We start from the raw sequence: 72,089 nt of genomic DNA on the forward strand, positions 1-72,089 counted from the left end.
TTTCGTTAACAGCCGGAAAATAATAATAATAATAATAATAATAATAATAATAATAATAATAATAATAATAATAATAATAATAATAATAATAATAATAATAATAATAATAATAATAATAATAATAATAATAATAATAATAATAATAAAACCTGAAATACTATACGCGATTAAAACACTGGATATTTACAGAAAAACATTACTCGAAGACATCCTGAAAGAGAAACGTAAAACCACCAGAAAAATTCTCGACCCGAAACTGACTGACGAAGAATACCGACCGCAATCTCGTACAAAAACCGAGGATCTCTCAAACTTAACTGCCGACATTAGAAAAACACTCCTGAAATTTTACAGACGCATAAAAGGCCTTCCAGAAAACAGACTGACAAGAATCTTGCTAGAGGCAACAGAAAACATCAAAATAAATAGGTGAACAAAGGAAATCCACCGAGAGCTGGAAAAATCAGGAATCAAAGTGGCCGACATAGCAGGCCGAATCTGCTACAGAACGAAAATCAGCAAGTGGGAAGTAGAGTCAGGGAGAAACCACAAGAAGAAGACAGGAGCCAAATGGACAGAAGAACGAAGGACCACAATATTAGAAAAAGTAAGGCTGCCTGGCAAATAAGGAAATGCACAACTCCTAAGTGAGATTTGCGTGATCAGTTTTATGGTCTTTTTCGCATATAATAATAATAATAATAATAATAATAATAATAATAATAATAATAATAATAATAATAATAATAATAATATTAAAGAGAAGCAAAAGAAACTGTAGGTCGCCTGAGTGGATTTAGTAGCTCAATAGCTGTTCTTACCGGTCCCAAACCCGGATAAAGAAGGAGAAATACACAGTTTAAAAAATTAGGGGAACCCGTCTTTGAACGTATACCATGATATACAGAACAATACCTCACATCCAGGTATATTACCAACTAAACGTTTATTCTTTGCCTTTGAAGTATACAAAATAACATCGACTGATTCGCGTTCATTTTCAGAACACAATCGCAAATGTCCAGATAGGGGCGAACACAAAGTGATAACAGCTCTCCAGGGTGGATGTTTATCACAGTTCGTGAGCTTCAGTATGGTGTGTGTCCTCCACGACCATTTATCACACCTTGGCACCTACGTGGCATGCTCCGTATAAGTCGATGGTGGTCACGTTTTGGTATCAGGTCCCATTCTTTAAGGAGAGCCTGTTCGAGGTCTTGGAGAGTCTGTGGTGGAACAGGACGCCCACGAAAACTTCTGTCAAGCCTATCCTACACATGCTCGATGGGATTAAGATCAGGACTCGCTGCTGGCAATTCAACCTATTGAATGTCCAGTTCTCGCAAGACAGCTCTGGTGATGCGCGCTACATGAGCCCTGGCATTGTCATGCACGAGTGCGAATTTAGGGTCAACACCGTATGCACCAACCAACACATGCTGTAGCAGTATCTGCTCGATGTACCCCGCAGCGATAAGATTACCACGGACGACAAGATCTGTACGGCCATCAATACTGATGCCACTCCACACCTTGTCCGAAACGGTCGCCTTCCTGGACAACATTTGGCATGTACTGCTCACCACGGCGTCTCCGTTCACGTTGACCTCCATCACGCTGTGTCAGGGGAAATCTGGACTCTTCTATGAACAACACAATACTCCACTGCCAGTTGTCACCGGTACGGGAAAACAGAAGGCGAGCTGCGCGATGTTGCTGCGTTAAACGTCTGGGTCGCAACGACACTTCTCTTAACCTGTTCCTTACTGTCTGGTCAGACACCGTGACTCAATTGACCCTCCTGAGGTCTTGTTTCAGTTCTCTGACATTTGCTGAACGACGCTGCAACGCACAGATTGTCATATATCGGTCATCCTGTGGGGTTGTCATGCGTACACGACCTTGTCCAATCCTCCTTGTGAACTGGCTTGTCTCACTGTAGTGATTCCACAAGCGTTGAATAACTGCCGGAGACACACTGAGATCCACAGCAACACGACGAAAAGTTCATCCTTCCTGGATCAAAGTGACGGCCTTTGCGACTTGAACCTCGTTAAGATGTCTCATGGGATGTGCTGGTTTACGTACAAGGTCCTCAAATTACCGCAGTAGTCTGTGTATATCACAACGACACACGGACGCACCGCTATTCACTGTGTTTTGACGGGTCACCTGACAGTTTAATGCATGGCTACCCCTACAGATGGAGGATAACTTTGATTTAACATACCCTTAGTAGCTAAGGCCTCAAGGTCTGCTGTACGACCATTGGAACCACATCTACCACATTAAGATTCACGAACCGGACGTTACAAAACACGATCCTCTAATTTTTTGAACTATGTACTTGATGTCCGTATACTTTAAACTCAACGTAAAAATTTAATATCGCCAGAGTAGAACTAGACCCTCCTCTCGATCTACACAATTTTTCGGTAATTTTTATTCAAAACAAATAATATTAATAATAATAATAATAATAATATTGATAATAATAATAATGTTATAAGTTTTACGTCCCACTAACTACTTTTTAAGGTCTTCGGAAACGCCGAGGTGCCGGAATTTAGTCCCGCAGGAGTTCTTTTACGTGCCAGTAAATCTACCGACACGGGGCTGTCGTATTTGAGCACCTTCAAATACCACCGGACTGAGCCAGGATCGAACCTGCCAAGTTGGGGTTAGAAGGCCAGCGCCTTAACCGTCTGAGCCACTCAGCCCGGCGAATATGATATAATATAATAATATTAATAATAATAATAATAATAATAATAATAATAATAATAATAATAATAATAATAATAATAATTACTGTGTAGTAGTCAGACCGGCAGACTGGCAAGCCTTTTCGCTGCAGAAACCTTAGCAAAAATGGAAATGGAAGATATGTCGATTGAGAAAAAGGAAAGAAAGTTGGTTAGAAAGATTTTTGGGTCCTAAGAAAGTGACCGAGATCAAACAAGGAAGTGCATACGAGAGTCGAAGATATCACCACCGTTATGAAGAAACGAAGGTTAACCTTTCGTGGTCGCCTGAAGAGAATGAGCCCCGGAAAGATTGGAGCACAAAATGCTCACTTTACAGGAAACGTGGAAATCTCATTCCCGCTGGCTGAAAGTGGTGCACCCTGACATGCGGGTAAATGATATAAGACCAGATGACAAAATGGAGAGGACGATTAGCGAGGCAATGGTCCTCCTCCCCAGTTGTACACCCAGACTTAAAGGTCCCACGCTCCAGGACACTGCCCTTGAGGTGGTAGAGCTGGGATCCCTGGCTGAGTCCGAGTGAAAAACCAACCCTGAAGGGTAAACAGATTAAGAAAGGAAGTAAATAAACATACGCAGAGAAGAATAGAAAGAAAGGAGAAAGGAAAAAAGGAGAGGGAGGAAAATAGGAGAGAACGAAAGATAAGCGGGGAGAAAGTACTGACGGCAGAACTGAAAGGCAAATTTTTTCAAGAATTGGGGAATATAAAATGTTCGTAAATAAATAAATGACGAGAAAGAAAAGAAGAAAGGAAGGAATAATAGAAGAACATAAATACATGCATACATATTAAGTATAGACCATTATGGCTTTCGGAGTTCAGTCTGCAAGCCTCTGTAACTACTTCTGTAATCTTGTTTTGCTCTGTACCTCTTAACTTCAAATCGTTCACGGAGATAAATTTCGTGATGAATAGAGGGGACAATATAATGGAGTGGAGAAAATGGAGAGAGAGGGGCAGAAAATGGGAAGAGACAAAGGAGTGAATTTAGGCGATAGGGGAAAATGTTGATAGAGAAAAGAAAGAAGGAAGTATGTAAAGAAGGTAGACATAAAGGAAGTATTGATAGAAGAACTGAACTGAAAATAAAGGAGAGCCGGGCTGATTGGCTCAATCGGTTGAGGCGCTGGCCTTCTGACCCCAACTTGGCAGGTTCGATCCTGGCTCAGTCCGGTGGTATTTGAAGGTGCTCAAATACGTCAGCCTCGTGTCGGTAGATTTACTGGAACGTAAAATAACTCCTGCAGGACAAAATTCCGGCACTTCGGCGTCTCCGAAAACCGTAAAAATTGTTAATGTGACGTAAAGCGAATAACATTATTAATCATTAAATAAAGGAGAATATGAGAATAAAGTAAAGAGGAAGGAACTAAAGGTGGATGATGCGTATTGAAATGTAGGAAGGAAAATTAGCAAGTAGTTTGTGTATAAGCGGGGAGAGAACGAGGAGTGTGGAGCGGACTGATCACGATTTACGAGTCGGTCTATTGGTGAGCTTCCTGCCGTTTTATTTGCATCATATTTATATTTCAACATTGAAGTTGTAATGATATTTTATCGTTGTCATACATTTTAATTATTTTACTGACTGCTGTTACGACTGGATGTTTTCCCTCTGGCGATAAATATCAAATAAATAATTCCTAAGCTGTGTAATTATGAATAAATATAATATTAGGTTATTCTGAGCGTTCTCTAATGCAGAAATTAAACAAACGTTCAGAGTAAATAAATAAATAAATAAATGCTCGTCTATACATTCTATTGTTCATCCGACTCCTTGGCTGAATGGTCATCATTGAGGCCTTTGGTTGACCGGGTTCGATTCCCGACTGGGCCGGGGATTTTAATCGATTCTTACAATTGACTTCACGTCACACCGACACAGACAGGTCTTATGGCGACGATAGGACAGGAAAGGACTAGAAGTGGGAAGGAAATGGCCGTGGCCTTAAGCTTCCCCAGCATTTGCCTGATGTGAAAATGGGAAACCACGGAAAACCATGTTCAGGGCTGCCGACAGTGGGACTCGAACCTACTATCTCCCGGATGCAAGCTCACAGCTGCACGCTCGTAACCGCACTGCCAACTTGTCCGGTTTTGATCGATTCTGGCTCGGGGGCTGGGTGTTTGTGTTTGTAGCATCGCTTTCCTCTTCGTATTCAGACAACACGTCAACTACCATCCTCCACAGAAACAGGCAATAGTGATTACATCCTTCCTGATGGGGTGTTCGTCAGGAACGACGTTGGGCGTAAAACAGGGCCAACTCCACATGTGCGACGCAGTTCGCAACTGCGGCCCCGTAGGTGAGCGAAAAGCGGTGGATGAAGAAGAATATATTCTACACTTCACCGACTTTAAGTGACGTTTGTCGAACCTGGAAGCGAAATTGAAGTTATATCAACGTAGAAAAAGTGAACAAGTCATCTGAGTGTACGTTGAAATCACCATCACCATCGTCATCATCATTATCATCATCCTGCCATGTTGAGTGGCACAGACGCCTGAGGCACAGGCCTTCTGACCCCCAACTTGGCAGGTTAGATCCTGGCTCAGTCCGGTGGTAGTTGAAGGTGCTCAAATACGTCAGCCTTGTGTCGGTAGATATACTGACACGTAAAAGAACTTCTGCAGGACTAAATTCCAGCACCTCGGGGTCTCCGAAAACCGCAAAAATAGTTAGTGTGGGACGTCAAGACTATAATAATATTCATCGTCGTCATCATCATCATCATCATCATCATCATCATCATCACCATCATCACCTCCATCACATCCTACCTGCTAGCGTAACCGTTAGCCATATTATGTGCCGTCATCGCAGGCCCATATTCGATTGCCCGTACTGCAAAAATTTTAAGAATGGCAGGAGTGCTGGTATAATGCAGTTCAGCTCTACTGGGGGTGTGCCACGCACCACCTCGAGTAATGCGAGGACAGCAGGGTCCGGCTCCTTGTCTGAACGGCCTGGGTAGTCATCTTCGCTTCGAAGGGACCGGGCTCGATTCTCGGCCGGATCAGGGATTTTAGTGTTAAATGAATAACTTCTCATACAAGAAAATTGCTACCCACCCTCGTCGGAGGGTATGCTCAAGGAGGGCTGCAACTCTACATATTTATTTATTTATTTATTTATTTATTTATTTATTTATTTATTTATCAATGCCTTACTGCTTTAGACCCTCTCTTACACTAAATCACAATGTTTATATTACAAATTGCAATCGCCAAATAATTAAAATAGCCACAGGGGTCCCGGGTTCGATTCCCGGCAGGGTCAGGAATTTTAACATCAATTAAAATAAATTAGTAGAGAATGAATTTAAATAAATAGCAAACTAAATTAATATGAAAACTGGCATAATTAAAGTTAAATATTGCCGGGCTGAGTGGCTCAGACGGTTAAGGCGCTGGCCTTCTAACCTCAACTTGGCAGGATCACTCCTGGCTCAGTCCGGTGGTATTTGAAGGTGCTCAAATACGACAGCCTCGTGTCGGTAGATTTACTGGCACGTAAAAGAACTCCTGCGGGACTACATTCCGGCACCTCGGCGTCTCCGAAGACCGTAAAAGTAGTCAGTGCGACGTAAAACAAATAGTATTATTATTATTAAAGTTAAATATCAGACATGAAATAAAACTAGCAATAGCTGCTCGTAATAATAATAATAATAATAATAATAATAATAATAATAATAATAATAATAATAATAATAATAATAATAATAATAATAATAATAATTTATATTATTCCCCGTGAGTACAGAAGATACTCTATGTCCGGTTGTTCTCTAGAATGAAAGGGTGTCCATGCGCATCAGTAATATCAGTAATTTTATTATTAACACGGGTGACTTGATTAGCTCAGTGACTAAGATGCTGGTATTTTATCCAGACCATTGAGGTCAATTCCCGGTTGATTTTGTGATGCAATTTCGAAGAGAAAGGACACGTGGCATCGGGAAGGGTATTTGGTCAAATGATCCTGGACAGCTGGGACTACACAATGAAGTACTTTATTTATAACAGCATGCTGTAAAAATTTGAAAGTAATATTTCATGGGTCTATTGAACGCGTGTAAACTTACTGAGAATCTGTCAAGTAAAGTATACTTATAGGCATGATAATAAGCTTTTGGGCTTCTGACTTATCTGAAAATATAGTGGAATTATTTACATTTCGACTGTTCAAAAGGAAGAGTTCCCCAGTAATGAAGGATTAAGTTTATAAGAATACGTTACCGTTGGTCTGTAGTAAGTGGTACTTTCGTTCGCCACTAGATGGCTCACTGTGCAATAGCTTTCCTACAAGGCCTGTCTTCCTAGTGAGAGCTGGCGACACCATCTAAGCTTTTTCCTGTTACATCGTACGTGCCTTTCGAAGCAACACCAAGATCATCAGACAAATCAGGGACGAATATGGTAGAAGAAATAAAATAAAAATAAAATAAAATAAAGTGCAACGGAGGATTCATAAGATATAATAATAGAATGGAGATGAAGAAAGAAAAATATGTCAGTCTGATGGCTCTACACTCCGACCGACCAACCGAGTAGACGAGGGGTGGCGGGTCTGCCGTGGCTCTACGCCTTTGCATTCGGGAGATGGAGAGGGAATGATCCCCACCGTCAGCTGTCATGAGAATGGTTTTCCGTGGTTTTCCATTCTCCTGCACTAAGGTGAATGCTGAGACAGTCCCTAGTACAGACCACGACCGCCAACCCTCTCACCTTCTCCGAACACCACCTTCGCAATAACACATCTCTCTAGCCTGAGAGACGGCGTCACCGTCTAGGGGGCCCGCCGTACCCTTCAGGGATGGAATGGAAACATTTTTAGTAGTAGAAAGAAAGCGTGTAACGAGGACATCGTGTGTGAGTCGCGGGGTTGGGGAGGGGCATAACAGGTGCGCACACGTTATGAAAGTGTTCTTTCATTTTACACTTTGTTTTACGTCACACCGGCACAGATAGGTACTATGGTGAAGATGGGATGGGTTTAGGATGGGTAAGGAAGCGGTCATGCACTTACATAAAGCACAGCCCCAAGGATTTGCCTGGTGTGAAAATTGGAAACCACGGTAAACCATCTTCAGAGCTGCCGACAGTGGGGTTCGTACGCACTATCTCCCGGATGCAAGCTCACAGTTGCGTGCCCCTAACCGCACGGCCAACTCGGCCGGTCGTAATGAAAGTATGACATTTAATACATAGTTTAGAATGAACCATATTTTGAGGATGAGCGTACGAATTGGTAAAGTGTTGCATAATTTACTATGTTAAACTTTGTGCGCAATGTATATGGGCGTAGAGGTCGTGGTCGAAGAAAATTCTCTCAGCTCAGGAATTTCTGGGAATGGACAGGACTAGATTCTAGTAGACTGGTGAAGACAGCCGAACATCGTGCGGACTTCGCTTTTTTTAAAATTGTTGTACGTCGCACTAATACATGGTGACGATGAAATGTGAAAGGGTTAGGAGTGGGAAGGAAGCCGTTGTGGTCGCAATTAAAGTACAGCACCAGCATTTGCCTGGTGTGAAAATGAGAAACTACGGAAAAAACATCTTCAGGGCTGCCCACAATGGGGTCCGAACCCGCTATAAGGAATCAATGCCAGTATATCAGTTTTATTTTCTGCAATGATTACCGATTTAGGTTCTTCAATTTCCAACAATGCACCATGCACAATTTTAAAAGAAAATTTCAACTGTTTACGATGAAGACGTCTCTAATAATGATGGTCTGAATTTAAAAGATGCTTTCCCGTTAAGCTATTGTCAGTGTTGTTCGAAATCACTATCTCCCGAATTCAAGTAGACAGCTATGTCACCAAACTGAGCAGCAAAGGCACTCGGATTAAACAGTAATACTACCTGAATTAACATCATAGTAAACACTACATATATATTCAGCTCATTAATAGTATTGATGAGCTTGCATTCGGGATATATTCGGTTCAAATCTCACCGTCGGCAGCTCTGAAGTTTTTCCATGGTTTCCCAATTTCACACTAGGCAAATGTTGGAACTGTACCTTAATTAAAGCCACGACCGTTTACTTCTAATCCCAGCCCTCTCCTATCATTGCCCCGCCGAAAACCTTCGACTGGCCCGCAACTTCTTCGATGTGAGCGAAATGCGATTCAGTCATTGGAACTTCCTTGAGCGGCTTTCGAATATTAGTGCCTTCTGACATTCGATTCCGTTTCTCAATCACGATTGCCAAATGGAATACCTCGTGTTTCCGATATGTAATTAAAGCAAGTGCAGTAGAACTAGTTATGGTCATACATCGTTTTCCTTGTCATGTAATACTATTGTACGTGTTGTAGTGTCCTCCGCCTTGCAGCTACGCAACCCGCTAACGATTTCAATCACCTCGAAGATACGAGTGTGTCCAGCAGAGCGCTGACGTATGACTTGTGACGTCAGCCAGTATATATTGGAGTGACGATTCCGCCGCTGTAGGCAGTCAACTGTGTCCAGCGATCAGCTCTATGCCGTATGTCAGACACGGAGGTATCCCTCTTGAAAATGTGGACTGAATAGGCGGACTGAATTCTGATCGAGAGGTCTCACCTCAGGACTAACTACCGCCTCAAGATTCCCGCCTTCCTTATAACTTGCCTACACCATCCTAGCATTCTGCTAGCAAGAACTTCACATCAAGTTCAATCCAGACTTCCAAACATGAGATAGCCATCAGCTATCATAAACTTTCACATATTAGTGGCACTCTATCTCGTCAGAATAGACCTAATTGTACATACAGGATCTAAGTTATATATATGTAAATACGTCTTCTGCAAACAGTCAACTTACTTATGATATTATTTAGAGTGTTCACCACGATAAGAAGCAAGTCTCAGTTCCCTTCATTTAGTGTATATTGTACGAAAGATTGCAAGAAAATTAACTTTTAAGTTGTGTTTTGTATATTGTGCTTCATGTATACAACACAGGTGTTAAGCAAAGGTAATGGTGTGCATTTGGATAAATCCGGTGATCTATGAATTATTCCATGTAAAGAAAACAGTGCTGCTCTTATGGACCTAAAAGGAGTGAACACACGCCCTCTTAGACATCCACAATTGCTCCTGTCTAAGGAATATGATAATAACAGAAAACAGAAAATCAAAGAACAGAATCAAAAAAGTCTTTCATGATTTTGACTCATTACACTTTTCTACTCCGAGGAATCGAATTATTGAATTACTAGATGTTACCCGCGGCTTCGCTCGCGTGGATTTCGTAATTCGATAAAAGTAATCATTCCTCGGTAGTGCACCAAGATATTAGACATTATCTGTCCTTAACCCTCCCCCCCCTCACCTAAGTGGATTTTTCGAAGAAAAAAATTACTGGTTTCTTTACTTTTAAAGGAGATTCCAAATACCAATTTTCACCTCTGTAACATGTTAAGTTTTTGAGATATACTCGTTTTTAAAACTCACCCCTTTTTCACCTTATTTCACCCCCTTTGAAATTTCCGAAAATAACAAAAATGCGTTTTTATTTTTAAAGGATATCCCAGATACGAATTTTCACGTTTTTGTTTTTAATATACATATATACCCATTTTAAATACCTCCCTTTTCAGCCCCTTAGCGGCGGAATATCCAAATATCCTTCCTTAGCGAGCACCTGCTCTGCAATATAAATGTATACGAAAATTGCATTTCTTTATGTTTAGTAGTTTTGGCTCGGTGATGATGAATCAGTCAGTCAGTTAGACATAAATAGCCATAAGCAATGGCAATTGATTTCCACTCAGTTTTGGTAATCATTATATTCAATTTTGTATATAGGTTACCTTAAATATTCTTAGAATGCAGCCTGAACATCCTTATCCTCCTGCTGAATGATGGCATCGCAAGCTGTCGCAGTGGAATGTTGATCTCTCTTGCCTTGCTTTCAGAGTGTGAGGGTGTGTACGTATGGGGAAGGGAAACAACTACTGGGACTTGGAGACAACACAAATATATTTATCAAAGTTTGTGTCTCTCCTAAAGTTTTAGAAACCCGACCACCACTACCACTTTTCCTTCCCATTTGTTCTGCTTCCTCTTCTCCTTACTTACATTTTCTTGCGCACTGACTGCAGCTTATTTACGGCTCACATCTATACAGCTGTGTGTCTGTGTTTGTGTGGCCCAAAGATGGGAACTTTATTTCAAGCATGGAAAATATTTGGATTCCAATTTACGACTAACCACACGTGTAAAGCAAAGGTAATGGTGTGCAATTGGATAAATCCGGTGATCTATGAATTATTCCATGTAAAGAAAACAGTGCTGCTCTTATGGACCTACAAGGAGTGAACACACGCCCTCTTAGACATCCATAATTGCTCCTGCCTAAGGAATATGCTAATATAATTTATATTATGATGGAAAGGAATAGGATGAGGCATTTTTTGCCCTTGGAGTTTTAAAATAACTATTGAACATTCTCTATAAACACATTCGCAGGGAGGAGGCGCAATGTTGGCAACAGCCATCGCTTTGTTGCCTTTCTTTATTTTCCTCCTGAGTTGCACTAGTACACGTAACGCGTTATGCGATGCTCTGTGAACCTCCGGCAACTTATCACTGTTGAACAGAAATCATCTATTAATTTATGTGTGTGTTCTAATATTCTCTTACTGTACAGCATCTGTTATTGAAGATTTTGATGCTGTGGTGTGAAGCAATACATCACGCCAGGACTTGTACTAATACAAAAAATCTCTACGATTTTCATCTGTGCTTGATTTTGTTATTTAGTTGTTTTTTAAGCGCATTTTATTTTTTATTAATTTTAACAAATTTTAAAAGCACATTTCATTTTTAATATTATTTTCGTTGGGCGTCACGACGCACAGTAGTACCGGGCATTCCCTGGACCAATTTATTATTTATGGTTAACTGAATCTCCCATCCCCGAGCCTACAAAAATTATGTGTTGTCTATTCCCCCCCCCCACCGCCCACAATTCCTCTTGAATTTAAATACTGAGTTTTGTATATGGAGTAGTTTACCGTTGTTGCTTTAAAATGTAAATAAAGACCCCTCTAAAACTCCTGTATCCTAGGTTTCATAAAATATCATTTTCTGCTTAGTTTCTTTCTCTTTTTATCTTGAAATCAAATATTGAGTGCCACGGTTTCCTCTCCTGAACCATCTAACTACAGAGCCATCTGCATACTGCCCTCTTAAACCTCCGTCCCCTGGAGGTCATAAAATTTTCAGCTTAATTTATTTTCCTTTTGATTTTAAAATTAAATAGTGAGTTTCACAAATGTATGTGCCGCTGTTTTCCCGTAATACTGTTGAGCAGAGTTGTTCGATATGGTAACCTTCTTGTCCTAAGGGCAATACTGTTTTCTTAACATGGAATGATCTATAGCTAATATGTTACGAAAGAGAGAGAATATCCAACTGATAGCCCCCATACTGGGAATTCGGACAGAATGGTCTCCTAAACAGATCACACAGAACAATATTTATGACAATGAACTTTTTACATTTTGCTTTGTATTATTGTTATTTTTCTAGCAGCCAGATTATATCGGATAACATCAGCGGCGAAAGGAAATGACGGTATAGGAAGAGAGATGATACAAATTATTCTGGATGTGATATTAACTGCACTGATTAACATATTTCACTCTTCCCTTGTAGACAGCACATATCACGAAATATGGAAAGCGGGCATTATACGAAGTAGCTTCCTCTTCTGAACCATCTGACTAGAGAGCCATCTGTATACTTTCTGTTTTACCCAAAGCGCTAGAGTTCATCGCTCATGGACTAATAACAGACTACATGACGACTTACAACTTACTTGACCCACTACAATCTGTTTTCGTCAAGCACATAGTACTACAATGGCATTAATGAAGGTCACAGAAGACATCCGAGAAGCTATCGACAATTCGACAACAAAGAAGTGCCAGTTTTAATACTTCTAGACTTGAGAAAAGCTTTTGACTCTGTTGACATTGACATTTTGCTCCCGAAACTGTATTCCCTCCATTTATCGGACAGTGCCCTCCTTTAGTTACATTCCTACTTGCATGGCCGTCGGCAGTGTGTTACAGATAGGATAAACAAATCAACTTGGCGGTCTGTGCAATGTGGTGTGCCCCGAGGATCGGTGTTAGGACCCCTTCTTTTTTCTATTTGCATTAATAATGTCTCCCAAAACCTAACGCACTGCAAATACCATCTTTACGCTGACGATGTACAAGTGTACCTCCATACATCTCTAGATCTAATATTTTCGGCCATAGACAAAATCAGTCAGGATCTAACATAGTTTTCTTCTTGGTATTTGAGATGTGGTATTACGTTAAACCCAGCAAAAACGCGAGCCATCATCCTTGGATACCCGAAACTACTCGCGAAGATCAATCGACCAGAGATTCCATCTATAAGGTTATGTAATACTAACATACCATTCACGTCATCAGTAAACGTCCTAGGTGTTACTTTCGATGATGATATGTCATGGAAAACGCATATTATGAACATTAGCCAGGGACTGCTTCTATAGCACAATACTGAACCGATGATACTTGCAGTCGAAAGGGGTCAACAATCCAAGTCAGCGGCCCCTCTCAATGGTACTTACCGCTAGAAAAGTAGTACCATGGTATTTGTCATGTTGCGGTACTAATCAAGAGTAGCGTAGACTCGCGGTATTCCACACATTATGGTACTACTTACAAAGTAATGAAATTCGCACATGTATTACGGACATTCGGTGTTTCGCACATTGCGGCGCCATTTACAGGCAACGCAAACCTATGGTGTTCATCACAAAGTGTATTAACCACAGGGACTCGCACTATCCCATTGTTTCGCTCATTGAGTGCTACTAATCACAGGTAGGCTACTGTAAAAGCCGTCGCGCACTAGGTTGCTGCTAATCACAAACCTATTTGGTACCGAACATAGTGGTACTACGCGCAAGTAAAAGTGACCCATGGTGTTCCTCGCGTGGTGGTACTAATCACAAGTAGTTTCGTGGTTCTAATTTGATCATCCCTTGGTCGCCCTCTTTAGTCGCCTCTTACGACAGGCAGGGGATACCGTGGGTGAATTCTTCGCCTGCGTCCCCCACCCACAGTGGGTATAAACACTTATTTGCTGAAAAACTCAAAACAAATGCTGGTAGCAGCTCTGGTTTTCCCTCATTTTGACTATTGTGATGTGATTTATAGAGATGCTGGGGGCAAGTTCTTGAGCAGATTACATCGTGGTCAAAATGCATGTGTGAGACACGTCTGTTACCTACGGTACTATGACCACGTAACTCCTTCATATAACCACCTATCTTGGCCCCGACTAGAAATCCGTCGCACTGTGCATACCCTCTGTCATCTCCATAAAATCCTCCATTCTTCACAGCCATTTCACTTTACTTCATATTTCAGATACCTATCCTTTTATCGCAGTCTTAACACCAGATCTAACAATAATTCCATCCTAGCTTTACCTACCCATAGAACTGCCATCTACGATAAATCATCCACAGTAATTGCCTGCCGTGAGTGGAACCTCCTTCCCGAAAATATCAGAGGGTTGAGCGCTATTCAGACTTTCAAGGAAGCACTTCGGTGATATTTTATGCACCAGTAAGGATCATCTGTAAACTTGATACTGTTACTCACAACCATTATATCGTCATGGATGTCCTGGTAGAAGATTAGTCTAAAATTCTTAGCCGAGTTGTTTTTCTAATGTTATTACACTTTATGTACTACCTCTTTTTGCATGTAGGATATTAGTTTTCAGAATTTATCCTTTTATTGTAACTAATTCATTTCATCTTAATTTGTATTAAATCTAATTATTGCAAGTAATACAATGTAATATATGTAAATTCCAGTGAGTGGTTAGATGGAAGAGAAGGGCCTGAAGGCCTTAATCTGGCCAGGTAAAATAAAACATTACTAAACTAAACTAAACTATATATAGTATGGTTATCTGTTGGATTTCCTGTCCTTAAGCATTTCATAGCGATGTCGCGGAAAACATGTGATGTCTGATAAGTAGGGCTCGGAAATTGAGAAACATTTTTTTCGAGTGCCTGAAGACGAGACCCAATATAACATAATTGTAGGCCAGAAAATCGTGGGTTTTTTGTGGTCTTTTGTCTTTTTAGGTTTTTTGGCTGATTGGTAGTTTTCCAGAATGTCCATTGTGGGTTCACTGAATTCATTCCAGGTGGAAAAACATTTCATCATAAATTCTGCAAGTACTTCTCCTAACAAAGACGGAATTCATTTTTAAATTACCAGAACCTGCTTTCAGTTTGGTAGCGGGACGAAGATACAGTACATGTCCTGAAAAATCCTCACATGTTCCATAGGGACGTTTTGGTGTCACAACGCCGCCCAGACGACTGGTTTAGAAATGTAAAAGGATTTACCCAAATCGATAAACACCATGTTGTTCCTAGTACAAAGTGCTTGTCCAAGAAGATCTGGGGAGTCTGGTTGGCATACCAGACGTGAAACCGCACTGGAGCAGTCTGATGTTCACGACACTCTTCCTCTGTGGGTGGGAGCGGTGGAATAACACCCACGGTATCCTCTGCCTGTCGTAAAAGGCAACTAAAAGGGCCCCAGTGGATCTCAACTTGGGAAAGTGGGTTGGCGACCACGGGGACATCAGTTGAGTCTTGGCATTGCTCCCACTTGCCTGTGCCAGGCTCCTAACTTTCATCAATCCTATCCGACCTCACTTGGTCAGTTCTTGTACTTTTACGACCCCAACGGTGTTACGTATGGAGGGCTAGGGAGTCTTTCATTTTCACGCCCTACATGGTCCTTGTCTTTCTTTGGCCGATACCTTCATTTTTCGAAGTGTAATATCCCTTCCATTTTTCCTCTCAGTTAAGTGTTGTATAAAGAATGGTTGCCTAGTTGTACTTCCTCTTAAATCAATAATCACAACCACCTAACTATATTCCTTAGCCTATGCTATTTACAATGACATATACACACATTTTGAGGCCAAGTGCACTGAGTTTGATATAGATAACTATAATTCAATGGGATTGTTACTTTTCTATTCTAAAATTCCTTATTACAGAAATCTTTACATAAAGCCTAACTTAAAGCTTGTCTGTCTCTTAAAATGTTACAGTTCTTAGTGAGGAATGTTGGATTACATTTCTGCAATACAATTCAACCAGAAATGTGCCCTTTACGTGGTGAATTTTAAGTCACATTCATCCCGTACACTTTTATGTTTCAAAATGTTTAATGCTAGTAATTGTAGTAGAATATAACTGATGATGAGTACGAGGAATAAATAAATAAATAAATAAATAAATAAATAAATAAATAAATAAATAAATAAATAAATAAATAAATAAATAAATAAATAACTAAATAAATAACTAAATAAATAAATAAATAAATAAATAAATAACTAAATAAATAAATAAATAAATAAATAAATAAATAAATAAATAAATAAATAAATAAATAAATAAATAAATAAATAAATAAATAAATAAATAAATAAATGAGCTAATCAATCATTTTGGTGGAGAAGGATTTTAAGCGGTGAGAAAGTGAAGCATACATACGTTGACTCTTCAAATCAAGAGGCTAATAATTATCTACGACGATGGGATATTTAAACTAGAATCGAGTTACTGAAAGGTATGGCAACATGGGTCCGGACTTCCACACCAGGAGAGCAATAAATAATGCTGTACGTTACTGTGATACACTGAATGGTTTGCGGGTAACAATTCCCAGAAAACGACCTGGACTTCACCCAACAAGTATCATGTTTCTGCACGACAACGCTAGGCCACACGCAGCCAACAACACGCGTGAATTGTTACGTTACTACCGGTGGGAGATACTGGATCCTCCTCTCTACAGTCTTGACCAGTCACCCCATTATTTTTATTTCTTCGGACCGTTAAAGAAGCGATTCAACGACAATACGGCCGCTCACCACGTCGTCAAGACGTGGTTCAACATGCCATCTTGTATTGTACCTTAGAAACAAGTGTTTTGACAGTATTGGTGACTTAGCAGCACGCGCCAGTGCTTTACAACGGCGTGTCTTTATATGTGCATGTAAAATATAGTTTTTCTGTGAGAGTTTTTATGGTAATTTTTTGCCACCTTTTACAAAGAGAGCAATGAATGTTTTATGGGAAAATATTTTAAAATAAAAATATTAATGGCACAAGCATGTTACTAAGTCGTTGCAATTCTGTTCTCTGCAACATTATGGAAGTATAGTTCTGAATAGCAGAGGCACAATCTCCTGCTTGCGTTCATAGCACTAGGACACCGAATATGACAATAATTGTTTGTCAGAGCGATGGAATTCACAATATGATATGAACATTCAATCGGAGCCTATTATCCTAAAATTATGATTTGAGCCATGCACACTTAATGAACTGCTGTTTGAAAACTGAAACTAATTCTTCATTAGAGAGGGAAAAGATTCCCTAGATGGCGGTTAACTTCCGCTTGTCGTTCAGCGAAGCACACCTTGTGTACTGAGGGTCAAGTGTTGCGTGTTTGCAGTAGGCGTGGCATTTACGAAGTAATTAAATTCCGCAATGCGGGAAGAATAAAAATATTTCAGTGATACTGGTTTTTACCGGCGTAATGTTCATAAGTTTCCTGCTTTAGTTCAACGATCCATTTATTTCCCAGAATAAGGAAAAGTTATTCACTGTTTTCAGTTTGTAACCTCATATATTAGATGTCACCACTTAAGCACAGACAATATTTTATCATTATTCCTTGTCCTACTCAATTATTGAAACAATGAACAACTACATAATACCCTTAGTTATTTCATAGATGGTGAAAACGGAATTTGAATTTATTACCGTACAGTTATGTATGCAATTTTTCAAAACTGGTGTTCTGTGGAGTGATTATGCATTATTTTAAATTCCAAAAATAAAACCTGAAGGAATGCTAATTCATTTAAATTTTGACATAAGTATGTCTTATGGGTGAGGATCATCCAAGAATTTGTGTAACATAACGCGACAAAACGTGCGATGGAAATGTAATCCTAGCAACCGTGCAGGCAATGTCTTACGGCTGGTTGCCATCTGAAATTAGCAACCGTTGATGGATGGCCAGGACTGGGAGACATATTCATAATCATTTCATTTTCGCGAAAGGAAAATTGGTTTCATTGTACTACGTATTGTTATAAACTGGATCTGGCATTGTTAATAGGCACTAAGTCAATATTTTAAATGACGTTAAACATGATTTGTTTTAATAACTGTGTATCAGATCAATATTCCTTTTAATGTTGAAAACCTTTCTTAGCAGACTTCTCCCAACAAGTGTCATGTTGCTGCACGACAACGCAGGCCACACGCAGCCAACAACAGGCGTGAATTATTACGGTACTACCGGTGGGAGATACTGGATCCTCCTGCCTACAGTCCTGATCTGTCAGTCCATTATATCTATTTCTTCGGACCGTTGACGAAGCGATTCAACGCAAAAATAAGCAGTTTCCTAATTTGTGTCGAAATCTGAAGGGTTTCAAAATTGTGAGTCGTGAATAGCTCAATCGAACTAAAAAAATACATTTCGAAAGTTACTTCTGGCGTAATGCAGTTCCAGAAAAACAGCCGAAAATCGCTCGTTTCCTTATTCGTTTTCTTTTTGATTAAAATCCTAGCTAAAATGACTTATTTACATAATCCTTTCTGTAATTTGTTCGTTGATGCAATACCCTCAGGCTTTTTTGATTAAAAAATGCCCACACCGGATGTAGTTATAAGGACTTAAGTGAAACTCTGCATTGACTCACATTAGCGCTCGTAGAGGTGCGTAAGTGAAACTCTGCATTAACTCACATTAGCGCTCGTAGAGGTGCGTAAGTGAATCTCTGCATTAACTCACATTAGCGCTCGTAGAGGTGCGTAAGTGAATCTCTGCATTAACTCACATTAGCGCTCGTAGAGGTGCGTAAGTGAAACTCTGCATTAACTCACATTAGCGCTCGTAGAGGTGCGTAAGTGAAACTCTGCATTAACTCACATTAGCGCTCGTAGAGGTGCGTAAGTGAAACTCTGCATTAACTCACATTAGCGCTCGTAGAGGTGCGTAAGTGAAACTCTGCATTAACTGACATTAGCGCTCGTAGAGGTGCGTAAGTGAAACTCTGCATTAACTCACATTAGCGCTCGTAGAGGTGCGTAAGTGAAACTCTGCACTGACTCACATTAGTGCTCGTAGAGCTTAAGTGAAACTCTGCATTGACTCACATTAACGCTCGTAGAGGTGCGTAAGTGAAACTCTGCATTAACTCACATTAGCGCTCGTAGAGGTGCTTAAGTGAAACTCTGCATTGACTAATTAGCGTTCGTAGAGGTGCGTAAGGTAAACTCTGCATTGACTAATTAGCGCTCGTAGAGGTGCGTAAGTGAAACTCTGCATTAACTCACATTAGCGCTCGTAGAGGTGCGTAAGTGAAACTCTGCACTGACTCACATTAGTGCTCGTAGAGGTGCGTAAGTGAAACTCTGCATTGACTCACATTAGTGCTCTTAGAGCTTAAGTGAAACTCTGCATTGACTCACATTAGCGCTCGTAGAGGTGCGTAAGTGAAACTCTGCACTGACTCACATTAGCGCTCGTAGAGGTGCGTAAGTGAAACTCTGCATTAACTCACATTAGCGCTCGTAGAGGTGCGTAAGTGAAACTCTGCACTGACTCACATTAGTGCTCTTAGAGCTTACGTGAAACTCTGCATTGACTCACATTAGTGCTCGTAGAGCTTAAGTGAAACTCTGCATTGACTCACATTAGTGCTCTTAGAGCTTACGTGAAACAATGCATTGACTCTCATTAGCGCTCGTAGAGCTGAAGTGAAACTCTGCACTGACTCACATTAGCGCTCGTAGAGCTGAAGTGAAACAATGCATTGGCTCACATTAGTGCTCTTAGAGCTTAAGTGAAACAATGCATTGACTCACATTAGCGCTCTTAGAGCTTAAGTGAAACAATGCATTGACTCTCATTAGCGCTCGTAGAGGTGCGTAAGTGAAACTCTGCATTAACTCACATTAGCGCTCGTAGAGGTGCGTAAGTGAAACTCTGCATTAACTCACATTAGCGCTCGTAGAGGTGCGTAAGTGAAACTCTGCACTGACTCACATTAGCGCTCGTAGAGGTGCGTAAGTGAAACTCTGCACTGACTCACATTAGCGCTCGTAGAGCTGAAGTGAAACAATGCATTGACTCACATTAGCGCTCTTAGAGCTTAAGTGAAACAATGCATTGACTCTCATTAGTGCTCGTAGAGGTGCGTAAGTGAAACTCTGCACTGACTCACATTAGCGCTCTTAGAGCTTAAGTGAAACAATGCATTGACTCACATTAGCGCTCGTAGAGCTGAAGTGAAACAATGCATTGACTCACATTAGCGCTCGTGGTGGTGTTTAAGTGAAACAATGCATTGGCTCACATTAGCGCTCTTAGAGCTTAAGTGAAACAATGCATTGACTCACATTAGCGCTCGTGGTGGTGTTTAAGTGAAACAATGCACTGACTCACATTAGCGCTCCTAGTGGTGCTTAAGTGAAATAATGCATTGACTCACATTAGCGCTCGTAGAGCTTAAGTGAAACAATGCATTGGCTCATATTAGCGCTCGTAGAGGTGCTTAAGTTAAACAATGCATTGACACACATTAGCGCTCGTGGAGGTGTTTAAGTGAAACAATGCATTGACTCACATTAGCGCTCGTGGAGGTGCTTAAGTTAAACAATGCATTGAATCACATTAGCGCTCGTAGAGCTTAAGTGAAACAAGGCTTTGACTCACATTAGCGCTCGTGGAGGTGCTTAAATTAAACAATGCATTGACTCATATTAGCGCTCGTAGTGGTGCTTAAGTGAAACAATGCATTGACTCACAATAGCGCTCTTAGAGCTTAAGTGAAACAATGCATTGACTCACATTAGCGCTCGTGGAGGTGCTTAAGTTAAACAATGCATTGAATCACATTAGCGCTCGTAGAGCTTAAGTGAAACAAGGCTTTGACTCACATTAGCGCTCGTGGAGGTGCTTAAATTAAACAATGCATTGACTCATATTAGCGCTCGTAGTGGTGCTTAAGTGAAACAATGCATTGAATCACATTAGCGCTCGTAGAGCTTAAGTGAAACAAGGCTTTGACTCACATTAGCGCTCGTGGAGGTGCTTAAATTAAACAATGCATTGACTCATATTAGCGCTCGTGGAGGTGCTTAAGTGAAACAATGCATTGACTCACATTAGCGCTCGTGGAGGTGCTTAAGTGAAACAATGCATTGACTCACATTAGCGCTCGTAGTGGTGCTTAAGTGAAACAATGCATTGACTCACAATAGCGCTCGTGGAGGTGCTTAAGTGAAACAATGCATTGACTCACATTAGCTCTCGTAGTGGTGCTTAAGTGAAACAATGCATTGACTCACATTAGCGCTCGTGGTGGTGCTTAAGTGAAACAATGCATTGACTCACATTAGCGCTCGTAGTGGTGCTTAAGTGAAACAATGCACTGACTCACATTAGCGCTCGTAGTGGTAGAAAAGGGCAAATTGCTAATCTAATCGACCGGATAACGACGAATAAGAAAAAAGATTGTAAGCTTTAGGAATAAATAAAGAATATATCCTCATACTTTATTAAGGCTATATTTTATTTACTTAAAATTCCTAGCTCATATCTCCAGGATGTTTTCAACATTGAGTTGCTTGCCTGAAGGGCTAGAATAGTGGATTTTGAAATTTATTCTCTTGTGAAAGCACACTTAATATTTTCCACCCTATTTTTGTAGTGTAGTAGTTGTGAACAAGGAGAGGTTTATAAGGGCATTCCATGTTGAGAACAGAGTATTGGTCTGACAACAACGTTACCTTAACGAACAGCTGTGCTTAACAGCACCACGGGAAAACGACGGCACATAAAGTTTTGAAATTCATTATTCAGTTTCAAGATAAAATAGGGAGGAACTAAGCTGCAAAATAGTTTTAGGAACTCAATGGATTAGGAGTTTTAGAGGAGGCTCATTTTTGGTATTCACAGCTCAAAGAGAAAAACGGTAGCACATTAATTGGTAAAACTTGGTCGTTAATTTCAAGATCAAAGGGGGCAGAAACTAAGCTGGCAATTAGTTTTTTATGAAATTTAGAATGCACGGTGTTCAGAGGGGGCTTATTTGGGTATTTAGAGCAACAAGGGTTCTCTCAGAAAATCATGTTGCTTCAGCAGTTTCTTGTAATCAACCAGCTGAGACATCTATCTGGATTCTAGATAATGAAGTGCGTTAAGTACAGCTTGATTTTGTTTCTTCGTAAGTACCTGTCCTTGCTTAATTTAGTCATCAGCGTCAGCCACAATGCAAACAAAGCACTGTAAAAGAAATTGCACATGTTCTCTTGAACAATGAAAAGCTGCCGGCTACTCACAGCAGAGTAACAGATTACGCGTTAAGAAGGAAAATGCAGGAAGGGAAAAAAGCGATGTCCGTTCCTGCCATTATGCTTCTTCCCTGCGAAAGTGTTTATGAAATATAAAATATTAGCAATATTGACTTTGCTTTGCTAATATTTTATATTTCATAAACACTTTTGCGGTGAGGAAGCACAATATAAAATATTAGGTAGATATTTTAATGACTCAAGGGGAAATATGCCTGATCATACTTTCTTTCATAAAACAACATAAATTACATTACATTATAATATTCCTAAATCACGAGGAATTATGGGTGTCTAAGAGGGGCTGTGTTCACTCCATGTAGGTCCATGCTAAACCAAGACCAGTCAGACGTCATTTAAGAAATCATCTGAAGGGGGGAGAGTTGTTGTTAGTAGAGAAGCATAATGGGGCAGATAAAGCATCACCTACTCTAATTCTCTTAGTTCTATTTCTATGTCTAATATAATCCGAAAGATTACTTTCCCAAAGCTTACATGTAATGCATGTCAAACTGACTGGCCTGTAATTTTCAGCTTTATGTCTATCAACCTTTCCTTTATACACAGGGGCTACTATAGCAACTCTCCATTCATTTCGCATAGCTCCTCCAACCAAACAATAATCAAATAAGTACTTCAGATATGGTACTATATCCCACCCCATTGTTTTTAGTATATCCCCCGAAAACCTTATCAATTCCAGCTGCTTTTCTAGTTTTCAAATTTTTTAGTTTACTGTAAATGACATTGTTGTCAGAGGTAGATTTTAATACTTCTTTAGCATTAGTCATCTCTTCTATCTGGAAATCATTCTTGTAACCAACAATCTTTAGATACTGCTGACTCAATACTTCTGCCATTTGAAAATCCTCGCACACATACTCCCCTTGTTCATTCATTATTCCTGGAATGTCCTTACTGGAACCTGTTTCTGTCTTAAAGTACCATTTTTCACTAAAATTTGTATGACCGCCAATTATATTTGCCATCATGTTATCCTTCGCTCAGTTCTTTGCTAGATTCAATTTTCTATTAAGTTCCTGCAATTTCTCCTTATTTCCACAGCCATTTCTAACTCCATTTCTTTCCAACCTGCACCTCCTTCTTAGTCTCTTTACCTTTGGTAGATAGTGGGGGGGGGGCAAATTTCACCGTCGACAGCCCTGAAGATGGTTTTTCGTGGTTTCCCATTTTTACACCAGGCAAATTCTGGGGTTGTACCATAATTAATTAATTATCCCTTTTCCGTCCTTCCGCAGCCGGAAACCTTCGATCTGTTAGTGCGACGTTAAGTAAGCAGTAAAGAAATAGAAAATAAAGAAGTTAATATCACTCAACCTAAAGAAAAAACAGACGACATTCTTTTCAGTTTTTTTTGTTACATTTTTGCAGTAACCTACTAAGGTCAATTCTCTTTATGTTTTGACACTAACAGAATACGTTTCGTAATAATGCTGAAGAAATAGCCAAATTTCATTTGTAAGTTATTCAAGAATACAAAGCTTTTTCTTACAAGTTGATTTACGTCGCACCGACTCAGATAGGTCTTATGGCAACGATAGGGCAGGAAAGGACTAGGAGTGGGAAGGAAGCGGCCGTGACCTTAATTAAGGTACAGCACCCAGCATTTGCCTGGTGTGAAAATGGGAAACAGAAAACCATCTTCAGGGCTGCCGACAGTGGGGTTCATAACCCACTATGTCTGGACTGCAGCTATCGAGCTCGGTAGAATACAAAACACTCATGGGTTAAAACAGATAAAAAGTTGAGTTATCTTGGAGGTATTCTTAACATTGTTAATAAAAGTGGTTTCAGCTAGTTAATTAGTTTGTCTTGTGGGTAGCATATTGTGGATGGGGACATTAATGTATTGCAAATGAATGATCTAAATCTTACAAGCTAACAATACACAAATATGACTTACACCACTTAAGTTCTGACTGGTGCACTTCAGAAAACAATGCCAGGTCAGTATAGGACAAGTCACTTTCATTCAAGATACAAAGCAGATATTTAATTACAAACCAAAACCATTATTTAAAATACTGCTTCATTTAACGCAGAATTTTTTGACAACATTTCGTGAATCGATGATTTAGTGTTGTTAAAAAACAAAGCAAAAATGCTTCACAACTGAAACTTTTTGACTCAACTTATTATTACTTTCAATGAGTAGCTGCCTATGTGGATCAGTGGTAGAGTGCCGGCCTCCGGATCCCAAGATAGCGGGTTCAAACCAGGCAGAGGTGGTCGGATTTTTGAAGGGCGGAAAGAACTCCATTCGATACTCCATGTCGTACGATATCGGCATGTAAAAGATTTCTGGTGACACATTTGCTGTTTAACCTACAAAATTCATTCAATCTCAGCCGCAGACGCCCAAGAGAGTTTCGGTTTATTCGGTCTGCCATCCAGTGGTCCTGGAGTAAAACGGAATGTCGAAGACAGCCAGATGGCGTCATATAGAAATGTCTGCACACGGTAGCTGAGGCCATACGATTATTATTATTACCTTGGAAGAGTGGTATAATAAGGAAATGATAATAAACATAGTAAATTAATAACTCCGAATATCCACCTAGAACCAACAGATGGCATCCCACAGTGGCCCAGGAGTCCCCTATATAATTACTAGTGCTCTACTCTCCCAGCTAGGAAGTGGGGCTTTAGAATGACACCAAGGCTATGAAGGCAGTGAAGGTCAACAATTGGTACAACAACAGACCACTGCACGTTGATTAAGTAGTGGTAATTTAGGATTATATTACAAATGTTATGAGATAATGTTAAGATCGCGTGAAGTTGACTACCTTTCCTCATTAATTCCCGTATCCTCCTCCTTCTCTGCCTCCCTTGGGCCTCATTAATGCTTCGCTCAACTTCCACCTCCCACCAGTTCTTATTTACCTTATTGATTGCGTTAGAACTAACTTCCCCACTCCCATCCACCCCCACACCACACAATTTTTTGATTCTTCCACACTCATTCTTCCCTTCTCCCTCCCCCCACTGTGACGGAAAAACGGGAGGAAGAAAAATTAAAAGAGAGAGAGAGAGAAATCTCACCAGTAGCTATTCAATAGCTTCTCACATTCACAGAACCATACACGTTCCCTCTGAAATAATTACTCTGCCATACATATAATTCTTATTACTGACAGAAAGTCTGTAATTATAATTTGGATTCCATTATATGTTGACACTCGATAATGGTCTCGTTTCGCCATCATCATATAACAAGGACGCAGAATAGGCACATCGGATTCATGCTGATTTTCTCGCAAAGAGATGCAATTCAAATCAGACATCACACAAGGAGCAATGCGTTAATGATACGTTGAATCAAAAAGTTTGTATTTAATGAGATGTCTTCTAGGTAGACAAGTCAGAAAGAAGGTTTCCCAATGGCATATAGTTCTCTGCTACTCTGGTGTACACAGTAATATGTATTATTCTAATTATTAATACTCCAGGAAAGGTAGCCCTGTTTCATAACAATACAACATTAAAGGTAATTAATAAATTAATCGAGCAAAATACTATTTTATAACAATACAACATTAAAGGTAATTAATGCATTAATCGAACAAAATACTGCATAAGAATATTACAAAAGGTCAAAAGCATTGTCTAAGAAACGGATAAGGAATGAAGTGCAACACCTTTTTACAAATATAATAGAAAGTGGCGGTGAAAAATTTGCATTACAGTAATTCATCATCATCATCATCATCATCATCATCCTTTCATGTATTAGTCCCATAGAAGAACTGTTACGGTCTATACAAAAGATTTACATTTTCATGCCATCTGTTCCTGAGGCGTCCCAGAGATATCTTTCCACCGGGGCAGTAGTTTATGACTGCTTTGAGGATCCTGCTTCTGTCCATCCTGTTTAGGTGTTCTAGCCAATTTCTCTGGTATTCATAGATGTATTCCAATATAGGTATGCTCTTAAGATCATTCATCACTTCTGTATTTCTTATGTGTTCCCAATTAGTGACTCCCCTGCTGTTCGTCGCAAGTACCTCATTTCAGCTGTAGTTATTTTTCTCTCATCGCATTTCCTCGGGGTCCACGCTTCACTTCCATAGCAAATTACAGGTCTTGCCAAGGTTTAGTAGATTCTTGCACGGGTGTGTTTTTGAACTAATGATGATCTAAAAACTGTATTGATGATTCCCAAACATCTGTTGAATTTGGATATTTTTGGGGAATGTCCAGTTATTCAAAGAAAGACGGTTTGTAGCCGAGGTAAATAAAATCCTTCACTCTTTCTAAAATTATATTATTTAAGCAGATCTTGCTGGTTCCTTGCCACAGAAAGCCATTATCTAAGTTTTATCAGGGGATATTTCCAATGAGTACTTTTCTGGGACAAGGTTTAGGTTATACATTTAACACTCGAAATCATCTTCTGAGATGGCGATCAGCACTAAGTCATCTGCAAATAATATTGTATCCAGCTGTAGATTTCTGTTAAAGCAGATGGAACCATGTTTTGTTTCTCTAAATTCTCGTTTGAGAGCATTCATATAAATTATGAACAGGACCGCAACCGCAACCCTGTCTTACTTCTGTGTTTATTGTGTCCTAACAAACTGTTTATCTTGATGGCGTGTAGTGGAAAATAAAACCTGTGACAATAAAGTTCGGTGAATAGTCCTGTACTATCAACATGGATGAACAATGCACGACAGTGACCTTACTGTCCTTCGAAATAGTCCCCTCCCATAACTATGCACTTCTGAGATCGGCGATGCATGTCCTGGAAACTTTGCAAGAAGGCTTCCTTTGGGTTAGTGTTCAAAAGCCTCGTCACGTTTCCTTGCATGCCAGGAATATCGTCAAATCTCTTTCCTTTCAAAGCGAGTTTGAGTTGTAGGAATTGGAAGAAGTCTGGAGGATTGAGATCCGGCGAGTGTGGGGATGTTCAAGTTGCACCACCCCCTTTTTAGCCATGAACTTTTTGACGATATTGGCTGCGTGGCCAAGCGTTGTCATGAAAAATAACCATGAACCTTATTGTGCGTACTGGGGTTGTACCCTGCGTAGACGTTTCATGAAACGGGTCAAAATTTCAATGTACAGTGGAGCAGTAAGCGTCGTTACCTCAGGTAGAAATTCCTTGTGGATAATGCCTTGAGCATCGTTTTGATGCGTGACTTTTCGGCTCTGACCTTTTTCCGTCGAGGAGATTCCGGGGAACGCCCTTCCATGCTTTGCCATTTCGTTTCAGGGTCGTACTTGAGACACCAGGTTTCATCCTCAGTGACAACACTCTTCAAGAAACTCGATGTCGCACCCGCCGTTTCAACGTACCAGCATCGAATGCGTTTCTTTCGGTGTCTTGCCAAGCTTAAAACAAAACTGCACACTGGTCGTTTGGTCGTTCATGTTCCTGTTCGCAGTTCAGAACCAGTGCCGTAGGTAATCATTAACCCCTGGTCTCCTTCGGTAGAGAACGATGAAAGTGCCATTGTGCCCAGAAACTCTATTATTGGCATTTACTGGAGAATATGTTTCTGGCACATTCACCCTTTTCCGTCTTTGGTCCTCAGTTATTAAAATAAAGCTTCGCACTCGTACATTTTCCCCGCTACTCGAAAAGTATAGAATAATTGGATATGTTTTTTGGACTTAGAATACGAAAGAGCGAGTACAGATTCTTTGGTTGTTTCCCCTCTTAGCAGTCTCTTACGACGTGCAGTGGGTACAGATAATTAATCCACCCACACAACCTACGATAGTCTGAAGTCACTCATGGTGCGGTCTCACATAATCTCGCTTATATATTGGTTTAATAAAGAGTATGTAATAAGGAAAGAAGAAAACATCACAGTTAGACCAATAAGAATATATATAACTATGATTACATTTATAACCTTAGAATATTATTAATACTATTAAACTACTGAACGATGTAATGTGTCATAATTATATAAATCGTAGATATTGTACACGCGTGCTGCACAGGAAGTAAAAGATTTATTCTACTTTGACGTCCAGTGGAGCGGTATCTGCACTTTATTCCGTGCGATCATGATTATTTTCCATTCGAGTGAATGTAGAATATATCTGTCTGGCACAGTCGTGGCCAACGAAATATTTACGGCTGCAATTACAATACAGAGAAAGGCACAGCAACCGCTACCAAGTGCTATACAAATTAAGCATCATAACAACCCGCGATTTGACGCTCCGAAACAATGGCCTTTGGTTTACGTTTTAATCCCTATATTTTTAACTCAAAGGGAAGTTGTTTCAAGTAGGTTTCTTCATCGTTACTTACGAACTAAGAGAAACTTCTGCACCAAAATTCACCTTCATTGAATGAGTAGTTTGTGAGACATCGCGATGAGTGAATTAGTGACTAGAAGTGTACGGGAGACAACGGGCAGGACGATAGGCAAGTGGATTGACTGGGCTGAGATGAGTATCAAGGTGGGACAGAGAATTGGAGAAGTAAATATATACCAACCAATATGCCAGAGCTCAATGATAGAGAAAGGTACATGAATAGGTTAGAGAAGCACCAGCGGAGGAGACAAATGAAGTGGATACTGAACATATCAGCTGAAAAAACGGAAGATAAGGAGAGAGAAGATGAAAGAGGTTTTGGGAGGAAAAGAAGAAAACCCAAACCATGAAGAAGCTTCCCGTGGTCGTACAGAGGCCGTAACAAAAGCGCAACAAGAAGAAGAGTGCTATGTAATTGATTTATATAGAGATTTTCTAATACGTAGCAGGATCCAGAAATTTCGATGTCTCGGGCCACCAGTAAGCCATGAGCTGCTATATCGACAGTAGCCGTAAATCAACTGGCAATATTTCGTCAATGAAAAAAATCCTGGGGAGGTTTCAGTCAAAACTTTTTTCCTTGAAACTTGAATTATTATGATGACATTATATCTGAATGTCTCAGTGTTATTTTGGAACTATCATAATACTGCTTGAAACCTCCGTGACTCAGGTGGAAGCGCGCCGGCCTCTCACTGCTGGATACCGTGGTTCAAATCCCGGCCTAAGTCTCTCTTGCAAGTACGTTCTGACGCAATATGCCATTGCCCACAACAGGACATTTGTACGTTGCGGAGGCCATAACAGCCCAGTGGTATCATAACTATTTTCCCTCCAAAATGGGCGTTTATTCGAATCCCAACATATCCTTATGGCCTGGAATACACGTGAAACTCAAGGTCGCGTGTCTATGATTAGTGTTACAACATTCACAAAATAATACTAGCTTTCTTGCTTGGTTTGTTGTTTAATAGCATGCTTTCACCGAAAAAATGAAGAAATTACATGAAGTACTCCTCAACATTTCCATTGCCTTAATACTTCTGTGATCAGTCATCATAATTTTTGGGACTTCATTGGAATGGTCGCTGTGAACACTTCTTTTGTATAGAAAGAGACGGTAATATCTAGTTCTGTTAAAATATGTGAAAATTCATTTTAAACAAACTTCGGTTTGTAGTAAATTTGGGGTACCTCAAGGATCGCACTTACTCCTCTTTTTGTGATTTTCTACCATATGGAGGCAATAGACTACAGCCGGTTTGTGTCTATGTATATGAGCGTAGATGTTGGAATTTGAGGGGCAGTAGACTAGGCGTGAAGGAGTTTATAATCCAGTTTAGAGATTTTCCTTTATGTGGCTTGCTCTCGAAAGGGGACTGTCGAAAAAATAAACAATTCAATGGAAAATCGATTTGAATACGCACGTATAGCCACTCATAAAACGAATATACGCTTGTAATATTATATTGAAATGTATTTATTATCAACATATAATTCACCTGACATCTAGATATATAACCAGCGGCGAATCCACAGCAAAAATTATACCTGAAGATTCAATTGTACTGAGAATAAATCATGAAATATTGTGCGCTTATTTATTTTCTGAGTGACTGTACATATATCCCGTGCCTTATAACCGTGCTAATGTAAAATTTAGAACTATTAAAAATGAAACAGATAGGTTTATGACTGTGTGTAAATTTTAGAAGTTGGTCGCATTTTAAACGGAAAGGACCAAGAAGCCATTCAAACACAGTATTTTGAACTACGATATGAATCGAGAGATGTACTAAGATATCGGAATTCTGAGAGTCAATAGGAAATTTTTGAACTTAAATTCCCATTTATTACAATATATTAAACATCAATTGAACAATGCGTTACCCTAAATCCATTACACTGGTTAACAAAGAAACGCTTCCTTAATACAAATAATAAATTCCAAGTAAAGGGGAATCAAGGAGCATGGACATCTATGTGAAATATTTTAACTTAGAAATTTGGACGGTAAAATTCTGCCATCTAAGGTGCAATATTGTGTGAATATTGTAAAGGCATTATCGCTCTTCATAATGCATGTGCAACGGGTCAGTATAGCTACAAAAATATTATCACACAGGAGGTTTTGTCCCGGCAACGACGATATGACATCAGAATAATTTCATTAGCTAGATTTCTTAAGATATTTGTATGTATGCTTTACATCACATCGACACAGATAGATCTCTATGGTGACGATGGGATAGGAAAGGGCTAGGAGTGTGAAGGAAGTGACCGTGTCCTTAAATTAAGGGGAAATGGGAAAACTATCGCCAGGGCTGCAAACAGAGGATTTGCTAACCACACGGCCAACTCGCTCGGTATTTGTATGTATTGAACCCAACCCCATGCACTCTTATCACTGGAGTGTTTCTGCTTCTCTGATTTTCGTTTGTAGTCTACTTCTGAGACATCTATCATCACAATCCTGGTAACATACATGAGTTTAATTGCCCCGATACCTTCTTTCAGTCGACGAAATGTCTTGATTGGAATGTTCTCCATGCTCGTAGCCCAAACTGCCACAATTGCTTGGAAAGCAGTCAAGATAAGAGTGAAGAAAGTGGGTCTTAAGTGCCATATTACAACCTGACACTTGGAATGCCCTCAGCCAACCATGGGGATTTTTTTGTTCTTAGAACGCTGTTTCCCTGCGAAGCTGACGATCCAATTGATTATGATAACTCGGGAAACAGCGGCTGAAAAGATTTCAATGGAAGTTTGCCCATATCAGTGTCGCAGGTCTTTAGGACAGGAATTTGTCCGTCTCCCCAAAGATCGTTTTTCTTCAACTTTCCCCTCGATGGTGAGTTGGAGAATTTCATATCGTTCACCTCTCATGATGTGACCGATGTATCTCAGCTTGCTTTCACCGCATGCATGACGAAATTACATGAAGTACTCCTCAACATTTCCGTTGCTTCAATACTCCCGTTAGCAGTTATAATTTTTGGGACTTTATTGGCATGGTCGGTGTGAGCACTTCTCCTGTATAGGAAGATATGCTTTCTTAAAATATGTGAAATTTCACTTGTAACAAACTTCGGTTTCTAGTAAATTCCGGGTTCCTCAAGGATCCGTACTTAGTCCATTGTTTGTGATTGTTTACTATATGGAGCATTAATGGAGGCAATAGAATATAGAATTTATTGAAGTGTATTATAAGTTTTTTGTAATTTAACAATTTGAGGACTGCACATGTGTGGTACCCGGGGTTTATTCTTGTTTATTTTACAGTCGAAGGAATGGTAATATGCTGTTTTCATTCTTCGTATTCTTATTTTCCACCGCTTTTTCCATACTTGTAGGGCCGCTGGTGCGAACTGTGTCGCACATGTGGATTTGGCCCTCTTTTATGGCCGAATGTCCTTCCTGACGCCAACCCTATGTGGAGGGATGTAATCACTACTGCGTGTTTCTGTGGTGGTTGGTAGTGTGGTGTATTGTGTGAATATGAAGAGGAGAGTGTTGGGACAAACGAACACAAACACTCAGTCCCCGAACCAGAATAATTAATCAGACGCGATTAAAATCCCCGACCAAGCCGGTAACTGAACCCGGGACACTCTGAACCGAAGGCCTCAACGCTAACCATTCAGCCAAGGAGTCGGACAATGTACTGTCTTTATTAATAGAATTAATTCAGGTTTACGAGAAGAAAGGGTCACTTCACGGACTATATAACAGAATTAACCACACTATGCACACAGTTACGACGCATGTTGAAGTCTAACAAAACTGGATTGAAAAATAAAAACAAATAAGCTTCTGTAAATGTAGGTTATGGGTATGTCTTATGCCTCCTTCAAAATAAATCAAGGTGTTGCTAGGTGTTACATTTAATTTTTACCCCTGAAAGTGAATTCTCCTTAGAACTCCGAACGCAGCAAAATTGTGTTATTGAAAAGCAACAGCAGAGAAGTTTTCCTAAGCACAACAAACAGCATTTATGTAATGAAAATAACTTCTCTACGAATAAAAACAGTTTTTCACATGCTGACAACGTATATTCGTAACAAATTTTCTACCAAAATTAGACATAAATCAAATTCCTTCTTTTCAAGATAACAAGAGCCAACTCAAAGTTTTATACATCATATCAACATGAATTGACTGCTTTTAATTCGGGAACATTTTTACTGTCAACCAGTGGTATTCCCTTTATTTTATGACTGAATATGTGGCCAACATCGACACTCGATGCCGAATCTTTCGCTCTATAGACGGTTGTGGTAGCGACCCCTGTGACGATAAACTCACAATAACGACCCTTTCTTTCTTCTCTATCATATTAAATTAAATTTGTTAGGTTGACAGCTTTACAAAGAAGCTACCCTCCAGCGGCCATGTCTTCCATCCTCTTTCTTTTATTAATGACCTTTCCGCAAATCATCTTTGGTGGACAATAATTTGGATTAATTAAAGTTTAACGACCGGATGTCCTTCCTGACACAAACCCCGTGCGGAGGGATGTATACACTATTGGGTTTTCTGTGAAGGTTGGTCGTGTGATGTCTTGTGAATAAATGAAGAAGTGTCTTATGTTTATCGCAAAACACCCAGTCCCTGATATAGATTGATTAGGTACCTTTCCGGCCGGGAATCAAACCTTGGCCTCCCTGAATTGAAAGCCAGTACAATGGCCAAAAAGTCGGATGTGTTAAAGTCGTCCCTTAGTTTCACAAACAAACTTTCTTCTTTGCTTGTCTGTTAGAGAGTACACTACGTATAGGTAAGTGAATTCGTAGTAATCAGGGCATGAATAGCAGATATCGCAAATGACATCGAATTCAACACTAAACGGTTCAATGTGAAATGTGTTATCGAATTCAGATCATTGACTATGCTCTATGAGTCACATAAAAAACTGTCCTTAACACCAGTGTCAGGTATCACTTTATTTCGAATTAATTCTGGATACCGCAAGGATCCATACGCGGTCCCCTGTTTGTGATTGTTTACTATATGGAACGTTAATGGAGTCAGTAGAATACAGCCAGTTTGTGTGTATATATGTGTGCGTGCGGGTGTTGGAATTTGAGGGGCAGTAGAGCAGGATAGATGCCGTGAATGACGGGGTTCCTCCACCGTCAGGACATATTAGTCGATAGTCGTTCATTGTGAGAGGCGAGCTGGAGCCTCCCTCCTGGTATCGATCTCTCGCTCACTCGCGATATAATCTCGACTGTTCATGTTGTACCGGCCCGCCTCTGCCACCAAACTACCCCGTTCGTCCCTCGCGCCTCTCTCCCTCGTGCGCAGCATCGACCCAGCGAACTTGCCGGCGGCGGTGCGGTGCGTGGCGGGGTAGGGGGCAGGCGCTAAATATGTAGCCAGGCCTCGTAATTACTATACAGAGGATTTAGTGTACTCTCGCACATCTCCCAACAATTGGCACTCACTGGATGATGATGATGATGATGATGGTGATAATGATGATGACTAAGATAGCGATAATTATGAGGAAGAGCACTGATTGTACATATTATATGTATTACTATAAATCGTTTATTCCAATGAACGCACTTAAGAATATTATTACAATATCAGCTTTCATCCGCGGCTCCACAGGCGCAGGCATATTTCTTAAAATTTAGAAAAAAAAAGTTAAATAATGTTGATTACATGATATTTCGAAAGATGTGTAAGATAATCAGCGGTTGATAGTAAACCCTAAAATAACACAAAATTTCTCTATGAACATATATCCTAAGGTGGATCGGTTACGAGTTACAGACTTTCAAAATGTGTACGGAAGGTATTAATAAATAGCCTGTTGCAGCATATTCCACGTTGAGTAACAGTCGCTATGATGGTGCACCAGTAAGAATACTGCATTAATAGAAGTTAGGGCTCGTATGTTTACAACCTAAAAATTGCTCAAAAATGCCCTGAAATAGCTGAATATGACCCACAAAATGGAAAACATGACCAAACTTTATATGTTGTGCCAACGAATGATTTTTGCCGCTAGTTCTTTTATATTAAAGAAAATTAATTATGCAATCTTATAGCACATCTCCAATAATTTTTATTACAAGTTATTTTAACTTAATTCAACTAGTCTCCATCAAAATTTCATTACCAATCATTACACTACGGTCAATACCAAAGCTATTTTTAATTAATATCGCAGTATTACACAATGGTGACAGAGACCAAATCGCCGTTCCTGAAAACCAACGAAAATCGTGTTAGTTATTGGAATTAAGAGTGCACCGACAGTCGCCGTGGGCACATAATATTTAATATAATTAAAATATAGGGAAAATATCCACAGGCCTAGCATTTATTCCCCATTCATCTCAGTATGTTTGCGTGTAGCAGTTCGCTATGCTTCTGAACATTAAAACTCGTTATAGCAGTTACATTCACTTAGTACACTTAGCAAAAGCAGGTTTTCTTTCAGTAGAGAATGATTTTAGGGAAGTTTATTACTGTGAGGCTCAACTTGTAGGGTTTCAATTAGATAAAGCAGATATTTTAGATTTAGGAGCTGAAATTGTTTGTACCGCCTTTAACTTACCCAGGCCGTTTGGCAGGGTAGAACATGAAATATTATTGACAAAAATGAAGGCTATCGGAATAGGCATACTAGTGACTGAACGGGTCTACAAATTTCTCGAAAACAGAGAGTCAGAGAGGCGAAGCGTTATCTGCCCCTGTAATGATTAAGAGTGGCGTCCCGCAAGGGAGTGTTATGGGACCTTTGCATTTTCTTATATATAGAATCATAGAATAGGCTTTATGCGAATTATGTTATATTGTGTGGAGTAATCAATAATTTACGGGATTGTGAGCGACTGCAAAAAGATATCGGCAAAGTTGTGAGATGCACAACAGGCAATGGTATGATTGTTACCGGACTGAAACGTCAGGTTGTAAGAGAAGTCCTCTGAGTTTTAATTATTATGTTGATGAGATGACAGTAACTCATGCGTAATACTGTAAGTACAATCCAGCTGGTTTCCTTCCCAGCCACGTCAGGAATTCTCCTATGACCTCCTCATTGGTGTCGTATCACCTCCCACAGAGTTTATCTTCAAGGGGACTAAACAAAGTCAAATGATGCAAGATCCGGAATGTAGAGCGGGCGAGGAAGAACAGCCCACCTAAGTTTTGCGATTGTTTCACGGGTGCGCAGGCTTGTGTGTGGCCTTAAATTGACCTGTTGAAGAAGGATCTTGAAAATTGTATGGGAATGAATACGCAGAAAAGTTCCCAATTTTCTTCATATTCTCGATATGAGCTTCTCAGGTTATTGTGAGACCATCAGGCAATGCGTCAAATCAGAATCCCAGAAGAGAGGCCACAACTTTGCCAACTGAGTGTCCTGACTTGAACGTTTCTTCCGTGGAGTATTATTGTGTTAGCACTACCCAACGAAATGTTAAGTTGAGAAGCCATAATTTGATTGCCATTCGTCTATCGCCACGAATAAGCTCGCCTGCACGTTCAAGCTTCGCTGGTGTCACAACTGAATGCACCCGGCCCGAACATTGATGATCTGACAGTCTCGCGTTCACTCGTAACGCCGATACTATGCCTATCGAACGTCTGACTTTATTCCTAGCTACTGCCCAAATCCATAGATATTTTAAGCATCTGTGAATGATAGTAATGGTCTCGTGCTCTCCAGAGAAAATACAATTGCAGTTCTATATTTTGCACGCACTTTATATCCGGCGAAAATTTTACAATACATTATTATATATATATATACATATATGTATATATAATTCGCTGGGGCCATCAAGGACCACGTTAAGTCTTGTTGCATTTGACACTGAACTTGGCCTTCTTTAGAGCCCAAATTTCTCTCATTCTTTGTGAGTGGGCCTGCTTACGCTCCTCTGTCCAAGGGGCACCGTGTCTTCTCTTCGGTTGCTCGTCTCGGTTTAGCCCGTTCGTCAATATTTTCTTGCGGAAGAGATCTCTGTTAAGGGCGTCTTCAGCTGAGATATGTAGCATTTTCAGGTCTTCTTTGGTATTTCTAAACCAGGGAATTGTGGTTTTGGGGTTTGAATCAAAAAGTGAAAGATTTCTTTAGTTAACTTTCTTCCGTCCATTCTTTTCAGATGACCATAAAATCGTGCCCGTCTTTTTCTGATTGTGTCGGCAATTTTCTATATTTTGCTGTAGACTTCCTTGTTGGATCTCTTTTGATGGATTCCATTTCTGTATTTTGATCCCAAGATTCCTCTCACAATTTTGCGTACTCTTTTCTCCAGTTCTTCAAGGAGTCCTTTGTTGGCATTTAGAGACAGGGTTTCGGCTGCATATAGAACTACTAGCTTCAGAACTGTTTCATAGTGGCGTATCTTGGTGTTCTGGGAAAGGCATTTTTTGTTGTAGATTGTGCGGGATGTTTGATAGGCTATTTCTAGTTTGCGTTCTCGCTCCTGAAGTGCTTCTTTGTCCAGTCCATTTTTCATGATGATCTCACCCAGGTATTTGAATTTGTCTACTCGGGTGATGTCCCCGTATTGTGTATGGAGTTTTGGTGGAGCCTCTTTGATGTTAGTCATTACTTCTGTTTTCTCAAACGATATCTGCAAACCAGTTTGTTCGGCAATTTCCTTTAAAATTTCAACATGAGCTCTAGCGGTTTCTATGTCGTTTGAGAGAACAGCAAAATCATCGGCAAATGCCAAGCAGTCTGTTGCGATCCCCTTATATTTGGTTCCTATTCTCAATGGACTGTAGTTAGTTTCCTGTAATCTCACCCGCCAGGTTCTGATGATCTTTTCAAGAACACAGTTGAAGAGTATCGGGGATATCCCATCACCTTGTCGGACTCCTGTTTTGATGTCAAAGGAATGCGAGTGACATCCGTGGAACTTCACCTTTGATTTTGTATCGGTCAGGGTGGCTCTAATTAATGCCAGCAGTTTCAAATCAACTCCAAATTCATTTAAGATGTTTAGCAGGACTTCCCGGTCAATGGAGTCGTACGCTTTCTTAAAGTCCACAAAGACAGACACATAATTCTTGGACCTTAGTGTACAATATCTGATGATCGTTTTGAGATTTTGGATCTGTTCAGCTGTTGAGCGACCTTTTCTGAACCCTCCTTGGTATTCACCTATTTGATGTTCGACTTGTGCTTCCAAACGCTCCAGGATGGCAAGTGATAGAATTTTGTAAGTCACGGGTAGCAAAGATATTCCTCTGTAATTTTTGATGTTCTTCATGCCGCCTTTTTTGTGTAATGGATGGATCAAAGCTATTTTCCAATCTTCGGGTAGGGTCTCCTTGTTCCAAATTTCTTCTATTTGCTTTTGCAAGATATCAAGTGATTCTTCTGGGGCATATTTCCATAGTTCTGCTACTACTGAGTCTTCGCCCGGCACTTTGTTATTTTTAAGACGGGCAATGTGGCGCTTGATTTCATCTCTGTCGGGTGGTCTGGAATCTGGGTATCTGAATAAGGGTTCCTTGGTCTCAATGGCGCTTTGCGGTTTAGAGCAGTTAAGTAAATTATTGAAGTAATCTGCCAGAATGCTGCAATTTTCTTCATTTGACGTCGCCAGTGTGCCGTCCTTTCGCTCAAAGCATAGAGATGGTGGTTTATAGCCAGTGAGTTTGCGTTTGAAGGCTCTGTAGTTCTCTCTGCTTTCATTCTTCCTAAAGTTTTTTTCTATATTTTCAATGAGAGATTTTTCGTATTTACGTTTCTCAGTTCTGAACACCCTAGCTGCTTGGGCACGTTGGGTTTTGTAGGTTTCCCAATCATTTTCTGATTTCGTAGAGTAGTACTGTTTCCACGCATTGAGTCTTTCTTGGAGGACTGATTCGCAGGTACCATTCCACCAGGCATGCTTTTTGCTTCTCTTGATTTCTGCAACGTCTTTAGCGGCCTCAACAAGGAGACTTTTGGCGTTGTTGAAGTCACAGTCATTTGGTCTAGCCTTCTCCTGGAACTCCTCGACCCTTTGCCGAAGTTTATCATTGTCAAAGCGTGTGATCTGTTTGGTTGTCTTCTTTGTGTTTGCGGGAACTGGGTTGAATTTGATAAGAGACATATAATGATCTGAGGCCACATTGATGCCTTTCTTTACCTTGACATTCATAATCTCAGGGCTGTTTCTTCTGGAGATTGCAACATGATCAATTTGGAACTCTCCGAGAGCTTGGACGGGAGAACGCCAAGTCATTTGCTTTCTGGGTAGATGGCGAAAGTGGGTCGACATGACCTGCAGATTGTGATTTTCGCAAATGGACACCAGTCTTTTGCCGTTGGGATTGGTTCTTTTGTGAGCAGGGTAATTTCCTATAACTTTCTTGTACTTCTGTTCACGACCTAGTTGGGCATTGAAGTCACCCAAAAGAAGCTTGACATGGTGTTTGGGGATTTTGTTTAATTTTTCATCCAGAAGGTCCCAGAAATTATCAACTTCGTCTGGATCAGACTTGTTCTTATCGTTTGTAGGAGCATGTGCGTTAACTAGGGCGTAGGTTTTGTTCGCGCATTTAATTGTGAGTGTAGACAATCTGTCATTCACAGGTTCGAAATTTGCAACCGATTTAAGGATCTTGGTTCTAACAGCAAACGCGGTTCCAAGCATCACAGCTCCATTGAGGATTCCTCTTTGCGCTTTGCTCTTGAAATATCGGTAGCCTTCGGATTCAAAAATCTCTTCATCTGGGTACCTTGTTTCCTGTAGGGCCATTATGAATATCTGATTTTCGTGAAGAGCTTTGGTGAGGGTTTTCAGCTTGCCAGTTCGTGTAAGTGAATTTATGTTGAAAGTTGCTAGAAAGGTGTTAGATTTTGGCCTGAGTTTTTGACACTTCGGGGTACACCGAGACGCTCAGACTCGTCTCTTGCATGATGTCGAGTCTCCCCCAGAATCCGAACGAGACTCGTGCGCCGTGGTGTTCACGACGAGGGATTTATCCGAAGATTTACCCCCTGGGGTATGTTTCTCGAAATGTTGTGCCATCATGCTTTTTGACTTGACTTTGCTTTGGACGGGTACCCATCCTTTTACAACTAGGTTTGTTAGCCCTAGAGGTTGCCTCAAGATGTTTTCTGGCTTCTGGTCATTTACCAGTCTTCGCCTTAACCCTGGCAAGGGACCAGTCTTTTTTTTCACGGTGGTATTTTATCTCCCTACTACCCTCTGACTCTGCTGGCGGCAGAGCCAGCGAGCTTCCCCAATTCCCATGGGACGCGCCCGATGGAGGTAACCGGTAAATCCCCACACGGGACACATTATTATTATTATTATTATTATTATTATTATTATTATTATTATTATTATTATTATTATTATTATTATTATTTTACCATGACAAAGATACGATGAAAATTCGTGGCATTGACGAAGAATGTTTTTAGTTGATGATATAACATTCCGTCCTTTTCCAACATATCATTTCACAAAATAAAATTTCATTTCTTATCGAAGAGCTCTAGTAATTCATCCTAAGTGCTAGAGAAACTATGCAGTGGACATTCTTACACGATACACTGTATAATCTGTTCCTCTCGCTCCACATTTGATACGATTAAGTTTGCGCCATTAGTGGAAGGGAGATTGAAACCTGGAAGCTTTGCAGCGGGATTGCTATTATGCATTACGCTTCGCAAAGGTGATGGTATCCGTTTTGTTTTGCAAGCAATTCTGGAGTTGAAACAAGTTATACATAATTTCAATTTTAAGAATATTGACAAATGGTGAATTTATTATCAGTGCTAGGAGTAACAGCTCTGAAGAATTCTAACACTTACAGGGTGACACCCGCCTCGAATGTCACCTTCAGGTTACATCATCGACCCCACAATTCGCTTTGAAAGCCATAAGTCGCAGCCCTCAGATGTTAACCTAGAGAAAAGGAATATTTACTTACCAAAAATTCCTTACTAAAGGGAGAAATACCAGATAGAGGAAATCGACATAGTAGGTCTAATGATTGGAGCAAGGGGAACGAGGGAACGATTCCCGCTTTTGCCGCTAATTTCTGGAAAAAGATGTCTCTGCCAGTTACGACGTTACGGGAGATTGCCAACATAGCCTTAAGGGGCTCACTGATAATTCTAAGAAATCACTGTTACAATTAAGTTACCTTCAACATTTCTCAAGTACAGTATATCTATTTCTCTTCTAAAAATGAATGCAAAAGTATACTTTGTCGCAAGGCAGCCTCTGCATGAGAGGAAGTATTTCATAAAACAAACAAAAGTGTCTATTAAAACTCCATTGAAAATTATGTCTATGGCAAAACATGGCTGAAGAATTGCTTAGGGTAGCGGAATACAAAAAAGCCTTCGCTAGGGGAACGTTCACGTGATCAAGAAAGGCACTTAAAGAAGGCGAAGAGTGTAACACACGACCTTCCAAGTAAACCAAGAGTGCATTTTGCGTCTCGGCTAGGCATCCCGTAACTTCCTAGAGCAGCGATGTAAAATTCGCTCTACGTTCAAAGAGACAATAAGTCATTTCTCTCCCGCTTGGCTACAAGTTGAAGAAAATAACTCACATGTGAGAAGACCAGGTAAAGAAAAAGTCTTTAAGAAATACAGCACCTTCCTTCCTTCCTGTCAAGGAGAGGGCGACTAGAGTAAGAAAGGAGACGCTTGTGAAACGGAGAGAAATACAGTTTCCGCAGCCAGAAGATAACGAGAAATAGACGAAGTAGTATAAGAAGAAGCAGCAGAGAAGCGATAAGGACGGCAAGTGGCCGGAGCAATATTTCAAAACATCAGGAAAAGAGATGTAGTGTGCAGTTGAGGGGAAATGGAGTAGAGCATGATGGTAAGAAATAAGACACACTGCCTAAATCTTCATTAGAAGAATTACCATCGACAGTGTAAACGGAAGATGTGAAACCAACAGATTGCCACCCGAATTTAAGGGTATTTTAAGTCAAACAGAATGGGCGAAATTTACTGCCAGCATGAAAAGAAAGAAACAGGCCCAGTCTCCAGCCTCTGTTTGTAAGGTACAGTTTACAACGATCACTATTATTATTATTATTATTATTAATGTTGAACACATTTACTAGTAGACAAAGTAGGGGTTGCTATACTACGAGAAACATACAATTCAGCAATTTCCTCAATTGTGCTGAAAGTTGAAGGGCTAAAGGGCCTGAAAAGGTTTCAGATTGTAAGTCTTGGATAGCTCTATCAAACTAAAAGTTCGGTTCCATGGCTAAATGGTTAGGGTGCTGGCCTTTGGTCAGAGGGTTCCCGAGTGTGATTCCCGGCAGGGTCGGGAATTTTAACCAACATTGGTTAATTTCGCTGGCATGGGTCTGGGTGTACGCCTCGTCATCATTATCATTTCCTCCTCATCACGATGCGCAGGTCACCTACGGGTGTCAAATCAAAATACCTACACCTGGCGTGCCGAACATATCCTCGGACACTCCCGGCACTAAAAGCCATACGCCAGTTCATTAAAAAAAAACATTTCGAAAATCACTTCCGGCCTACATGTAGTTCCAGAAAAACAGCCTAAAATCGCTTGTTTCTTTACTCGTTTTAATTTTTTGTTAAAATCCTACCGATTGTTTCTTTACTCGTTTCCTTTTTTATTAAAATCCTACCGATTGTTTCTTTACTCGTTTCCTTTTTATTAAAATCCTACCGATTGTTTCTTTACTCGTTTTCATTTTTTATTAAAATCCTACCGATTGTTTCTTTACTCGTTTTTATTTTGTATTAAAATCCTACCGATTGTTTCTTTACTCGTTTTCATTTTGTATTAAAATCCTACCGATTGTTTCTTTACTCGTTTTCATTTTGTATTAAAATCCTACCGATTGTTTCTTTACTCGTTTGCTTTTTTATTAAAATCCTACCTATTTTCTTTACTCGTTTTCATTTTTTATTAAAATCCTACCGATTTTCTTTACTCGTTTTCATTTTTTATTAAAATCCTACCGATTGTTTCTTTACTCGTTTTCATTTTGTATTAAAATCCTACCGATTGTTTCTTTACTCGTTTTCATTTTGTATTAAAATCCTACCGATTGTTTCTTTACTCGTTTTCATTTTGTATTAAAATCCTACCGATTGTTTCTTAACTCGTTTTCATTTTTATTAAAATCCTACCGATTTTCTTTACTCGTTTTCATTTTTTATTAAAATCGCACTGATTGTTTCTTAACTCGTTTTCATTTTTTATTAAAATCCTACCGATTGTTTCTTAACTCGTTTTTATTTTTTATTAAAATCCTACCGATTATTTCTTAACTCGTTTTCATTTTTTAATAAAATCCTACCGATTGTTTGTTTACTCGTTTCCATTTTTTATTAAAATCCTACCGATTTTCTTTACTCGTTTCCATTTTTTATTAAAATCCTACCGATTGTTTCTTTACTCGTTTGCTTTTTTATTAAAATCCTACCTATTTTCTTTACTCGTTTTCATTTTTTATTAAAATCCTACCGATTTTCTTTACTCGTTTTCATTTTTTATTAAAATCCTACCGATTGTTTCTTAACTCGTTTTCATTTTTATTAAAATCCTACCGATTTTCTTTACTCGTTTTCATTTTTTATTAAAATCGCACTGATTGTTTCTTAACTCGTTTTCATTTTTTATTAAAATCCTACCGATTGTTTCTTAACTCGTTTTTATTTTTATTAAAATCCTACCGATTATTTCTTAACTCGTTTTCATTTTTTAATAAAATCCTACCGATTGTTTGTTTACTCGTTTCCATTTTTTATCAAAATCCTACCGATTTTCTTTACTCGTTTCCATTTTTTATTAAAATCCTACCGATTGTTTCTTTACTCGTTTGCTTTTTTATTAAAATCCTACCTATTTTCTTTACTCGTTTCCATTTTTTATTAAAATCCTACCGATTGTTTCTTAACTCGTTTTTATTTTTTATTAAAATCCTACCGATTATTTCTTAACTCGTTTTCATTTTTTAATAAAATCCTACCGATTGTTTGTTTACTCGTTTCCATTTTTTATTAAAATCCTACCGATTTTCTTTACTCGTTTCCATTTTTTATTAAAATCCTACCGATTGTTTCTTTACTCGTTTTCATTTTTTATTAAAATCCTATTGATTGTTTCTTTACTCGCTTTCATTTTTTATTAAAACCCTACCGATTGTTTCTTTACTCGTTTTCATTTTTTATTAAAATCCTTGCCAAATTAACTTATTTACATCATTATTTCTATAATGTGTCCTTGGTTCAATACCCTGAGGTTTTTCTTTCCAATTTTTAAAAAATGTCCACACCGAATGTAGTTATAAGGGCTTAAGTGAAACTGTGCATTGACTCACATTAGCACTCGTGGTGGTAGAAAAGGTAAACTACTAATCTAATCGACCGGATAACGACGATTACGTAAAGGATTGTTATTTTTAGGAATAAATACAGAATATATTCTCATTCTTTATTATATTTTATTTAACTGAAATACCCAGAATGTTTTGAACACTGAGTTCCTTGCCTAAAGGGTTCTCCCTGTGGGTGGGGGCGGTAGAAGAACACCCACGGTACCACTGGCTGTCGTAAGAGGCGACTAAAAGAGGCTCCAGGGACTCTGAACTTTGGAGCATGGGTTGGCGACCACGGGGCCTTTAGCTGAGTCCTGGCATTGCTTCCACTTGTGCCAGGCTCCTCACTTTCATCTGTCTTGTCCAACCTCCCTTAGTCACCTCTTGTTATTTTCCGACTCCTACGGTATTAGAGCACTCTAGGTCTATGGAGTCTTTCATTTTCACGCCCTTCGTGGCCCTCGTCTTTCTTTGGCCGATATCTTCTTTTTTTCGAAGTATCGGATCCCTTTCATTTTTTTTCCTGTGATTAGTGTTATAGACGATGGTTGCCTAGTTGTACTTCCTCTTTATACAACAATCATCACCACCACTTGCCTGAAGGTCTTTACCGCTTTTCACGAGAGTATAATCCTGATGTAAACAAATAGGCGGAGCACCTTGCCTATGCACGTGGACATGGACGTAGTTGATTGGAGAAGCAACCGTCGCACTCACTCGACTGTATGTGAGTTCGAAGAAAAGTAGTACGTCGCATTATATTTTAGTTTATTACATTTAGAGAGTTGGAAGAGTACGTAATCAAATTAAAATATGGTTGTCATATATACTGGTATATATATGGTTTTGTTTTAATAAAATAGTGATTAAATAACGAGAAATGAAAGTACAAGGCGTGGTGTAATACACAAAGTCTTCTCGAAGTGGGGGAAAGTCTCAAGCTGTACAGCGTGGAGATAAAGTGTTGCATCTTGCAGCAACAGTCAGTATTCATAGTGAGAGAAATGGAGCAAGAGGTAGGACCATCGCGTGTTGTGAAGCACAAAAGAGGACAACCGCTCAGAAGTGACCATAGGCAGTGCATCGTGAATATGTTCAGTAAACTAAGTGAACAGAATCCAGGTTTAGTCGTTTATTCAGAAGTTCAGATCTTCGCACTGTTGTCGTATGCGATGCGCAGCCCTGTACGTCCGAACACGAGACGTTGACGGGGTGGAGGTCGGTACTACACGCTCAGCGAATCACGACTCTTTCTTTGGTGGAGGCGTGGACATACCATGTATACATCAGGATTAAACTCTCGTGAAAAGACATATAGAACTTTAGATTTTTACTATATAATTAGCACGGTAATGAATCGCTTGGGATTGCGGACAGGAGTGGAAGCCTGTAATTTAATGTCTTGAAAAGTGGTAGAGCAAGCACAGGAAAGTATACCTCATTTTTAATTACTGGGTTGTATGCGTGAATATACCTCATGGTACTACTGCAAATACGTAAGTGTTAATTTTATAAATAAGTAAAGTTGTAGTGGGTCCGCTACTTGTAATGTAATGTACTTCGCCATATTTTGATATATTTATCCGTTTTAGGTCAACTCCAGATCGTATCAGTAGTTTATACCTTTCGTGTCTGTTTGTTCCACCATTACGGGTAAACGAATGAATAAATCTCGACCAAACTTCATATATGAATTCTCCCAATCCAGGGACAGGTTTTGATATCCATTTCATTTAAATACCACAGAATAGACTGGGAATAGCAAAAGCGTATTTTTTGAATTTTCCCTTTTACTATATTCTGTATCATCTGTAGGATATATGTTAAACTTTCTTTTATTTTAAATAAGTTTTGTTATGTACATAATTTTGCTTACTCTTCGAATGACCGAGAGAATCACTAATTTCCACGGGTTTCATGCTCTGCTGCCAGTGACGGGAGCCCTCGCAGATCTACAGCGAATCTACCGGTTGCCATGCCAACGTCTCAGTCTGCTTGCCACCAGGGAAGTAACGTATTGCCATTTTTGTCATCATTCCTGTCAACTCGTAGTTGTCAGCACACAGATAGTAACTTGGTTCGCCACCGAAGACAATGTGGTTCCAATCCGTATCCGTCAGTTTCTCACAACACCACTGTAAACGAAGGTGACGGTCGATGGGTGCTCGACACATAACGGCAGTCGCGAGACTAAACTTCCTCCAAATTTCTTCAAAATGGTTCGTGCAGACACATGATGGCAGAAACTGTACAGTAGTTGATCTATTCGAGCTCGTTGGAGAACCTAATGATCGTCTCTTATGGTGGTTTGTCGAGGGAGCCCTGAGCCCAGCTGCCGTGTGTGAAAGTACCGTCACCCTTCCATTGACCCCAAGATGCAAGAACGTCCAAGCGATTCCTAGTGAGATAAAATGCACTACTTATGTAAATACATTTTTTTATTCAGAGTAAAATTCATGAAAGTTTGCCTTTTTTTTTTCCTTTACAGCAATTGTGTTATGTGTATGTAAATGACTGCTAATATAAGTTGTTATACAGTAAGTTTCTCTCATCTGTTGGCCGTCATGCGCGCCCAGCTTATCTGCCTCCCGTTGACTCATCACTTCCCGTTAAACAGCGCAGCTACTAGCACGCGATTGCCCGCACTTCCCATTTCAGGTCCGTGCTTAAAACGTGTATCAAGTGTTGAGCTATCGCTCCAAGTATTCTAGAGTTGTGAAGTGTTACTTCGAGGTATAAATTTCATAATGCCTCCACATGTGTACACGGTAGAGGATAGGGTATATATGTACGATAATTATGTGAAAACAGAGATTTGCAAGGGAAGTCATTAGGCGATTTGTAACACAATTTACAGGCGAACGCCCTTCATACAGAGGTACCGTGCAGGAACTCGTAAAGACACTGAGAGGAACTGGTCCTGATAAAAAAGTGAAGTGTTAAAGTCGTGTACTTAACGAGGAAAGTAAACGAAATCGCAGAAAGATTAGAACATACACCTACGAAATCGCTAAGACGACTTGGAAAAGAAGTCGGGGTTTCGAAGAGCTCAGCACGGTGGGCTACGAATATGTTAACATTGACGAATTTATGGCCGTCACGGTCCCCAGATTTAACTCTTCGTGACTTTCATTTGTGGGGGGACATACAAAATAAAATGTATGCAAGAAACCCTCACACGTTGAAAGAACTGAAACAACATATCCGGGGAGAAATAGCCTCAATTACGGAAGACGAACTTATGCGTGTGTATCGGAGTTTCCTAAGACGATGCAAGAAATGTGTGGATGCAGGAGAACATTTCCATTATCTCCTGTCATAAGGTATGAGCTTATTTCCTTAATTCTTAATTACTAATTTTATTAATTCATGTTTTCTCAAAACACGTTCAGTACCTGCTTCTGAGCGGGACATTTGAATGCCTGGATCAGCCATTTTCATGCCCGTCCCTCTTGACGTGCATAACTTATTACAATTTACAATTACTGCTAAACTATAAATGTTAGAAAAATGATACTTTGTGCTTACCTCTAGCAAATATTTAGGGTCACAGGTTTCAAAATACGCCCAATTTTATACAGCCTATCTGTATTTTCGTCATAATGATTACTGTCACCGAAGTGAAGAAATGGAAGAATATGAAGGAAGCGTATTCGGAACATTGTATTAGAAAATATTGGAGTATGAAAAACAGGGTCTTCGGTCCAGTACATTTTTATATCAGGATTTTGGACTAATCGGTTTCCACAATTGCATGATCGAATTCTTTGTGAAAGCCCGGGGCACCGCACTTATCACTTGACTTGCGTATAGATTGGTCTGCTCACACACATACTCATAAAATTCGTCATTCATGAAAATACTCACGTAAATCAAAAATATCCTGATTATATTCTATTTGAACGTTTATACCTGAATTCTCTGTAAATGGTGGAACAGGTGGACAATAACTAGGATGATATGTATCAGGTACTTCACTTTTCTCTATAGGCCTATCGGATTCGGGAATCGGAATTTCCTTGTCACTCTCACTTTCACTATCTGAGTCTATTTCAGGAAGAAGTTCATCACCAGAATAATCATTGTGAACAATGTCTGATAATTAATCTTCCGTAAGAAACTTTAGTTTATAAGCCATTATACTACATTCGGTAAGGACGACACGCACTGCATTGGAATCTCAAGTACCGTCTTGACGCGCGAGGAAGTGCTGAGATATCCCCGCTAAAACTGCTAAGATAAACATGAGCCCACTCAACGCTAGGGTCATCTCAGAAAGGTCAACCAACTTCCTGCTACAACCAGTAACGCTGACTAAGGTGTAAGAATGCATAGATGACGAATAGAAACAGCATTGCTCTGCGCGGAACATTAAACGTCTTACGCCGTCCACCGCCCGCAGCATAGGAACAAGCTTAAACGTCTTACGCCGTCCACGGTCCGCAGCATAGGAACAAGCTTAAACGTCTTAGGCCGTCCACGGTCCGCAGCATAAGAGCAAGCTTAAACGTCTTAGGCCGTCCACGGTCCGCAACATAAGAGCAAGCTTAAACGTCTTAGGCCGTCCACGGTCCGCAGCATAAGAGCAAGCTTAAACGTCTTACGCCGTCTACGGTCCGCAACATAAGAGCAAGCTTAAACGTCTTACGCCGTCCACGGTCCGCAGCATAAGAGCAAGCTTAAACGTCTTACGCCGTCTACGGTCCGCAGCATAGGAACAAGCTTAAACGTCTTAGGCCGTCCACGGTCCGCAGCATAAGAGCAAGCTTAAACGCCTTAGGCCGTCCACGGTCCGCAGCATAAGAGCAAGCTTAAACGTCTTAGGCCGTCCACGGTCCGCAGCATAAGAGCAAGCTTAAACGTCTTAGGCCGTCCACGGTCCGCAGTATAGGAACAAGCTTAAACGTCTTACGCCGTCCACGGTCCGCAGCATAAGAGCAAGCTTAAACGTCTTAGGCCGTCCACGGTCCGCAGGATAGGAACAAGCTTAAACGTCTTACGCCGTCCACGGTCCGCAGCATAGGAACAAGCTTAAACGTCTTACGCCGTCTACGGCCCACAGCATAGGAGCAAGGTTAAACGTCTTACGCTGTCCACGGTCCGCAGCATAGGAACAAGTATAAACGTCTTACGCCGTCTACGGCCCACAGCATAGGAGCAAGCTCAAACGTCTTACGCCGTCCACGGTCCGCAGCATAGGAACAAGCTTAACTTAAACGTCTTACGCCGTCCACGGTCCGCAGCACAGGAGCAAGTTTAAACGTCTTACGCTGTCCACGGTCCGCAGCATAGGAACAAGCATAAACGTCTTACGCCGTCTACGGCCCGCAGCATAGGAGCAAGGTTAAACGTCTTACGCCGTCCACGGTCCGCAGCATAGGAACAAGCTTAACTTAAACGTCTTACGCCGTCCACGGTCCGCAGCACAGGAGCAAGCTTAAACGTCTTACGCTGTCCACGGTCCGCAGCATAGGAGCAAGCTTAAACGTCTTACGCCGTCCACGGTCCGCAGCATAGGAACAAGCTTAAACGTCTTACGCTGTCCACGGTCCGCAGCATAGGAGCAAGCTTAAACGTCTTACGCCGTCTACGACCCGCAGCATAGGAGCAAGCTTAAACGTCTTACGCTGTCCACGGTCCGCAGCATAGGAGCAAGGTTAAACGTCTTACGCCGTCCACGGTCCGCAGCATAGGAGCAAGCTTAAACGTCTTACGCTGTCCACGGTCCGCAGCATAGGAGCAAGCTTAACTTAAACGTCTTACGCTGTCTACGGTCCGCAGCATAGGAACAAGCTTAACTTAAACGTCTTACGCCGTCCACGGTCCGCAGCATAGGAGCAAGCTTAACTTAAACGTCTTACGCCGTCCACGGTCCGCAGCATAGGAGCAAGCTTAAACGTCTTACGCCGTCCACGGTCCGCAGCATAGGAACAAGCTTAAACGTCTTACGCCGTCCACGGTCCGCAGCATAGGAGCAAGCTTAAACGTCTTACGCCGTCCACGGTCCGCAGCATAGGAACAAGCTTAAACGTCTTACGCCGTCCACGGTCCGCAGCATAGGAACAAGCTTAAACGTCTTACGCCGTCCACGGTCCGCAGCATAGGAGCAAGCTTAAACGTCTTACGCCGTCCACGGTCCGCAGCATAAGAGCAAGCTTAAACGTCTTACGCCGTCCACGGTCCGCAGCATAGGAGCAAGCTTAAACGTCTTACGCCGTCCACGGTCCGCAGTGAGTTAATCTCATGTCATGCACAGATAAAGTGAGTAAAGTGTTGTCCTTGTTGCTATAGCGCGGAGCGGGTAGTGATGAGTCAACGGGAGGCTGTGCGCGGCTGCCGGCCAACCGATAAGAGAAACTCACTGTAGTTTTGAATATTGCAGTACTGAACACAGTAAAAGTGCCTATAATTATTGTAGTATTAAACGCGGTAGAAATTCCTGCCAGAATGTAGTAGTATAACTGTGTAAAAAGTAACTTCTGATACTTCTATTAGTGTAAATCATGCGAAGTTAGCTACCATGTTGTTGAAATTATAAGAAGGAGCCCTACAAAATCAGGAAGGGAAAACGTATGGTGGTGAAGAATGTTAACGGATATGTGTCTTGAACTAGCATTCATTTAATACAATTTTACTAAAATCCATTTTTCCTAACTTTAATGCAAACTTTTTAAAACCTAACTATTAACCAAATTCAGTGAAATTTTTGCAGGCACTAATCATGAGGTAGAGCCTTCGTGGCTCAGGTGGCAGCGCTGATTTTTCGCCGCTGGGTTGTTTGGTTCAAATCCCGATCATTCCATGTGAAATTTGGACTGGACAAAGCGGAGACGGGACAGGTTTTTCTTCGGGTACTCCAGTTTTCCCTGTCACCTTTCATTCTGGCAACACTCTCCAATATCATTTCATCTGTCAGTCATTAAACATTGTCCCAAAGCAGCGCGAAAGTCTTCGGCAGCTGGCATAATCCCTATTCTCACCACTAGATGGGGCTTCGTTCATTCCATTCCTGACATGGTCAAATGACTGGGAACAGGCTACGGATTTTCATTTCCATTCCTTCACTAGTCACGGTGTGTCTGCATTCTTATATGCATTAAAATTATGGGAAGCACAGTTTCTCTATATTATTATTACATTTTCATACCGATAATTAAAGGAAATTTAAGTTTGACATTTAAAATTAAAGAAAACGCGAAAGTACATGAATAACTCTTCTCATGAAACGAATGCATATAACTGTTGCACAATGTCTTGTCAATGTACCTAACAAATCTGGAATGTAAACATTGAGGTCTGAATACCGAAATATTTTTTTCAAATGTACCATTAAAATCATATTAAAATTCAAAATTCAAGTTCCAATGAAATTATGGACTTCAAAACCTGGGAATTGGTACATATTTACACTATAAACATGATTTGAAAACTGGTTAAAATCGACCAAGTAGAAGAAACGTAAATTTTTTGGATGGAGTGTCCCCTTCTTCTTCTTCTTCTTCTTCTTCTTCTTCTTCTTGTGGCCATACGGTATTTACGTGGGCATTATTACAGATTAATAAACTAATAATGATATTACAGTTTTGAAGGTAAGCGTTCCAAGATGTTCGTACCAGAAACAAGCATCTGAACTTAAAGAGAATCAAATCGTTGAAGTCAAAGTTTTCTGCATCAATTGATTTAGGAAATGGAGAATTCCAATAGAAGCATACGAAAATGGAATAAGTTTAGTTATTTCTTGGTAAGGAGCGAACACTTGTTTCTAGAACAAGTTTTTTTGCGTGTAGCTTTACGTCGCATTAACACAGACAGGTCTTATGGCGACGATGGGACAGGAAGGGGCTAGGAGTGAGAAGGAAGCGGCCCTGGCCTTAATTAAGGAACAGCCACAGCATTTGCCTGGTGTGCAAATGTGGAACCACGGAAAACCATCTTCAGGTAAATGATCTCTGGCGACACATTTGGTGTTTACCCGACAAAATTCATTAAATCTCAGCCACAGACGCCCAGAGAGAGGTTTGGTTTACTCTGCCATCTAGTAGATATAGAATAAAACGGAACGTTGTAATTGACGAGCAGACAGCCCGACAGCTTTAAAATGTCTGCATATGGTATCTGAGACATTTCTTCTTCTTCTTCTTCTTCTTCTTCTTCTTCTTCCTCTTCTTTCCGCTCTTCCAAAGAACGCGTTTGAACTTGTTCGTTGTCCTGATGGTTTTCGCCTTCTTATCCTCCCAAAATCTCTTCATGAATGCACTGCATTGCATCTTGCGTTCTGTGGGCCACTTCCTACCAGTTTTCTTTTTAGGTTTTTCCATGAATTTGTGCTTAGCTATTATTGTACTAAAGGCTCCACCATCTTCTATGACAGAGCCTCTCAAACGCCCAAAATCTCACGCGTGCAAACTGAGGCGCAGCGGTCCTGTGCACAGCGCATCGGTCCCACTCGGCTCAGCTCGGTCCAACGCTTCGTCTCTGGGCTACTCGGCTAAGCTCTGCACAACTCGGCTCGGATTTGGAGCGCTACGGTGCAAGTGAGGAAGAGGGAGACCGTCGGAGCGAGCGAGACAGGCGTGGGGAAAGAGAGAGACAGCGCCGTTGCTCCAAATCGAGGAGTGGGAGTCTGCACTCTGGTCAACCAAGCGAAGTCGTCTTTTGCACCGTGCGCAGTGCAATACACTGGTGCATGCACCCTGAGAGGCCCTGTTCTATGATGTCGTCCGTAATATTAATTTCTTGGGGGTCCGCCTTAGTTTCTTCCGGCCAGTTTCTTTTGACTTTCTTTGAGTCGATTACTTTAAATATTATTTGGGTGAGACTGTCGCTATCCATTCTATAGATATGGCCAAAGAATTTCAGGCGCCTCTCTCGTACGGCATCAGTAAACCTGTCAGTTAATGAGTAGACGTCCGCTGTTCTCCTCTTAATCCACAAATTTTCCGGAGAAATTTCCTGTCTTGCTTTTAAATTTCTATCATTTTAGAGTGGCCTCAAGGGATGTGGTTTCTGAGGAGTATAAAACTTCCGGCAAAACAACTGTCTTGTAATGTCGTAATTCTTCTTCTTCTGCTTAGTATTAATTTCGTTTGGGCCATCTAAGGACCACGGTGTTTTTGCTTTAGATTTGTTGTTGTTGTTTTTTTATGCTTGTTGCTTGTGGTGTAATTAATGGTAGGTTTGGTTGCCAGTTTCCTTTTCGTACCTTGACCTTTTCTGTTGGCCCAGTAATCTTTCATTCTCTGGGTAAAATCTATTTTTGCGTTCGTCGGATCATTTCCTGGTCTCATTGTGCATAGATTATGTAATGGATCTCCAGTTCCTTTCGAAATAGTTATTGTGCTGGCCTTTGGTCAGAGGGATCCCGGGTTCGATTCCCAGCAGGGTAGGAAATTTTAACCACCATTGATTACCAATTTCTCTTGCACGGGGGCTGGGTGTATGTGTCGCCTTCATCATCATTTCATCTTCATCACGACGCAAAGACATCTACAGGCGTCAAATCAAAAGACCTGCACCTTGGACACCCCCGGCACTAAAAGCCATACCCCATTTCATTTTAATTTCTGTAAGGAATGTTAGGAAGGGTCTGGTTTTGATAACTGAACTGCAGTTGCTCTTTTTAATTATGATGGCAGAACTTAATGACTAACTTCTGCCAGATCCTTCTGTACCTGCTGAATCTACAGCGATCCAGTGGCTTTACCCTTTCCTGCTAATTTGAAGATCTTGTAGGACAGTCTGTGGGAATCCATTCTATACAGGTGTCCGTAGCAGGCAAGCAGTTTTCTTCTGAGGGTATCTGTTAGGGTTTCTTGGTATTGGTAGAGTCCACGGTTTGGTTTGTACCATCGCCTTCCATCTGATAGGATCCTTCATCTTACTCTCTTTCTCAGGATTTTTTGTATTATTATTATTATTATCTCGAAATTCGAATGTTTATTCTTTCTAGGATAACGACTTCTCTAGAAGATTTTACATGTCATTATAATGGAATGTGTTCCACATAAAATGCCTAATACCCAATTTGTGATAAAATGAAATACACCTTACGGCAATTTTATGTCATGTTCTTCAAACATAAACTTGACTGTTGCTCGTGGGCAAGAAAATATACAATAAGTGGCGGAATATATAGAAATCTGCAGATGTATGTGAAAGCCACAGGAAGAATGAAGAGGCGGAGAATTCCATATCAAAGTTTAAATTACCATTCGCTTCAAAGGAGGAAACCGTCTAGAGGGGAGAAATTCCATATCATTCTTCTCTTTACGAATAGAAGTCAGGGAATCGAATTCGTTTTTAAAATTTATATAGGGTGCAAAAGGGACTCGGCCACCCACAGGAGGGAAGAAAGATATAAAAAAGAGATATTTCTCGACGACGTAAAAGATAAGATCGAGTCTCTTTCCGTGATAGTATCCAAATAGTACAAGAAGTGATACAGTTTAAATACCTCGGACAGATTCCGACAGGTCTTCGTTGCGAAACTGAAATTAGAACTCACGTTGTCATGGCAAAATGGGAATTTCGTGACATACAGTTATTGATATATCATGTCCTTCGGTCTGAAGAGAAAATCTTGTAAAGAAATACGTGTGGCCAGTTGCGATATATTGAGGCGAAACTTGGACATTGAAAAAAGATGATATAAAATACAAAAATCATTTTTCCCTTTGCGAAAATCAAATGATCATCCATATGTCTCCCGGTTATGACCATCCATCAACGGCGGCTAATTTCAGATGACAACCAGCCATAAGACATAGCCAGTACGGTTGCTAGGTAACATTGTCTGACCGTCCATCCATACCTTAGGGCCATGAAGTGTTTACGCAATGTTAATAGTGAGGTAATAAAAAAATCTTCGAGGAAACACCACAAGAAGCGTTGTTGGAAAATAAGAATTATATTGATGTTCAGAGATTAAAATGTATTATGTTTGTCTTCGTATCTGTACTTTATGTTTAAAGAGGATACGATATTAGTTTCGATAGACTGGAAAACTTCAAGATTATAGATTAAAGAAGGAAACCGTTTTTTTGTTAAATAATCTTATCTATACCTAACAGGATTATGTCTTTTTTCTAAAATATCACTTTGCATTTCGTTGATATATAAACTCATTACCATTGGGTATTTAACATTTTATCAAACATATCTGGGTCCTACTTGAAACTCAAATTATCAAGTCCCTGTGACACATCAGTAGAGAAAATTAATGTTTAACTCTTTAAGTTTAAAAATGCTCTGACTCCGGCGGGAAGAATTTTTAGCAGATGAAACTGAATGTCTTTAGAAGTACGGTACCACTCTTAATGAAGCGCCGGTCTAAGTGGCTCAGGTGGTGGAGAGCTGGCTTTCTGAGCCCAGCATGGCAGGTTCGATCCTGGCTCAGTCAGGTGGTATTTGCAGATGCTCAAATACGTCATCCTCTTGTCGGTAGATTCACAGGCACGTAAAGAGGCTCCTGCGTGGAAAAATTTTGGCACCTCACCGTTTTTGAAAACCATAAAAATGTAGTTAGTGGGACGTAAAACCAGTCAAATTATTACGATTTCTAAAGAACTGTAGTAGGAGAATTTCATGATATTGATCGTTAAGATTTCGAACAAAATTGGAGTTTCAATTTATTCCAAAATTGTTCTATGAGAATAAGTTTTGAGCTCTAAGGTGGTCAGTCCTTTTTTCGAACACTTTAATGTTCACAAGCCATTACCCTCTAACATTTGATTTATGGAAGGAAGGACTGTGCTGATGATACACACATTTCTGATCATCAAAGTATTTTGCTACTGTAGAGAGGTCGAAAGTGTCAAAATGTCCTTATACCTTCTCGTATTTAGGTTCACTTAGAATATTACAGCGAGGGGGGTGTTAGAGGGCCTAATTCCATTGACAAAATGGAAAATACCCCGACATTACCCAAATTGAAACTTTACCATCGAACTGTTTTGTTCATATACTTCTTGAAAATTCATCCACGTATTCGTTTCTTATTTTTCATTAAGCATTAAAGGAATACAAAATAGTTATTTTCCCTCTTTGATTGTTATGCGCCTTTTAAAACACTTCATTAAAATTTCAGGGAAAGCGAGTTTGAGACTTACGCTATAAATTATTTCTTCAGAGCAGGCTTGAGAGTCAATTAAGATAAAGGTGTAAATGTAAATTTCAAATGCATACCTCAAAAGATGTTTGGTATTGTGGCATAAGTATATTATAAGACTTAAAATTCATCACTTACCAAAATGCCTGAATCAGAGTAGTACCGGACCTCACACAACAAAAAATGTTAACAATATACGTGAGCTACGTCCCAAATGTAGCGGTAGTTCGAGACTACGCGTACACAATAACAATAATAATAATAATAATAATAATAATAATAATAATAATAATAATAATAATAATAATAAATATAATAAAAATAATAATAATAATAATAATAAATATAATAAAAATAAATGTTAATAAAATGTGAATAAGGAAATAGTAAATAATCATATAATATAGACACTTAATAGTATGAATAAGGAAATAGTACAATGACGCCGCGGCGGAGAATTCGCATCAGAACATGGAAACGTGACGAGTATCTTTCGATAGGAAAAGTCCTCTCAGTTTTAATTACTGCGTTGATGGGGTGAAAGTTACTTTTGGGAATCGTTGTAAGTATCTAGGTGTTAATATAAGGAAAGATCTTCACTGGGGTAATCACATAAATGGGATTGTAAATAAAGGGTACCGATCTCTGCACATGGTTATGAGGGTGTTTAGGGGTTGTAGTAAGGATGTAAAGGAGAGTGCATATAAGTCTCTGGTAAGACCCCAACTAGAGTATGGTTCCAGTGTATGGGACCCTCACCAGGATTACCTGATTCAAGAACTGGAAAAAATCCAAAGAAAAGCAGCTCGATTTGTTCTGGGTGATTTCCGACAAAAGAGTAGCGTTACAAAAATGTTGCAATGTTTGGGTTGGGAAGAACTGAGAGAAAGAAGAAGAGCTGCTCGACTAAGTGGTATGTTCCGAGCTGTCAGCGGAGAGATGGCGTGGAATGACATTAGTAGACGAATAGGTTTGAATGGCGTCTATAAAAGTAGGAAAGATCACAATATGAAGATAAAGTTGGAATTCAAGAGGACAAACTGGGGCAAATATTCATTTATAGGAAGGGGAGTTAGGGATTGGAATAACTTACCAAGGGTGATGTTCAATAAATTTCCAATTTCTTTGAAATCATTTCGGAAAAGGCTAGGAAAGCAACAGATAGGGAATCTGCCACCTGGGCGACTGCCCTAAATGCAGATCAGTATTGATTGATTGATTGATTGATTGATACGCAATATTAAATCAAATACAAGGGAACACTTACAGGCATAAAATGACAACTAAGAGAGGAGAGTGGAAGGTGTTGGAAGCCCTATGAGGTCCATGGGAACGTATGACGTTATGGGGGAGAAAAGACTTACAATAATACACCCAACTGATAAATCATTATTGAGGAAATGAACATACAATTATAAATGAACAAATAAATGAACTGCGGATTAACTGATACTTGAGATACAAAACAAAAGATGTGTAAGGGAAACAATTAAGCTCTTCGGTCACGAACAAACTTTGACATAGAGATTCACATTAAAGGTTAAATTTACAGAATGAAAACTTTGGCATAGAGGTTCGCATTAAGGTTAAATTTACAGAATGAAAGGAGGCAACCTCGAACGAAACAAAATTAATTACACTATTCAAGAAAGTGCTTCAGTTACTTACAATTACAACTAGACTTAGAAAAGAAGGTCTGCCTCTAAAAACAACACGTTGCGGACTAGCATAATCGCTAAGTCATATAAATGCTCTGTTTTGGAGAATGTGGAAAACTAGAGGAATCTCCGGCATAAAAGGTGATATTCTACATAATTACTGAAGTTACATTAAGTGGAAATAGTCCGAAACACAAGATTGAATTTAAATAACATAAGACAAAACAGCGCTTACCTTGGCAAAACGCGTCCGCCCGCTGTAGTGCTCCAAATTCAAAGACGCGGACAAAGTAACTCGCACACGCGAGGAGCCACAAACAGGAAATAGTGTGATTACAAATGACCAATAGCAACATTCCAGTTTGCCACATCCACTAATTAAAAATCCTAATATACTGGCCAATAAAACACTTGTATTTTGGGTAATGACGATGATCTAGAATAATCATTTCTGCCGAATTCGCATATTAGCGGATATTACAAAACGACAGGAAAGGGCCAATCACACGTGGCACACCCTGTCTCACAAGTCATGTATAAAAATCCACATCCCTTTCTATACTTAACAAAATAATACAATTTAAATCAGGAAATGTAAAATAACATAAATCTTCTTCATACTCCATTTCTTCATGGGCCTAAATATTTAATAATGTTTAAATAAGAAAGCTTCATACAATAATTTGCTTTGCATAAACACTTCAGTTCTTTAAATGTTTTTATTTACCCAACATGATGACAAGACAAAATTAAACGATAACAAGACACAATTTATATCACAAGGACTTCTGTTGCTTTACAGATTTCTGTTCATTGCTGTTCAACAACGGCAACATTTTTCATTAAGCATTAAAGGAATACAAAATAGTTATTTTCCCTCTTTGATTGTTATGCGCCTTTTAAAACACTTCATTAAAATTTAAGGGAAAGCGAGTTTGAGACTTACGCTATAAATTATTTCTTTAGAGCAGGCTGGAGAGTCAATTAAGAGATAGGTGTAAATGTAAATTTTAAATGCATACCTCAAAAGATGTTTGGTATTGTGGGATAAGTACATTATAAGACTTAAAATTCATCATGTACCAAAATACCTGAATCAGAGTAGTACCGGACTGCACACAAGAACAAATGTTAACAATTTACATGCGCTACGTTCCAAATAATGCAGTCACTTTAAGCTATCTAACCTGTCATGGCACACATTGTTAATCCACAGGCGTATTAATAACTTTTGAGTTCTGTCGTGTTTAGACGTAGCATGTAAGTAAAAACATGGGCTCAACAGAGTATGATAGATTGTCATAATGTCATTTAGTAGTCTCACGTTTCGAATTGCCCAATGTTCTTTAATTCCACATTAGGTAACTCCTAGAGTTCATTTGTGGGGGTGGTGGAGATGATAAAAATGTTATTGGTTTTAAGTCCTTCTAAGTGCCAAAATGTTGTCCCACGGGTTCATTCTCATGATAATAAGTGTAACACAATAACAATTTCATTGCCAATGCAAAGATTGAACACTGTCTATACCATCCAGGGAAATACACTGCAATAGGCTTCTCAGGTAAGAGATCTAGGTGTAATAATAGACTGTAAACTGACCTTATCTGCTCATATTGAGTCAATAAAATCCCGTGCTATGCGTACCCTAGGCATTCCTTACAGGTTCACTGAAATGAATGGTATTAACGTCTGAAAATTGTACTTTGTCTCCCATGCTCTTCCCATTATTGACTTTCGTTCCCCTATTTGGTCCATATCTGCTATGACAAACACATATCGACTAAATAGTATTTTTAACTTTTTTTCACTCTCGTTGTTAAGACTCGCAATCCTGTTTTTTTTAAGAACAAAACTAAATCTGACATTTTGAACTACCTGGGAATACATGACCTGAGGAACCGTTTACAATTTTCCGATCTATGTTAAATTCATAAAACTATCAATAGCTACACCAAAATACTCTTCCGCCGGGCTGAGTGGCTCAGACGGTTAAGGCGCTGGCCTTCTAACCCCAACTTGGCAGGTTCGATCCTGGCTCAGTCCGCTGGTATTTGAAGGCGCTCAAATACGACAGCCCCGTGTCGGTAGATTTACTGGCACGTAAAAGAACTCCTGCGGGACTAAATTCCGGCACCTCGGCGTTTCCGAAGACCTTAAAAAGTAGTTAGTGGGACGTAAAACAAATAACATTATTATTATTAAATACTCTTCCGAAATACTTCCCTATACACGAACCCTCCCCCACGCCCCGCCCGCTCAACACGCAACCGGCATGCTCATGCGTCCGTCCGCGCCTAATCTTACAACAACGCTGTAACTTCAACCATCTCCCTACTCTTGGTAACTCACTTCCCGATATTGACATATTCACACTTTTCACATCCTTCAAACACAAAATTAAAATATTCCTTTGAAGTCCTTTCCAGGTTTCCATTTTCCTCCGTCGTTTTAACTCATGACGTCTCTTCTTTCTAACTCTGTAACCGACCCTTGACAGTTATCTTTGCCATTGTTGTTACATTGTTATTGTTAATAATTGACTTAGATACTTAATATTGTTGTTTATACCGATTGTTATCTTTTTAATTATTTAAAATTATTATTATTTTTAAATGGCCCTCCATAGGGTGTATCCAGTAAATAAATAAATAAATAAATAAATAAATAAATAAATAAATAAATAAATAAATAAATAAATAAATAAATAAATAAATAAATAAATAAATAAATGTCAATGAAAGGCGCCGTATTTAAGCATTTTCACACACCACCGGAGCGAGAAGGAATGGATTCGACCGGCTTGGGGTCAAATGGCAAGCGCTCTACCATCTGAGCCACTCAAGCCGGCAGTTAACAGGTGAAATGTTTGGTTTATGGGCAATAATTCGTCTATAGAACCCCATTTCTTTTCGGTGACGATTAGACATTTGATAGCACGGTGGTTGTTATTCTCACGAACCCCCATGACGGTCTTCGACCTGCTGCGCCGTGGTTAGGTTGTGGTTGTGCCTCAGCTGTTTAACCTCAGATTCACGTCATCTGCCATCTATTTCGGCAGCTTGAGACGTGTTGACATATGCCTGACAGACGCGGTTATCAACAATTATCTCCTGTTGGAAGTCACTGAGCTCCACTAATATATCTAATGACAAACAAGACACAGCTCCGTTTAAATAAGTTCACAGCGTCATATCGCTTCAACTGCTACTAAAACGTTTCCATCCTGTCCCTGAAGGGGAAGGAGGGCCTCCTAGGCGGTAACGCCGTCTCTCAGGCCAGAAAGATATGATACTGTGAACGAGATGTTCGAAGAAGGAGAGGGGGTTCGTCGGCCTACACTAGTACATTTCCCAGCATTCGCCTTAGTGCATGAGAATGGAAAACTACGGAAATCCATTCTCAAGACAGGTGACAGTGAAGAACATCCCCTCTTTGTCTCCCGAATGGAGAGGCGTAGAGACACAGCCACCCCTCATCTGCTTGGTTTGTCGGTCGCAGTGCAGAGCCTTCGAACCATGGATCACCCACCTATAGGCCGAAGCCCATTCTGCATTCGCCAACCGATTTCTGGGCAGAATTTCAAGGAATTCGCACAAAAATTCTGAGATGGATCTGTCTAGTGACTAAGTTTTATTTCAAAATATTTACTTGAAACTATACCGTATAGGCCAATATGCGAATATTCAGCGCATTTCCCCCCAGAATTTAGTCAAGAAAAACTGGGGTACGCGCATTACTTGAAATGCTGTTGGTATTGCTTCATCTGAATAACCTCCTTATACTATAGATCACGTAAGCAACCTGCTTGACCACAATTGTCATGCGGTTTGCTTACCTTTTCCTGATATTTGTAATCGGCTAGTTTCTCCATGTGTTGTAAGGAATGTACTGTATCGTGGCTCACACAGACCGACGCAGTACAAGGCTATTCATTTGACGGAACTAAGGACGACACCCTATGGAAATATGGCGAGGACAAATACTGTATGATTCTTCCGATAGTGATGACGATAGCAGTGATGATGCATAGGAGTATGGGAGTATAGTAGTACGCAATTACTGTATTCTTCTTTTTTTCCTTCAGAATTTGTCCCTCCTTGTGCCGGGGTCCGCTGCATGGATTCGTTGTCTCCATTTAGTTCTGTCCTGGGACAGGTCAGGGTGGAGATTTCCGCTCTTCAGATCTTTGTGAAGGGTATCGGCCCATCGCTATTTTGGTCGTTCTTTTGGTCTTCTACCGGCGAATTCTAACATCTAACGTTTATATGCGATAGTGTCAGCCCCTGCCTTAGTATATGTCCAAACCGCATATTTTTCTTCAATCGGTGCAACGCCAAACCTCTCCCTCATTGGTTAATTGGAGATGCTATCCAGTTTAACGACTCCACCCGTCGACCTAAGCATGTTCGCCTCCATGGCACCTGATAGACGTTACTGCCTTGACTTTGATATTTTATTGCACACAGTAACATTAGTTTGATGTGTATCGAATTTCAAGAAATTTGGTTCATTAGTTTTCCCAGACCAACGGACAGACTGTAACCATAAAGTATTTCAGAACACATACCGACAAGAATGAGTTTGAAAAGTGGGCTAAAACGATTCCACGGAACCTTCAGATAAAAGTAGATTTTGTACGAGGGCAAATCAATAAGTATCTGCATTTTTATTCTAATTATGTATTAAGGTAGGCTCTATGGCATTGGGTGTCTACTTACTCGAACCAGTATTCGATCACAGCCAATTGTATATTTCACTATCACAGGCAAGATCGTTTGAAAATGTTAAGAGCCAGATACGCCCAAATGGTCGATGCACACTGAATATTGTATGAAAAAAAAGTTTTAAATGACATTACGAATAAATCAATTAGTATGTACCGGTGTTAAATGTTCGTAAAAATATTCAAAAGTGCAGGCAAAACAATATGACTATGCATATCAACTCGAACTATCTAATCTATTTACAATAAATTCTGCGGAACAGCACGGGTGCACTACCATTTAATTAATTAAAAATACTGACTACAGTTTAATGATTGATAGTTAATTTATTAGGGACTAATTAATGTATGTTGATCCTTTATCTCGTGTCTCTACCAGGTCGGATATGAAGTGAGATGAAGCTTCTAAGCGAATTTTTACGACCGATGCCCTTTCTGACGTCAACCTCATTAGATGAGTTAATGAGAAGTCTGCCGAGGCCTAACGTCCCCATTCGAGGGGCGAGTCACCATGAGCAGCATCATATAACTTATGAGAGAGACTAGTGGAATTAAAGTTAAAAGAAGTAGAAAGGAATTTAATTGAAGTAGTGAACACATTTGTATGGCGACTTGACTCTTTAATTTAGAAAAACTGGTGGCACGAATCTTTCGTTGTAAATACGTACTCTGTTCATATTTTCTTTATTTTGGGTCAAATTTAGCAATTCTAAGAGCATATTTACCTGCATGTTTTGGCAAATTTAGGTCTTAAACATCGGAACGCTAGTAATGACATTCGGAATAAACCTAAGTGTTACGAAAGGTGTTAATTATAGAGTTAGACGCCCTCTAATAGCACTTTCTGACCCAGTAAGGGAAGGAATGTGCTAATTACCAACTGATGGGCCCAAATTGGAACAATGGGGCGAAACGCTGGCAACCAAGAATGAGTTAGCTGGAAAATCTATAATAATCAATAACGGACCATTTTTACTGGAACATTTACGTCTCAACCAATCACGTTCATACTCCTACTCTCCCCCACTCGCGCCATAATTCGAAGTGACTAAACAAGTTTATCTACAAGTTAGACAATGCCCCAGCGATGATCTAACTCGAGACCGATACGTACAGACAAGACAGTGTTGTGTGCTGTGCCAGGGGGCGATGTACACTTGTCGCTTTTCAAGTGTCACACTGAGTTTTCGCTTGTCTTCCGCTGATTGAACGCACGGCGCCACCGTGCATTAAACAGATGAAAAGCAGAAAGCGTTCCAGACAACTCTGCTGCTGTTGCGTGGTTGGTGAAGAGTGGAGGAGAGAGAAACGGGAAGAACGGATGAAAGTACTGCACACAGGAGAGAGACAGAGAAAATGAGAGTTCAACTAACTCTGAAACACAAGCGCGTACACATCAGAAGTGATTACACTTCTCTTCATTTTGAACTAGAGCAATGAAGAATCGATTACAAGATGCGATATGTCTCACGATACCTGATAACAGCATTAACTTCCCCAGGATTAAGTTACGAAACTTTGAAACTGTTTTGCTTAGCACCTTCCATTGTTAAAACAAACATTATAAGCTCAATAAGTATAATTTAACCATGCAACTATCGCAGGTTTAACTTTCAAGTGCTGTGGTTACATTTATACAATGCACCGGGTAATATATATATATATATATATTTATAATATCATACACGAATAGAAATCCGAAATATTGTTTGGTATAATTACGGCAAAGGTAACTTTAATCAACATAATTCACCAGTGATTTGAAATTCGGCCTGTCGTCCAGTTAACAGCATCTCTATTGGTTGTTTATGTAGTATATCGTTAAATAATTTGAAAGAAGCTGGAGATTAATCGAACATTTTCGTTCGTAGATTAGTCCAACCCCTACTTCCTCTTTCTATGTCCTCTTGAATGTCATCTTTATCTTAACCCTAATCTATCTTTATCCTAATTTTAAAAACTCCACTAAAGTTGTTGTTATACAAATTTCATTCCACGCCATCTCTCCAGTGACAGCCTAGAACATACCACTTAGTCGAGCAGCTCGTCTTCTTACTCCCAAATCTTCCCAGCCGAATGTTAGCTACATTTTCGTAACAAATGTGCTGCTTTTCGTCGAATCATTTACACATCTCGTGTCAAGTAAACCCGGTGTGGGTTGCACACTGGCAAAATGAAAATCCACAGCCTGTTTCCAGTCAGTGACCGGGTCAGGAATGGAATGAATGAAGCCCCCATTTAACGGCGAGGATAGGGATTGTGCCGGCTGCCGAAGCCTGTCACACTCCTATGAGACAGTGATTAATGACGGACAGATGAAATGAAATTATATTGGTTACTGGACATTGTTGCAGATGACAGGAAAAGCCGGAGTAATCGGATAAAAATGTTCGATTTCTAGCAGAGTCCGTAAATTTTAACCATAATTGGTTATTTCTCTGACACGAGGGCTGGGTGTATGTGTTGTCTTCGTCATCATTTCATCCTCATCACGACGCGCAGGTCGCCTACGGGAGTCAGATCAAAAGACCTGCATCTGGCGAGCCGAACATGTCTTCGGACACTCCCGGCACTAAAAGCCATACGCCATTACATTTTATTTCATTTCATTTACAGGTTTTATTCACTGAGATGAAAGTATTTTCACAAAAGCAAGGATTATTGGGGCAACGGACCGAATAAATTATATTCTTACTCTGTAACGTGTCTCTGGATACCACGGGCCTTATGTAGTACTCAGTACCTAAATCTACACTTTAAAAAGCATATATCGCCGCGCTATTCTCTTTGTTTATTCCTTATCACTGCTGCCAACTTGACTAGGTACATATTGAAATCACGAGACATAACTACCAAGAAACCAACCTCAATGTAAGTATCAATAATGGAGGTTCACTTACGCAATCAAGATATTCAAGTCGGTTTTAAAGCTCACTAAGTATCATGTTATATATTTCTGCCTTTATTCTGATATACGCATTACTACTACCGTATTCCTTGGTGTTTGTCTGGTGTAAATAATTCAGCTCCCTTCTTGAAATTTCCTATTACTTATGGGACTGAAGTGAAACCTCGGTGTGACCGGGCTCGATAGCTGCAGTCGCTTAAGTGCGGCCAGTATCCAGTAATCGGGAGATAGTGGGTTCGAGCCCCACTATCGGCAGCCCTGAAGATGGTTTTCCGTGGTTTCCCATTTTCACACCAGACAAATGCCGAGGCTGTACCTTAATTAAGGCCACGGCTGCTTCCTTCCACTTCCTAGACCTTTCCTATCCCATCGTCGCCATAAGACATATCTGTGTCGGTGCGACGTAAAACAAATAGCAAAAAAAAATAGAAACCCCGCTGTAATGAAACACACAATCAAATGTATTACGTGTACTTACGCTGTAAGTCAGTAAGAAGACACAAAGGCTAAGTCTGCAAACCATACCAAATTTGTGACAAGACACCAAGGTTAGGTTAGGATGATAAGGACATTTCCTTCCATTTCAACTGAACTGATCCTTATAGAGGAGGCAACGTTGCTTTCCTTTTCGGATGATTTCTTGCATATTTTTCTTCCTTCTCGTACATCCTAGTTGAATTCTATACATATGATGTGGACGAAATAAGACCGTACTAATAAAATGCTGCGTTTCTCATTTCACACCAGCTACGTTATTTATTACCTTATTCGAACATGCCACAATTCTACTTACCTGGTATTACCCAAACAGATTTACAATCCTACAGAAAAAGAAAATATGCTTTACTTATACCCTCAAATGTAACACTAGTGATTTTTACAATACGACCGTGGCAATACGTAAATCTCCCAAGTCATGAAATACACCATGACTACACTGACTGAGCAAATGTCATGAGATAGCCGAGCAATGATGCGCAGGTGTGTTGTCTGTGCCAGCGGCAGTTGTATAGGAGACCTTGTGAGCAGTGGCTGTGTATGTGACAGGTGTAACATGGAACGTCGTCGTGAGCTGACACCGTTCGAACGGCGTATGGTGGTCGGTGCCCGACGGATGGGAAGTGCGAATTCGGAAATGGCGCTGGAATTCGGCTTCACACGATCAACCCTGTCCAGGGTGTATCGCGAATGGTTGAATGCGGGTGTCACAGTCTACAACAGACGAACGACCGGCCGTCCAGCCACCCTCGATTACCGTGACCGGCGATATCTGAGACGGATTGTCAATAGTGACAGACGGGCAAACGTGCAACAAATCACGGCTCAATTCAACACAGGCCGTGCTAGACACTTCTCCCAGTGGACAATCCGTAGGAACATGGGTTCTATGGAGTATGGGAGCCGGCGCCGCACACGGGTGCCACTGTTAACCCAACGTCATCGGGCACAACGTCGCGCATTTGTCGCCAGTCACCAGGGATGGACACTGGAACAATGACGTAACGTGATATGGTCGGACGAATCACGATTTCAACTGCACCATGCCGATGGGAGGCACCGTGTATGGCGCAGACCACATGAAGCGATGGATCCCGCCTGCCTCGAAAGTGTGGTCCAGGGCGCTGGTGTCTCTGTTATGGTCTGGGGTGCATTTTCCTGGTATGAAATGGGCCCCTTAGTGGTTCTGAAAGATACTTTGAATGGTACGCGGTATGTTGAACTGCTCGGTGACCATCTCCACCCATTTATGGCCTTCCAGCGCTCAGACGGTTGTGCGGTGTTTCAAGATGATAACGCGCCGCCACATAGCTCCCACGTCGCCCGGGAATGGTTCCAGGAACATATCGCGGAGGTCCAACGACTGCCATGGACACCCAGGGGCCCCGATATGAACCCTGTCGAGCATATCAGGGATGTCCTGGAAAGCAGGCTCCCTATCAGGGACTTATCGACTCACTTCCACGTCGTCTCACTGCAGTTCGCACGGCCAGAGGAGGCCCCACATGCTATTAGGTGATTATCCCATGACATTTGCTAAGTCAGTATATATAGTGACAACGTGCAAGTTTAAGAGTAACTGTAAAGCATCGTATCGGCAAGTAGGGCCCCTAAACTGTGTGATTGAATCCAACAGTTAGAAAACAAGTGTAAATCAGTATTTAAAAAAAAGAAAGAGTAAAGTGGTATCCTTAGCGTATTCGCTTACATGGCAGCGAGTATACCAATATACTCAAAAGGTATTCCTGAACAACCTTCGAAAGATTGCTTGTGGATTTAGGTTTCACCCTGTAGATATTTCTTGTCTCTTGGAACACTTTCAGTCTTCAAATCATGTCAGCGTTTTCCGGGCTTGTAGCTTGTAGGCCGTGGTCCAGAAGCAAGTGAATGTCCACTGAGAGCTTCGCTACTATCGAAGTCAGTCGGAACCCTTGACAATGCCGAACGCAGTCTTCGGTGAAACGTCGGGACATTCACTCGCTCCTGGACCACGGCCTACAACAAGCCCGGAAAACGCTGACGTGTTTTGTAACGCCGGCCGTGAAAGCCTCAATTGCTACTTTCAGTCTTGTTTTTGATCTCCAATAAAAATGTATTATTTTTGTCTGTGATTTTTCTTCTTTCGTTTCATCCTCTTTGGCGTACGTTGAATCAATCATTTCTCTGTGTATTGAACTTTGCTTAGTGCCCAATATTTCTTCGTTATTTCTGATCTTCGTTTCCTCTCATACCCCGAGATAATAAATTTGGTTTTTAATGGAGATTTGTTTTGGAACTTTCTAATTTGGTCTTTAGTTATTAATTTAGCTGTTCGAAGAGTAAATTTTCTGTAATTTTTTATTCTACTAGGTCTTTTTCAGTTTCTTTAAACCAGTAGGGGTTTTGTTTTGCGGTTACGGAAGAAGTCAAAGATTTGTTTGGTTAATCTATTAAAGTTCATCCTGAGAAGATGACCGTAAAAATATATCCTTTTTCGCATAGTATCTGAGAGTTTTTCAATTTTCTTTTAGTATGTTTCATTCTTGATGTATATTATCCTAAAGTTTTGGTCCTATGATCTTTCTTAACATTTTTCTTTCTTTTAGCTCTTTTTCTCCATCTGGCCTTTGAAATTCGTGTTTAGTTTTTCTGCTGCGTGTTGTGTTTCTGGTTTAATCACTGTTTTGTTATGTTTAATTTTGGGTCTCCATGAAAGGGATTTCTTGTTGTATGTATTTTTTGTTAGTTGGAAGGCCAGTTCAAGTTTATTTTTCCTGAGTTCTATTGCTTTGCATTCTTTGATTATAATAATGATAATAGTTATTATTATTTCCTTCCGAGTAGCCTATATTTGTTGACATACTAAAACGTGTCAGACGAAAAGTTTACAATGGTTAACATAATAAAGGAAGGGGATCAATAAATACTTCGGCGTATTTTACTTTTTAATGTATATAATCTCTATCGAGGCTAACGGCTAACCACTCAACTTAAGAGGAGGCTACTCTTAAGCGATCAGAATAGCTTGTCTGAGACAGATGATTGATCCAGTGCGTGCAACAAGGAAGTCAGTCTTGAGGAGCTCGTTAGTGCGGCAGGTCAAGGACAGATGGCGCCACCACCGCGGCAGTAACAGCGTGTGCCGCAGATAAATCACGCGGGAAGCAGCGGCAATTGGTAAGAGAGAGAAAGAGGAAACTCGATGTATTTTCAAATACTTCTTTTCATAGTAGGGATGGAATAAAATTTCTTACAGAGAGAAATCTGATATGGCATTGGATAAAGTATTAGTACAATTCAAGGAACATCTCCACCGTGTCAATAATGGGCAAGTGTGAGGTAATGGTGTTTATTCCCCACAATTATAAACATACAATACATACAACTTGTTTTGTATCTCACTGTTCATTGTGCGAGCCTTTATGAATGAACGAAAGTGCCTCAATAAAGTCCTATTTGCAACTAGGTCCGTGGCTACTGGCACCTCTTTAAATCTTTAGAAAGCGTGGGTGAGTAGCTCAGACGATAGAGTTCTGGCCTTCTGTGCTCAAGTTGTTGGGTTAGATCCCGGCTCTGTACGGTCATACTTGAAGGCGCTAATTAATCAGCCTCGTGTCAGTATACTGGAGGACAAAACACGATGTTCTCAGTTCCTGGAAGCGACCTGGAAGTCAGCTGTCAATCACACCCTGCTGTGTTAACGAGTTCTAAGCGACCTTGTTAGGTGTGGAGAGGTTGTCGAACTACTTTCTTTCACACTCTCTTCAGTCTTTAGCCTTTCTTTGTGTCGAGAGCAGTGCACGATTTGGCAACTCCGGCTACAGCAAAAGTTGTAAATCCTATAAGCCGCTAATAGACACCGGTCTGCCACTGGAGAGTAATGGTATGAAGCGAGGTGGTCATATTTTGTCCCCAAGTATAAATTTATTAGCACGTGAAAACAACTCACGTGGGACAAAATTCCGATACTTCAGCGTCTGCTGTATAAGTAGTTAGTAGGACATAAACTCTTATTCTTATTCTTATTCTTATTCTTATAAGCGAATTGATCATGTATGAGCCGGGTAAGGACGGTTGAGGCGCTGGCTTTCTGACCCCAACTTGGTAGGTTTGATCCAGGCTCAGTCCGGTGGTATTTGAATGTGCTCAAATACGTCAGCCTCGTGTCGGTAGATTTACTGGCACGTAGAAGAATTAGTGTGGGAAAAATCCTATACCTCGATGTCTCCGAAAACAATAGACGTGTAATCTGTCGGAATAATAATAATAATAATAATAATAATAATAATAATAATAATAATAATAATAATAATAATAATATTTTCCTACCGCTTTTCCCACATCTGTGGTGTCACGGGTGCGAACTGCGTAGCCCATGTAGATTTGTCCCTGTTTTACGGCCGGATGCCCTTCTTTATGCAAGCCTATATGGAGGGATGTAATCACTATTGCGTGTTTCTGTGGTGGTTGGTAGAGTAGTGTGTTGTGTGAATATGAAGAGGAGAGTGTTGGGACGGACACAAAAACCCAGTCCCCGAGCCAGAAGAATAAATGAGAAGCGATTAAAATCCCCGACCCGGTCGGAAATCGAACCCGAGACCCTCTGAACCGAAGGCCAGTACGCCTGACCATTCAGGAAACGAGTCGGCCATCATCATTATCATCATCATCATCATCATCACTTAATGTTCGGTCTAAACCTTTGTATGCCTCTACATTACGTGCCTTCCTGTGGTAAGACAGTTAATTTCCTATGTAACCTACCCTCCACCATCTCCTTATTACGACTGCCCTCTTGCCACCTGTTGGCTGCAGGAATCTTTCTCGCTACTTCCATGTCTGTTACCTCTTGGTAATGTGAGTTCAACTATCTTTCACTCCCGTACAGGCTGAAAAAAGAGCGATGCGATGAGAAATAGGCGTGTGAATTCATTTTCTTTTTACTGAACATCGGGTATCTTAACAACAGGTTGACTGCATTAGTCCTGCTGCACCTTGATGGGATTTTACCTGTTATACTACTATCCTGGAAGAAATATGTTATAAATACCGCTGCCTATAAGGAGATGTATGTTTAGTCATCAGCCCGAAGGCTGGTTGGATACTCAACAGCTCCGCCATCACCGCTGCCTATAAGGAGATGTATGTTTAGTCATCAGCCCGAAGGCTGGTTGGATCCTCAACAGCTCCGCCATCAGCTGTCATAGATGGCCTAGGCATCACTGAAGAGGCCTACTAGGGAAATGAGGAGTGAGGTAGTTTCCCGTTGCTTCCTCACTGAGCCAGAAGTTGCTTTTACATACCAATCTGCATGCACTAAGCGACCCTATGAGCAATAGTTTCACACCGTTCATAGCAGGGACTGGCTGCATAAGGAACGGCATTACTACCATCGCTCATACCTCAGTCACTTTCATATTGTCAAAGCCAAGTAAAAGACAGAGACAGATCAATGAAAGTAACTTAATTGTTCTAGCCTATACCAGAAGACATAGTGCACTGTAAACACTAGGTCCTGCCAGCAAAGGCACTCGTTGGTTTTCCCTTATATGTATGTATGTTAGACTGAACATACACATAAAGGAAAACCAACGATAAAGAATAACCCCAACATAACGATACTGTGGACAAACTTTGCAGTTAAAAGGAACATAATTTTAAACAATTAATATTAGTGTGATTGATTTCATGTACCGATCATTACTTTTACGGTTTTCAGAGACGCCAAGGTCCGGAATTTTGCCCCCTGGAATTATTTTACGTGCCAGTAAATCTACTTTTTTTTTTTTTTTGCTAGGGGCTTTACGTAGCACCGACACAGATAGGTCTTATGGCGACGATGGGGTGGGAAAGGCCTAGGAGTTGGAAGGAAGCGGCCGTGGCCTTAATTAAGGTACAGCCCCAGCATTTGCCTGGTGTGAAAATGGGAAACCACGGAAAACCATTTTCAGGGCTGCCGATAGTGGGATTCGAACCTACTATCTCCCGGATGCAAGCTCACAGCCGCGCGCCTCTACGCGCACGGCCAACTCGCCAGGTAGTAAATCTACTGACAGAAGGCTGACGTATTTGAGCATCTTCAGATACCACAGTACTAAGGCAGGTTCGAACCTGCTAAGTTGGGGTGAAAAGGCCAGAGCCTCAAACATCTGAGCCACTGAACCCGACTAATATTAAATACAATTGGGGAGCTGCAAGGAACTCGAGAAAAAGGAAAGGAAGATTCTGAGGAAAGCTCTGGGACCGCAGAAGGCTGCTGATGTGACTTGGACTAAAAGGATAAATGAGGAGGTCTACAAGTACACTGGAAAGATCACGGACATAATGCGAAAACGAAGGGTAAAATTCTACGGACTCCTGAGAAGAATGGATGA

Source organism: Anabrus simplex, chromosome 11 (genome assembly GCF_040414725.1).
Source record: "Anabrus simplex isolate iqAnaSimp1 chromosome 11, ASM4041472v1, whole genome shotgun sequence".
In the NCBI taxonomy this organism is placed as follows: domain Eukaryota; kingdom Metazoa; phylum Arthropoda; class Insecta; order Orthoptera; family Tettigoniidae; genus Anabrus; species Anabrus simplex.